Source organism: Staurois parvus, unplaced genomic scaffold, assembly GCF_062004578.1.
Source record: "Staurois parvus isolate SC_StPar_1 unplaced genomic scaffold, SC_StPar_1.0 ptg000860l, whole genome shotgun sequence".
NCBI classification, from domain to species: domain Eukaryota; kingdom Metazoa; phylum Chordata; class Amphibia; order Anura; family Ranidae; genus Staurois; species Staurois parvus.
The window spans coordinates 369,687-430,634 of record NW_028318656.1 but is presented as its reverse complement, the minus strand read 5'-3'; the positions used below and the strand labels follow the sequence as shown (position 1 = coordinate 430,634).

The window sequence follows — 60,948 nt, the reverse complement described above, 5'->3', positions numbered from 1 at the left end:
GCTGGTTGGCAACTGGGTTAATAGCCAACTGATATCTGTGGGTTAAGATACTTCACTGTCAATGGGGCTTTGATTTTGTAAAATTATGAAATTATGAAATGAAAGGAATCAGGTTTAGGAAATTACTGGAAAGATGAATTACTCAAAATCCCAGCCATGATGAAGGGGACTGTCCTAACTTAAACGCTTTGGATGTTTAACTTAACTTCAATGTTACATTACCAAATCACTTCTCTTCTCTGGATTCCCTGATCATTGGTTTCGCACTCTTATTGAAATGGTTCTAAAGTCTAAAAATGTTTTACCTTATTGCATTCCTTGAATTAAGGTAAACAATGTTCAGTTAAATGTATTGGCCCCTCACCACCTCCAATACTTACCTAGAGTCTAGACATGCGTTTCATAATGAAATAAAGGTATGGACGTTGCTCAACCAACCCCAGGGGTCAAATGTTGAGAAATTGCCTCAGCCGCTGCTCTGGCCAAGCCCTTCCCGTCAGGGGGCTTGGTCACAAGCCTCGGTGGGCGGGGTGAAATGTGATAGAGGGCGTGGCCAGACAGGCAGCTGAGGCTATTCCTCAACATTGGACTCCTGGGGTCAGTTGAGCAATGTCCATCCCTTCACTTGTATTGGCTGACAATGGAATCACTCAGACTCACGCTCCCTTCTTCTCACCTGCCAGTGGGATGACCCTTTTCCTTCCATCCATAGCTTGGAGCGGCGCTATAAGTTATACTTTTCATAATTAATTGATTTTCAGATGAAAATTTAATTTTCGGAGATTTAGATGCACATGTGGGAGACCTGAGAAAAGGAAGTTCGTGGTAACGCTGTGTAATTCTATTGCACAGAGCAGGTAAGTATAAACCTGTTTGGTATTAAAACAAAATAAGACTTTACAATCACTTGAATCTCTCTATCTCAAGAAGTAAAAGGTGATCCTGAATGATGACTAAATACTTATGTTGCCTCTTCTTCCTGTGCATACAAAACTTTATTGTGCAAACTTAGACACTCCAACCATTCTTTCCATTTATGCTTTTTTCCCCATTATTGTGTTTTAATTACTCAAAACACATCGGAGGAAGGAATATGTGCCTCAGCGCTGTTTGCACAACAAAGTTTTGTATATGGAGGAATATTTGGTATGAGACCACTTCATTTTTGAATATTACTTCCTTTTAATTGATATATACCTTGAGAAATAGGGTTTTATTTAAAATCATAAAGGCATGTTTGTATTTCACCATCTGTGTATATGTGTGTTTATTCAGCAGGTGTTTTTAAAGTGGTTTCTTGTTGTTGAGTTGCCCCAAATGAGTTGTTTGCAAGATATTATTTTATTACTTTAATGGTGATTTGCTCATGGGTTTAGTGTTAAACACTTCCTTGTGACTTCTACTTGTATCTCGCATTACTAACCTACTAAGTGACATATCATCATGGATGACACTCCACTTCCTCAAACTCAATCTTTCCAAAGCTGAGCTCTTAGTATTCCCTCCAGCCCGTGCCCCCTCCCCTGACTTCTCCATCAAGACCAATAATACAGCCATCAGTCCCTCCCCTCATGCAAGGGTCAGTAGGCTTGTGAGAGGGGCCCAGTGCTCGATGCCCACAGGAGAAGAGGACTCCCACGGAGAACAGTTGGTGCAGCAAAATATATTAACATTACCCATGCACACTGTTAACACCTGACAGCATCCAACATAAGAAGTGCCTGGAAGACAGACATCAGGGCACTTGAGTAAGGCAGGGCTGCTGCTTGAGACACAGCAACAGTCCCTATTCTGTCCCTCCTCCACAGGAACCTACACTAGACATCCTGTCCATAGCCAGTGGGGGTTCTGTCCCTGATCTAACCACTTGCCAAAAGTACAGCACCTGAAGGGGGCAGTGCTATTTATTAGCACTGCCCACACTAAAGTTGGCCGTGAAGGTCAGCCAGGGCAGCAGCATCCACTCAACAGCTTCTCCCCTGATGACACCTTAGGAGGCCTCAGATGAACATGGGTTTCCCTTTGTCCTTCACACCTTCTGCACGATGGTCACCCAACAGCACCACCCTTGCATGGAGGCCAAACTACACCTGCCTACACTCTGAGATGAAGAGATTCAGGAATGAGGAAAATTGTTTAGATATTTACCCTAATTTTCCATTTTTGGATCCTCCTAATGTCAGGCTAGGTTCCCAGCTTTAGTTGCTATTGCAAGACCTGTGATGGGAACAGTGGAAAGTGGATCTAGGTTGAATTTATGGGCTAGTAAGAAATGATCTTGGATGCGTCAGAGGGGCAGCCATGACCTGTAGTAAGCTCATGCATGAAGGATCCAGAAAATGAAAATTGTGGCAAGTATCAAAACAATAATCCTCATGATTCACAGCAGGGGTACGTTGCTCTATGTAATGTATGCTATGTGCACTGTATGCTTAGTATATATCACAGGTTACAGTATGTCCCATAAGAAGCTGTCCTGCATTTCCCAAAGATAGTTCCTCAGTTGTTCTGGGAGATGGATTTCCTGCGCTGGAAGATAAGCATTTTAAAAACAACTCTTGTACAATAATTGTCCTGACACAACAAAAACAGCAGCGCTGTCTCATCAGAAACTGCAAATGTATGTAACTGTTCCTGTAATTGTATCTATTATTAGAGGAAGATTCCCTATGGTAGAAAGCTATTCTTTCTAAGGTATGTCGTAGTAGTAATACTAATATAAAATGAGTAATAATACTATAACAACACTACTACTCTTCTACTACTACTATTACCACTACTACTACTACTACTACTACTACTACTATTACCACTACTACCACTACTATTACCACTACTACTACTACTATTACCACTACTACTATTACACAACTACTACTATTATTACCACTACTACTACTACTATCACTACTACTATTACACTACTACTATTACCACTACTACTATTACCACTACTACTATTACCACTACTACCACTACTACTATTACCACTACTACCACTACTACTACTATTACCACTACTGCTACTACTATTACCACTACTACTACTACTACTACTATTACCACTACTACTATTACCACTACTACCACTACTACTATTACCACTACTACCACTACTACTATTACCACTACTACCACTACTACTATTACACTACTACTACTATTACCACTACTACCACTACTACTACTACCACTACTACTACTATTACACAACTACTACTATTATTACCACTAATACTTCTACTACTATTATTACCACTACTCCTACTACTATTATTACCACTACTACTTCTACCACTACTACTATTATCACCACTACTAATATTACTACTAATAATAATAACAACACCACTAATAATAATAATAATTTTAATAATACCACTACTACGACTATTACCACTACTACTACTACTATTATTACACAACTACTACTATTATCACCACTACTACTCTTACCAATAATAATAATAACAATAATAATACCATTAATAATAATAATACCACTACTACTACTACTACTACTAATAATAATAATAATATGAATAACAAAACTACTTTATTTGGAATGATCAAATTAGAGCAATTGCTGCTTCAGTACTCTTTGATTCCCCTAGATATTTTCCTGTACATTCTCTCTGAGTAGGTAGTTTAGGAATCCAGGTCTTTCGCCAGAAATCTGACCATTCTGCATATGTAGAAGAGGAAAACACATGCAAGGCTCAAATCAGACAGTCTGTCTAGTATTCAAACTAACTCACTCACCACCAATTATTTATTGCATTATTTGTATGCTGTGCTGACAATAGCACCACAGATTTAAAATCGCATTTTAACCTAAGTTTTAATTAATGGTCTCAAAACTTTTTTTGTACTATTGTAAAACATGTATTTTTGTAAAAGGGAAAGACATTACATATTTGGAATGCATTTCCAAATATATGTAAAAATATATGTTAAAATGACTTTTTTATATGTTAATTAAAACCTGAAGAATATATTCTAAAAATATATATTTTAAAAAATATTTTTCATATATTTTGTCATATAAAAAATGCATTTCAACATGCAGTGTGTGTATATATATATATATATATATATATATATATATAGCATGTTGAAATGCATTTTTTATATATTACAAAATATTTTTAAAAATATATTTTTTTAATATATTCTTCAGATTTTTTTTTAAAATATAAAAAAGTCGTTTTAACATATATTTTTACATATATTTGGAAATGCATTCCAAAAATGCAGATTTGCATTTGTAAAGACATACAGTATATTTGAAGATGTATTTTTAAAAATATTTTTCATATATCTTGTAATAAAAACACATTTCAACATACAGTATATATATATTTATTAAAATATATTTTGAAATATATGGAATATGACCAAAATTGTAGTATTTCAAATATGTCAATATATTTGGGAAGAATATTTTTAAAATATATTTCAAATATATTTTTCTTCCAAATGGGTTTGATCTTTTATTTAAAATGCTAGTGACATCAATTAACATTTGATGTGCTCCATCCATTCCTTTTAGTTATGTAAAATCTCTCCAACAGGGACAAAAGTGCAGAATGCATACGTTTGGACTTCTGACAATTTTTTTTGTTGCAATATAAAGATTTTCTCATTTATTTTTTGTACGTTTTCCTTTAGGTGTATCCACAGCATCCTAAGAATGAGATTTCGACAGTCTTTTGTTGCCCTCTTGTGGACTTTCTCTGGAGTTACTGCAGAATGTAAGAATCAAGTATAATATACCGAACAGCTACCAATACAATACCTTTGTCACCACAAAGTCAAAAGCAAGCCCTATTCCTACCTCTCTGGGGGCCCTTGTCTTGATACACTTCACTGCTCCCCTTCTCGGACTGTTGTAGGTATTCAACCCTTCTATGTAAGTTGAATAATTGTTCCCCTTTCTGCAAGAAGTGACATTGTGTTAGGGCTCTGTCCACAGCACAGGTACTCTGAGACCTGGCATTCCTGCATGGCTGCAGAAATGCGCACATTAATGCGCATTGGCACATGCATGCAAGCCAGAATGCACATGACCACTGGCGCACAGTTACACATGCCACTAGCTTAGTTTGGCACCAGATGACCTTTATAAGGAAGCCAATTACTCTCTCCAATTGCTGGTTAATCTCTGGCTCCCTGGTACCTTTGTCTTGTGTTTGCTTGCTATTGTGATCTCCTATTACCGACTCGGCTTGCTCGTGGACCTTTCTTCTCTGCCGTCTCCTGACCTGACCTCAGCTTAGCTAATGGATCTTCTTGCTTGCTCTCCTGTGTATGATCTTGGTTTGGCTAATGGATCTTCTAGCTTGCTCTCCTGTGTATGACCTCGGTTTGGCTAATGCATCTTCTTGCTTGTTCCCCTGTGTATGAACTTGGCATGGCTAATGCATCTTCTTGCTTGTTCCCCTGTGTATGAACTTGGCATGGCTAATGGATCTTCTTGCTTGTTCCCCTGTGTATGACCTTGACTTGGCTAACACATCTTCTTGCTTGCTCTCCAGTGTATGACCTCGGTTTGGCTAATGGTTCTTCTTGCTTGCTCTACTGTGTATGACCTCAGCTTAGCTAATGGATCTTCTTGCTTGCTCTCCTGTGTATGACCTTGGTTTGGCTAACACATCTTCTTGCTTGCTCTCTTGTGTATGACCTCGGTTTGGCTAACACATCTTCTTGCTTGCTCTCCTGTGTATGATCTTGGTTTGGCTAATGGATCTTCTAGCTTGCTCTCCTGTGTATGACCTCGGTTTGGCTAATGCATCTTCTTGCTTGTTCCCCTGTGTATGAACTTGGCATGGCTAATGCATCTTCTTGCTTGTTCCCCTGTGTATGAACTTGGCATGGCTAATGGATCTTCTTGCTTGTTCCCCTGTGTATGACCTTGACTTGGCTAACACATCTTCTTGCTTGCTCTCCAGTGTATGACCTCGGTTTGGCTAATGGTTCTTCTTGCTTGCTCTACTGTGTATGACCTCAGCTTAGCTAATGGATCTTCTTGCTTGCTCTCCTGTGTATGACCTTGGTTTGGCTAACACATCTTCTTGCTTGCTCTCTTGTGTATGACCTCGGTTTGGCTAACACATCTTCTTGCTTGCTCTCCTGTGTATGACCTTGGTTTGGCTAATGCATCTTCTTGCTTGCTCTCCTGTGCATGAACTTGGCATGGCTAATGGATCTTCTTGCTTGCTCTCCTGTGTATGAACTTGGCATGTCTAATGGATCTTCTTGCTTGCTCCCCTGTGTATGACCTTGGCTTGGCTAACACATCTTCTTGCTTGCTCTCCTGTGTATGACCTCGGTTTGGCTAATGGATCTTCTTGCTTGTTCTCCTGTGTATGACCTCGGTTTGGCTAATGGATCTTCTTGCTTGCTCTCCTGTGTATGACCTCAGTTTGGCTAACGGATCTTCTTGCTTGCTCTCCTGTGTATTACTTTGGTTTGGTTAATGGATCTTCTTGCATGCTCTCCTGTGTATGACCTGGGTTTGGCTAATGGATCTTCTTGCTTGCTCTCCTGTGTATGACCTCGGTTTGGCTAACGGATCTTCTTGCATGCTCTCCTGTGTATGACCTCAGTTTGGCTAACGGATCTTCTTGCTTGCTCTCCTGTATATTACTTTGGTTTGGTTAATGGATCTTCTTGCTTGCTCTCCTGTGTATGACCTCGGTTTGGCTAATGGATCTTCTTGCTTGCTCTCCTGTGTATGACCTTGACTTGGCTAATGGATCTTCTTGCTTGCTCTCCTGTGTATGACCTCAGTTTGGCTAATGGATCTTCTTGCTTGCTCTCTTGTGTATGAACTCGGTTTGGCTAATGGATGTTCTCGCTTGCTCTCCTGTGTATGACCTCAGTTTGGCTAATGGATGTTCTCGCTTGCTCTCCTGTGTATGACCTAGGTTTGGCTAATGGATCTTCTTGCTTGCTCTCCTGTGTATGACCTAGGTTTGGCTAATGGATCTTCTTGCTTGCTCTCCTGTGTATGACCTTGGTTTGGCTAATGGATCTTCTTGCTTGCTCTCCTGTGTATGACCTTGGTTTGGCTAATGGATCTTCTTGCTTGCTCTCCTGTGTATGACCTTGGTTTGGCTAATGGATCTTCTTGCTTGCTCTCCTGTGTATGACCCCAGCTATTTATCTGCTTATTGAATTGAAAACGAGAAGCGCACCAACCTTGCGCATTACCTCAGTAACCAAAATTTATTAATTGTAAAAAATATACTCACAAACAGCGAATAAAATCAGGCATGTAAGTCCTCACAGGGACTTGAAAATAACATGAGTCCCATCAGGGGAGTGGGTGTTCAGTACAGCTGACGCGTTTCGAAGGGGGTCCCTTCTTCCTCAGAGCTAACTGAACTGTGAGTGCTCTCTCCTATATATACTCCTGGACTGAACCTAGGCCCTCCCCACTGGGTTGGGCAGTCTCAGGTTAGTAGGAGGGGCCAAGATCTCGTCAACAGACAATCACTATTTGTAATGCCATCAGAGAGAAATGATATAGACAAACATAAAATATAAGATATAAAATATATAAAAAAACCACATTTTGCATACACCACTTAGTGTGCATATAATATATCAACTTAGCGATGACACCATTGGAAACGATGATAATAGATAATACATGATGAAACATAATATATTGTAAATAGTTAGTCTTATTCCATGATTCATTAGTGAGCGATGTATCAAATGGACAATTCATCCAGAGGACTTGTCATGAAGCTGGATGAGTACATAGCAATTAATGTAACAATAGACATAAATTGTTAGTCAATGGATGTCTTAATGGTTAGGTGTCCATAGTGACACAAACACATGTATGTATATGTAAACATATAAACCCACACACAAACCTTCAGCCAGAAGCTGTGTGTTGTGTGCTACCAGGCAGCTGCATGTGCTTCATGATCGGATGATGGAGAGGATTGGATCAGTACTCTTGGATCCGTAATAATGTATAGTCAGCAGCAGAGGGAGATCTTATGCTTCCCTCATTAGCTGCAGGTTTACCCTGTGTGTGGAACGCACGCTAGTATGGAATGCTCGTGACTGCGCATGCGTGGACCAACATGCGCTTGCGCAGTGTGAGGAGGACAGGTCCGTCGGCGCGATCACGTGAGCGCGCATCACGCGCATCTGACGGCCACTCTGTGCGCGTACACCAACACCGCTCTATTGGGTAAAATACCAGACCTGCCACCCCGCCCCCATCCTCTGACGAGGCTCTAGTTGGGGGAAAATGTCTGGGGATTCCCCTCTGACGAACTTGCTGTTGAGTACACGTCATAGCCAATCAAATGGGGTGGTCAGACGGCCCTGGCTGCCGCACTCCAGAGATGTATTGAAGTGAAAGGCATCAGCATGAACATATGTATACATGTGTATACACTACATACACATGCGTGTAACTCCTTAAGTGGATATGACAGTAGTGTTGCCGGTGGGTATAAAATATGAAACATATAGGCATATGTTCACATGTACGCCTTCTATGCATCATGTATAGAACACATGTAATACATGATGATAAATACAGTAAGATAAAATAATAATAATATAATAATATGATATAAGATAAAATCCATATAATACAACTAAGACTCTATACACATCATTGCACATTAGATATTGAGGTAAAAACCACGATATAGGCGCTTAAGCACCCTAGTACTGATAAAAGACATTAAAATGATCCGATGATAGTACTACTGATAGTGAGAGAGTCTAATATTAGGATGCTATGATCCAGTATACAAGGCCATCACTTGCACCTTAAACCTAAAGCAATCTATTATTTTGGTTTTTGGTTTTGCTTCTTAACAGGGTGAATGGTAATAGCAGCATATGTGACGGGACCCTGTATGGAAGATGTATATATTAGGTGTAACCATATAGAATAATATACATACAACAAATATATAAAGATATGATAAACTTCATATCTATACATTTAAAAGATCCATGAACCGTGGGCTTGCAGTATGTTAACAGTCTTAGGGAGTCACTAGTTAGCACCAAACTACTGAAGGGACCATATGTGTACTTGTAGTATGGTACAGTAGGATGAGAGATTATTATTGTCAGGGCTAGTAATAGGTAACCACATTCCTTACACTCAACACATTCCTGATGGCAGCAGTATATGTATTACTAGATATGATTGATATAATAAATCGCAAAATGAAAATAGTGTGGAAAAAAATAGAGATAAACTAATTGTGTTTGCACTACCTAGTGGCTAGATGAGAGTATGAATCTCGAGGTCATCCCCAGACATTTTCCCCCAACTAGAGCCTCGTCAGAGGATGGGGGCGGGGTGGCAGGTCTGGTATTTTACCCAATAGAGCGGTGTTGGTGTACGCGCACAGAGTGGCCGTCAGATGCGCGTGATGCGCGCTCACGTGATCGCGCCGACGGACCTGTCCTCCTCACACAGCGCAAGCGCATGTTGGTCCACGCATGCGCAGTCACGAGCATTCCATACTAGCGTGCGTTCCACACACAGGGTAATCCTGCAGCTAATGAGGGAAGCATAAGATCTCCCTCTGCTGCTGACTATACATTATTACGGATCCAAGAGTACTGATCCAATCCTCTCCATCATCCGATCATGAAGCACATGCAGCTGCCTGGTAGCACACAACACACAGCTTCTGGCTGAAGGTTTGTGTGTGGGTTTATATGTTTACATATACATACATGTGTTTGTGTCACTATGGACACCTAACCATTAAGACATCCATTGACTAACAATTTATGTCTATTGTTACATTAATTGCTATGTACTCATCCAGCTTCATGACAAGTCCTCTGGATGAATTGTCCATTTGATACATCGCTCACTAATGAATCATGGAATAAGACTAACTATTTACAATATATTATGTTTCATCATGTATTATCTATTATCATCGTTTCCAATGGTGTCATCGCTAAGTTGATATATTATATGCACACTAAGTGGTGTATGCAAAATGTGGTTTTTTTATATATTTTATATCTTATATTTTATGTTTGTCTATATCATTTCTCTCTGATGGCATTACAAATAGTGATTGTCTGTTGACGAGATCTTGGCCCCTCCTACTAACCTGAGACTGCCCAACCCAGTGGGGAGGGCCTAGGTTCAGTCCAGGAGTATATATAGGAGAGAGCACTCACAGTTCAGTTAGCTCTGAGGAAGAAGGGACCCCCTTCGAAACGCGTCAGCTGTACTGAACACCCACTCCCCTGATGGGACTCATGTTATTTTCAAGTCCCTGTGAGGACTTACATGCCTGATTTTATTCGCTGTTTGTGAGTATATTTTTTACAATTAATAAATTTTGGTTACTGAGGTAATGCGCAAGGTGGGTGCGCTTCTCGTTTCCATTTCATTCTGCAGTGTTGATTGGGCTTCCCCAGCCTTGTTTTGGAGCCGCACAGCCCTTTATGCATTGGTGGACGATCCCTCCAGGCCTGGTTCCATCTGTTCGCCACCTGTCTGAGTCCCAGAGCGCAGGAGAATTCGTTTTTGATTTATCTGCTTATGTCTGCTCTAATCTCCACCTGGCATCTGACCCTGGCTCTAAACTGGCTGCTCTTCTGTTCTCTGCTACACTGAAGGCCTGCTATCTCTCACGGGTGCCACCTGTCTGCAGACACCACTCCAGTCCATCAGCTGTTCTCCTGGGTGTACCTCTGAAAAACATGCTCAGTCACACCATCATTTGGGCCTATCTACTTCTGTCCCATCTTTAGGGGAGTCTGGAACTTAGCTGTAAGAGAAGCTCTCTCTCCATTGGTCTTCAACACCAGGTACATGACACATTGATTTACTAAATGCAAGTAGTCTGTTCACTTTACAGGGGAATATTTCACAGGGATTAGTGAATGAGATAAAGCTTTTCTGGCTTCCATCACCCAATTATGTGAAATCAAAAATCCTGTTTTTTCTTTTTTAAGACTGAGACAGAGGACTGGATGGGCTGTACTGAAGGGTAAGGATGGGAGGGTGCTCTGTACAGGTAGGTGTGGTTACACAGCGGGGGGGGGGGGTGTCTAATGGGAGTTGTCTCTACTTGGAGGGGTTGGGGTCTGTATGGGATGGTCTGAGAGGTTAGGCTGGGAGAAGGGGATATGTATTGGGAGGTGTCTCTACTCAAGAGGGGTCTGTATGGGAGTATATACTTAGGGGCTAGGCTGGGAAGAAGCTATACTTAAGCAGGTCTGTACTGAGGGGTTGGGGTAGGATGGGATTTGTACTGGGGGATCTGTACTTAGGGGTTAGGAAGAACAGAGGTTGTACTGGGGTAGGTGCTGTACTGAGGGTTTAGGATAGGAGAAGAGTCAGTACTGAGGGGTTAGGATGGAGGGAAAGTCTGTACTGAGGGGTTAGGATGGAGGGAAAGTCTGTACTGAGGGGTTAGGATGAGGGGGTAGTACTGGGGAGTCTGTACTGAGGGGTTGGGGTAGGATGGGATTTGTCCTGGGGGGTCTGTACTTAGGGGTTAGGAAGAACAGAGGTTGTACTGGGGAGGCACTATACTGAGGGTTTAATATAGGAGAAGAGTCTGTACTGAGGGGTTAGGAAGGAGGGAAAGTCTGTACTGAGGGGTTAGGATAGGAGGGGAGCTATATGGGGGAAAAGTCTGTACAGAGTGGTTAGGAAAGAAGGAAGCCTTTCCTGGGAAGGGTCTATACTGAATGGTTAGGCTGTATAGGGGGATCTGTACCCGGGAGGGTCTGGACTGAGGTTAGACTGGGAGAAAGGGTCTGAACTGGGATTGTCTGTAGTGAAGAGTGAAGCTTGGAGAAGGGGTCTGTACTGAGGTGGTGGGCTGGTTGGAGGGATTCATGAATGGGGGCAGGGGCGGACTGACAACTCATGGGGCCCCCAGGCAATAGGGGATCATGGGGCCCCTGTGTCCTTGCCCAAACTCAAAAAAGCCTATGAAAAAGGAACCAGGGGCATCTCATGGGGCCCCCTACTGACCCCGGGCCCTCGGGCAGTGCCCAAGTTTCCAAATGGTCAGTACACCCCTGGGGGGGGAATCTGCACTGGGGAAGATTAGGGTTGTTGCTTGAGATCTGTACAGTGGATGATGTGGGCTTGGGGCAGGACTGGCAGGAGGGGTCATTATTGGTTGCATTCTGTGCAGTGGCCTGTGGATTACACTTTCCTGAACCCTGCACTCTGAGCATTCTGCGCTTCTGGCAGTGTGGGTACAAGTACTGTGGCATACTGTATGGGTGTATACAGTGAGTAGGCTCAGGTTTTATTTAACCATGGCCCTTTAGGCCCATCCAACTGTGCAATCTGGCCACACCTCCAGTACTTTATTCCATTACGTATTTTTGTGTCTGTGAGGGAGGAGTTGTTCAAATATCTCCCCCGGGTGACAGATATGCCAAGTATACCCCGGCATGCTTGGGTATTATTTGCAAAGTGACATTTTGCCACATTCACTAAACTCTGAAAATTCCATTGCAAAGTTCAAATACCCTTGTAAAGAGAACAGCCTATTCACCTTTGGTAAATTAACCCTGTGTTTCCTCCCACTGGCTCCTGACTCCTGTGGCCATGTATGAGCAAGCAGGAATTGCTGCTTGGGTATGGAGAAGCAGGTATTCCGCTTACCCCGAACTGTGGAATACCTACACTGGCCAAGTAGTAATGAAGAGGTGGCATCTAATGACTTTGGCTGACAAAAAGGTAAATATAAATTTTACAAGACTTTTATTAGTGACCCCATGGAGACAGGGTCACTTTAACTCTGTAATATAGTAACACTGTGTAAGCCTTATGAATTTCATTGCTCAAAAAAATGAAAGGAACACTCTGAAAACACATCAGATCTCAATGGGCAAAAATATCGTGCTGGATATCTATACTGATATGGACCGGCTAATGTGTTAGGAAGGTAAGGATGGCCCATCGTTTGATGGAAATGAAAATGATCAACCTACAGAGGACTGAATTCAAAGACACCCCGAAAATCAATGTGAAAAAATGATGCAGCAGGCTAGTCCATTTTGCTAAAATTCCATTGATGCAGCTCAAAATGGTAGTTTGTAGGGCCTCCATGTGCTTATATGCATGCCTGACAACATCGGGGCATGCTCCTAATGAGACGACGGATGGTGTCCTGGGGTATTTCCCCCAAGATCTGGACCAGGGCATCACGGAGCTCCTGGACAGTCTGAGGTGCAACATGGTTGCGTCAGATGGACCGAAACATGATATCCCAGAGGTGTTCTATTGGATTTTGATCAGGTGAGCGTAGGGACCATTAAATTATATCAATTCCTTTTTCCTCTAGGAACTGCCTGCATACTCTCGCCACATGAGTCATGCAAAAGGAGGAACCCAAGACCCACTGCACCAGCATAGGGTCTGACAATGGATCCAAGGATTTCATCCTGATACCTAATGACAGTCAGGGTGCCACTGTCTAGCTTGTAGAGGTCAATGCGTCCCTCCATGGATATGCCTCCCCAGACCATCACTGACCCACCATCAAAATGGCCATGCTGAACCATGTTACAGGCAGCATAATGTTCTCCACGGCTTCTCCAGACCCTTTCACATCTGTCACATGTGCTCAGGGTGAACCTGCTCTCATCTGTGAAAAGCACAGGGGGCCAGTGGTGGACCTGCCAATTCTGGTGTTCAATGGCAAATGCTAGTTGAGCTCTATGGCAGTGAGCACATGGCCCACTAGAGGATGACCCAGACCATCACTGACCCACCATCAAAATGGCCATGCTGAACCATGTTACAGGCAGCATAATGTTCTCCACGGCTTCTCCAGACCCTTTCACATCTGTCACATGTGCTCAGGGTGAACCTGCTCTCATCTGTGAAAAGCACAGGGGGCCAGTGGTGGACCTGCCAATTCTGGTGTTCAATGGCAAATGCTAGTTGAGCTCTATGGCAGTGAGCACATGGCCCACTAGAGGATGACCCAGACCATCACTGACCCACCATCAAAATGGCCATGCTGAACCATGTTACAGGCAGCATAATGTTCTCCACGGCTTCTCCAGACCCTTTCACATCTGTCACATGTGCTCAGGGTGAACCTGCTCTCATCTGTGAAAAGCACAGGGGGCCAGTGGTGGACCTGCCAATTCTGGTGTTCAATGGCAAATGCTAGTTGAGCTCTATGGCAGTGAGCACATGGCCCACTAGAGGATGTTGGGCTCTCAGGCCACCCTCATGAAGCCTGTTTCTGATTGTTTGAGACATTCACGCCAGTGGCCATCTGGAGGTAATTTTGTAGGGCTCTGGCAGTGCTCATCCTGTTCCTCCTTGCACAAAGGAGAAGATACCAGTCCTGCTGATGGGTTAAGGACCTTCTATGGCCCTGTCCAGCTCTCCTAGAGTAACTGCCTGTCTCCTGGAATCTCCTCCATGCTCTTGAGCCTGTGCTGGGAGACACACCAAACCATCTGGCAATGGCACATATTGATGTGCCATCCTGGAGGAGTTGGACTGCCTGTGCAACCTCTGTTGGGTCCAGGTGTGTCCTCATGCTACCAGTAGTGACATTGACCCTAGCCAAAATGCACAACAAGTAAAAACAGTCAGAAAAAAAGGAGTAGGCAAACAAATGTCAGTGGCCTCCACCTGTAAAACCATTCCTGTTTTAGGAGTTGTCTCATTGTTGCCCATCTAGTGCACCTGTTGTTAATTTAGTTAACACCAAAGCATCTGAAACTGAATAACAACCCCCTCTGCTACTTAACCGACCAGATCAATATTCCAGGAATTACATTGACTTGATGATTACTATGATTAAAAAGTGTTCCTTTAATTTTTTTGAGCAGTGTATAATAAATTAATAAATATAGCTAATACGACTAACAGAGAGGCCTATCTTCTGTCTGTCTGTCTTTCCTACTATGTTTGAATACTGAATGATATTTGTATCTGTTCTCTTACGTTCTCAGATACAAATGTCGCCCTCCAAGGTCGAGCAACTCAATCTTCAATTTTACGAAGCTCAAGCAGCGGCTATCAGTCAGCAGCAATAAACGCCATAGATGGGAACCAAGACTCTGACTTTTCCCATGGATCCTGCTCACATACACATAATGACCCGTCTCCTTGGTGGAGGGTGGACCTGCTGACACCTCACATAATCAGTCATATCAACATCACTAGCAGAGGAGACTGCTGTGCTGAAAGACTGAATGGTGCTGAAATTCTTATTGGAAACTCTCTGTCCAACAGTGGAAACAATAATCCCAGGTGGGGTTGGGTTTGGCTTACTTTCTTTCTTCCATGTTAATGTTTGTACTGATCACTACAGAAATATTGGTTTTGCACACCTTTTAGATTGATTATTATTGTAATTTTTGTGTGTCCGGAATATTTTTTTCTGTTTTTCAATCTTCCACATACTCTCACTGGCCAGTTTATTAGGTCCACCTGTTCAATTGCTTGGTAACATAAATTGCTAATCAGCCAATTACATGGCAGCAACTCAATGCATTTAGGTATCCAGACGGTGGTGAAGACCAAGCATCAGAATGGGGAAGAAAGGGAATTTAAGTGACTTTGAACATGGCATGGTTGTTGGTGCCGGACAGGCTGGTCTGAGCATTTCAAAAACTGCTGATCTACTGGGATTTTCACTTACAACCATCTCTAGAGAAATCAGACCGGGCAACGTTTTTCCAATCTTCTATTGTCCAGTTTTGGTGAGCCTTTGCTAATTGTAGCCTCCGTTTCCTGTTCTTAGCTGACAGGAGTGGCACCCGCATTTGTCTTCTGCTGCTGTAGCCCATCTGCTTCAAGGTTCGACATGTTGTGCATTCAGAGTATACCGCATACCTTGGTTGTAACGAGTGGTTATTTCAGTTATTGTTGCCTTTCTATCATCTCAAACCAGTCTGCCCATTCTCCTCTGACATCAACAAGGCATTTTTATCAAGGGGAAATGATATCTCTCTCTCTGGAGTCTATACCTCTTTTAATACAAGAGAGGATTTTGCTCACTTTAGAGACCACAGTTTGGCATTGCATGCCATTATTAAGCTTGTGATCTACCAGAACCCTCAGATCCTTCTCCACCATTGATTCCCTCCAGATCCTTCTCCACCATTGATTCCCCCCATGTCCTTCTCCACCATTGATTCCCCCCAGGTCCTTCTCCACCATTGATTCCCCCCAGATCCTTCTCCACCATTGATTCCCCCCAGGTCCTTCTCCACCATTGATTCCCCCCCAGGTCCTTCTCCACCATTGATCCCCCCAGATCCTTCTCCACCATTGATTCCCCCCAGGTCCTTCTCCACCATTGATTCCCCCCAGGTCCTTCTCCACCATTGATTCCCCCCCAGGTCCTTCTCCACTATTGATTCCCCCCCAGGTCCTTCTCCACTAGTGATTCCCCCCCAGGTCCTTCTCCACCATTGATTCCCCCCAGATCCTTCTCCACCATTGATTCCCCCAGATCCTTCTCCACCATTGATTCCCCCAGATCCTTCTCCACCATTGATTCCCCCAGATCCTTCTCCACCATTGATCCCCCCAGATCCTTCTCCACCATTGATTCCCCCAGATCCTTCTCCACCATTGATCCCCCAGATCCTTCTCCACCATTGATCCCCCAAGATCCTTCTCCACCATTGATCTCCCAGATCCTTCTCCACCATTGATCCCCCCAGATCCTTCTCCACCATTGATCCCCCCAGATCCTTCTCCACCATTGATCCCCCCAGATCCTTCTCCACCGTTGATCCCCCAAGATCCTTCTCCACCATTGATCCCCCAGATCCTTCTCCACCATTGATCCCCCAGATCCTTCTCCACCATTGATCCCCCCAGATCCTTCTCCACCATTGATCCCCCCAGATCCTTCTCCATCCTTGATTCCACTATTAGTGTTTATTCCTTGCATGATTTACCAATGGAAACATGGAGTTGGAGCTGAGCCAAGAGCAGAGCCATCTCTGCGCTACAAACCAGAGAGTTGTCTCGGGTTAACTCCAAAAGCGCTGTTGTCTTTTCTGATATAAAAGCTCTGGTAAGAGCTCTTATATGTCTGTTGTTTTCACCAGGATCCTAGAGGTGTCATCTTCCTCCTTTCTTGATTTACTCAATGTGGGGTTTTCCCGGCTCTTTTGATGATTTGGGTTCACTCATTTAAGAAGTTTTTTGAACACTGACTTTTGTATGATTGATGGACTTTACCATTAGTTAGCACTTTTGTATAATTGTATATAAAATATATGAAAAAAATATTTTAAAAATACATTTCAAATATACTGTCTGTCTTTAAAAATACAAATCTGCATTTTTGGAATACATTTACAAATATATGTAAAAATATATGTTAAAATGACTTTTTTGTATGTTAAAAAAAATCTGAAGAATATATTTAAAAAATTAATATTTTTAAAAATATTCTTCAGATTTTTTTTTAACATAAAAAAGTTATTTTAACATATATTTTTACATATATCCGTAAATGCATTCCTAAAATGTAGATTTGTATTTTTAAAGACATACAGTATATTTGAAAATGTATTTTTAGCAATAATTTTCATATATTTTGTAATACAAATGCATTTCAACATACTATATATATACACATATATATATATATATATATATATATATATATATATATATATATATATATATATATATAAATATGTATGTATATTAAAAAAAAAATATATATATATATATATATGTATATTTAAAAAAAAAATTATATATACATATATATATATATATATTAAAAAAAAATAAAATATATATATATATATATATATATATATATATATTTGTTTATTGAATTATATTGAATATGGGCAAAATTGCAGTATTTCAAATATATGTCAATATATTTGGGAAGAATATTTTTTAAATATATTTCAAATATATTTTTCATCCATGTGGGTAGAATTGCATAGAATCTGAGTGCCAGTTACTGCACCTAATGCGTCAAGATGCATTAACGCTGCATTTTTGACACGTTTGTGATGCGTATGTGTCACGTTAAAAATTGCTTCCCAGATGCCCCCTCTTCATTGGTTTTTCATTGTATGGGTTTTTGTATTATCATCTCAACTAGCAAATCTTTCTAAACCTCAAAACTCAAATGAACTGTAAACGCCATAGGGCCGTTTGTGATGCAATTGCAGCACTTTTACAATAGAAGCATTTGGGGAGCAGCAAAGCCTGGTGAATGACACATGTTGGGTCAATTTTGACGCAATGCAACGTGATGCTAGTGCAACTATGTGAACAACCATGCTGCCATGTACACAGTTTGGACAGACATTCCTGGAGAATCATGAAATGCCTGCTGTTGAAGGTAGTGTAAACTTAGCCTTAGGCTAGATTCAAACCTATGCAGATTGTGTTTGAGCCGTTTCTGCATTGCAGGTTTTTTTTCACGTTTTTGCCGCGTTTTTTATGCTTTTTAAATTTTTTTTACTTGTTGCTAGGCAGATTTAAAACGCAAAGTGCATCACAAACATGGCAAAAACGCAATACATGCTTTTCTGCAGTATTTACATTGAAGTCTATAGAAACAAAAACTCAACTTTTTGCGTTCAAAAAAGCCCCTGACCATTCCCAAAAAACTGCACCGGGTGAAAACGCACAGGTGTGAACGTGTCCCATTGGAAATCATGTTAAATAGACTGTAGTGCGTTTCTGCAAAACGCTGCAGAAAACGCTTAGGTGTGAACCTAGGGTTAGTGAGGAATTAAAGTGCAACTTTAAGTAAATTGAATTATTGAAGTAAATTAAAGGTTGTTGTTATATTTTCATATTTATTTTATGATTTTGATGTAAGTACATCATTAGATCAACTTTTAATCATCATCATCAATCATTATCATCTCCTCTCTGCAGGTGTGGAGTGGTGATCTCAATCCCAGCTGGAGGAACAGAGACCTTCGTGTGTAGCGGCATGGTTGGCCGATACGTCAATGTCATTTTACGTGGAAAATCAGAATATCTTCATCTGTGTGAAGTTCAGGTCTTTGAACATTACTTAGAAAATGAAGTCTAATACATTTCCATGGAAAATATATTTAAATAAATAAAGTTGTATTAAAAAAAAAGAGGTATTGTATTAGCTAGGAAAACATGCTAAGGGTAGGGAAGCACAAAAAATATATACACATAAAGTATTAAAAAATATATACATCTATACATCTATATATATATATATATATATATATATATATATATATATATATTTTAACATTTTTATTCTATGTATTATATATATCTAAAAATATATATATATTCATATTTGTATTCTATATTTTTTATTTTATATATATATATATATATATATATATATATATATATATATGAATATATGAGAGAGAGATGATGTAGATCTATCTATCTATCTATCTATCTATCTATCTATCTATCTATCTATCTATATCTATCTATCTATCTATCTATCTATCTATATCATCGCTCTCTCTCATATATTAATATATATATATATATATATAATCTATCTATCTATCTACATAGAGATATATATTTTAACATTTATATTCTATGTATTATATATATCTAAAAATATCTATATCTATATATATATATTAATATTTGTATTCTATATTTTTTATTATATATATATATATATATATATATATATATATATATATATATATATAAATTACATAGAATAAAATATTAAAAAATCTACAGTTTTTAAATAAAAATATTAAAAAGCTGTATGGTTTTGGAATACTAGGTTCGTCTTTGCATACAGATAATCCATCAATAGATCTGAAGAAGGATTCTAGTTTTCAGAGAGCTTTTTTTTAATATCTTTAGTGAGCCATCAATAGGTATAGCTTTGACAATAATGTTTGCCTTCCCTACCCGTGTAGTAAAAAACATCTCTGCTTTATTTAATCACGTCACTAATGCTAACAAATTATATAAATGATGAAGCGCTCAACTTATATCCTTCCATAATAAATTAAATAATTATCAATCTATAAAAATCTAGTGCAAAATCCCCACATAAATTATACACCCCCTAGTGGCCAATAGTGATATTCAACAAAATGACACTTAAACTGTGCAAAGTGATAAATATTATACAAAATATAATGCAAAATCAAATTCAAAATTATTAGTGATGCCACACTGTGCAAAATAATAAAAGTGTTCAATCCACTGTGGTTATGGTTTCACTCCATGCTGCAATTGTGCTCTTCGTGACTCTTGAAGTGACTCCCCTCATTAATAGCCAAAGTGCCCCCTCACCTTCCACATTCGACCCTTGCAGGTCACAAAGCTTTATATATATATAATATATATCTGCCAGGATATTGATACTCCACTGCCTCCACCGACTTTAATCAAGATCCTCCTCCAAGCAATGGGTTCCACTCCAGCTGCACCCGTTTTACGGGTGCACAGTGTGGCATCACTAATAATTTTGAATTTGATTTTGCATTATATTTTGTATAATATTTATCACTTTGCACAGTTTAAGTGTCATTTTGTTGAATATCACTATTGGCCACTAGGGGGTGTATAATTTATGTGGGGATTTTGCACTAGATTTTTATAGATTGATAATTATTTAATTTATTATGGAAGGATATAAATTGAGCGCTTCATCATTTATATAATTTGTTTGCACATATCTTGAGGTATAAAGAATAGGTGATAGCAGCTTACTTTTGATCACTAGGTTTTGTGGAGCGCAGGGGGATTTTTGTATATTTATTACGTCACTAATGCTGTTCATTTAATCCCTTCATGTTGGAGGTAAAAACAAATCTTAATTCCCAAACACATTTTTTGCAACATTGCCATGTGTTAATAAAACTATAAATATCATTGCAACTACTTAAAGTGTTACTAAACCCACAACAGTGCAATCAGTCTGTATATGCAGTAAAGCACGCTTGTTATACTTACTGTGGAACCTAAGGGGTTAATCCTCTACATTATGTAAAAAGGATGTTTGAGCCTGTCTTCTCTCCTTCTTCCAGTGTCCCCCTCTTATCTATTGATAAGACATATCCTGTGGAGACACTGCACATGCTCAGTTTGGTGTGTATTTCTAGAGTTTTTTTTCTTGGGAGAGTGCATGTGATCAGCACAGGGCCAATCAGCACAGTCCAGACAGAGGTCAGGGGTTCTGCATCCTCCTAGAGCAGAATGAAAACTCCTCCTACAAGCTTTAACATGTGCTCTGCTGGACACAGATAGAAGTCACAAGACTGCTCTAACTGCTGATGAGAAAAGGTATTTAGCAGTTTATATTTACTAAAATGATTGCATCTCTATGTTGTGTGTACTGTGGGAGCATGGATATAGTAAATGCAGGGTCCGGGGAGACCAGATATAGTGAATGCGGGGTCCGGGGAGATCGGATATAGTGAATGCGGGGTCCGGGGAGACCGGATATAGTGAATGCGGGGTCCGGGGAGACCGGATATAGTGAATGTGGGGTCCGGGGAGACCGGATATAGTGAATGCGGGGTCCGGGGAGACCGGATATAGTGAATGCGGGGTCCGGGGAGACCGGATATAGTGAATGCGGGGTCTGGGGAGACCGGATATAGTGAATGAGGGGTCCGGGGAGACCGGATATAGTGAATGCGGGGTCCGGGGAGACCGGATATAGTAAATGCAGGGTCCAGGGATTAGGAACACTTTAATGTATCCAAGTAGATTATACCACTTTTTTTTTTTAGGACAAATTGTGCTTTATTTTAGTGGTAAATGGTAATAGATATCTCCTTTTTTAATTTTCAAAGAAAAAATGGTCCAAAATAGTAAAAAAATAATAATTTCTAAATAAATTTAGATTTTTTTTTTCTAATTTAGCTGTATACTTCTTTCTGGTACCATAACCTACCACCAATGAACACAATAAATTCTATTGCTCCTGACAAACGCATTTGTACATGTTATTTGTTGTTTGTTCATGTACCAGGGGCGTTCTAGTCAAACTGGGACTTTTAATTTTACAGGTATAAAAAGGGAGTCTAGTATGACAGTACTACACGCAGTAGTAACCCATATGGAAGAAGATATATTTGAAATATATATTTTATATATTCCTTCCAAATATATTGCCATATATTTGAAATGCTACAATTTTGGCCATATTCAATATATTTCAAAATATATTTATATATATATATATATATATATATATATATATATATATACATACTGCATGTTGAAATGCATTTTTATTACAAAATATATGCAAAATATTTTTAAAAATACATTTCAAATATACTGTATGTCTTTAAAAATACAAATCTACATTTTTGGAATGGATTTACAAATATATGCAGAAATATATGTTAAAATGACTTTTTTTTATATGTTAAAAAAACCTGAAGAATATATTTAAAAAAAAAATATATTAAAAAAAAACGCTGGAATAAGTGTATAAATGTAGCAGGAGAGTATGTTGAAAAAAAAATGCAGTTTCCACTCCTTGAAATTTGTTCTTTTATTATATAAACTCAAAAGTCCCAGTTTGACTTGAACGCCCCTCGTAGAAGGATCCAGAAACAATAGTGTGCTTGCATTTCGCATTTTTTTTTCCTACCGAAAACACACTGAAAAACTGACACTAACTGACATTGATATAAATTTTAAAAATGCTTTTTCTTTTCATTCTACCTAAAATATGCTGACCCTGACCATGACCTTTGATCCTGATCTTGACTCTAACTCTAACCCTGATACTGACCTAGATGAAACCCTGATCTAGCTATTTTTTATTTAATATTTTTTTTGCACACAGTATCATTTGTTTACATTTTTCTCCACTAGCAAGGAAATAAAAGATACAATGTATCATATAATGCAGAGATCTCCAAACTTTCTGAACAAAAAGCCCCTTCAGACTTTAGAGGGGCTAAAATGTGTACGAAAATGAAAATGTTCCATTGTTGGTTTTCGGGGGTGGGGGGTAGTGCCCCATCATTGGTATCAGTGGGAGGAATAGTGTCCCATCATTGGTATCAGTGGGAGGAATAGTGCCCCATCATTGGTATCAGTGGGAGGAATAGTGCCCCATCATTGGTATCGGTGGGAGGAATAGTGGCCCATCATTGGTGTCAGTAGGAGGAATAGTGCCCCATCATCGGTATCATTGGGAGGAATAGTGCCCCATCATTGGTATCAGTGGGAGGAATAGTGCCCCATCATTGGTATCAGTGGGAGGAATAGTGCCCCATCATCGGTATCAGTGGGAGGAATAGTGCCCCATCATTGGTATCGGTGGGAGGAATAGTGCCCCATCATTGGTATCAGTGGCAGGAATAGTGCCCCATCATTGGTATCAGTGGGAGGAATAGTGCCCCATCATTGGTGTCAGTGGGAGGAATAATGCCCCATCATTGGTATCAGGGGGAGGAATAGTGTCCCATCATTGGTATCAGTGGGAGGAATAGTGCCCCATCATTGGTATCAGTGAGAGGAATACTGTCCCATCATTGGTATCAGTGGGAGGAATAGTGCCCCATCATTGGTATCAGTGGGAGGACTAGTGCCCCATCATTGGTATCAGTGAGAGGAATAGTGTCCCATCATTGGTATCAGTGGGGGGAATAGTGCCCCATCATTGGTATCAGTGGAAGGAATAGTGCCCCATCATTGGTATCAGTGGGAGGAATAGTGCCCCATCATTGGTGTCAGTGGAAGGAATAGTGCCCCATCATTGGTATCAGTGGGAGGAATAGTGCCCCATGCTTGGTATCAGTGGAAGGAATAGTGCCCCATCATTGGTATCAGTGGAAGAAATAGTGCCCCATCATTGGTGTCAGTGGGAGTAATAGTGCCCCATCATTGGTATCAGTGGGAGGAATAGTGCCCCATCATTGGTATCATTGGGAGGAATAGTGCCCCATCATTGGTATCAGTGGGAGGAATAGTGCCCCATCATTGGTATCAGTGGGAGGAATAGTGTCCCATCATTGGTATCAGTCTGAGGAATGGTGCCCCATCATTGGTATCAGTGGGAGGAATAGTGCCCCATCATTGGTATCAGTGGAGGAATAGTGCCCCATCATTGGTATAAGTGGGAGGAATAGTGCCCCATAATTGGTGTCAGTGGGAGGAATAGTGCCCCATTATTGGTGTGAAAGGAAGGAATTATCCCCCATTGTTGGTGTCAGTGGGAGGAATAGTGTCCCATCATTGGTGTCAGTGGGAGGAATAGTGCCCCATCATCGGTATTATTGGGAGGAATAGTGCCCCATCATTGGTGTCAGTGGGAGGAATAGTGCCCCATCATTGGTATCAGTGGGAGGAATAGTGCCCCATCATTGGTATCAGTGGGAGGAATAGTGGCCCATCATTGGTGTCAGTAGGAGGAATAGTGCCCCATCATTGGTATCAGTGGGAGGAATAGTGCCCCATCATTGGTATCAGTGGCAGGAATAGTGCCCCATCATTGGTATCAGTGGGAGGAATAGTGCCCCATCATTGGTATCAGTGGGGGGAATAGTGCCCCATCGTTGGTATCAGTGGGAGGAATAGTGCCCCATCATTGGTATCAGTTGCTAGTGGAGAAAAATGCAAACAAATGAAACTGTGTGCAAAAAAAATATTAAATAAAAAATAGTTAGATCAGGGTTTCATTTAGGTCAGTATCAGGGTTAGCGTTAGAGTCAAGATCAGGGTCAAAGGTCATGGTCAGGGTCAGCATATTTTAGGTAGAATGATTAGGTAGAATAGTGCCCCATCATTGGTATCAGTGGGAGGAATAGCGTCCCATCATTGGTATCAGTGGGAGGAATAGTGCCCCATCATTGGTATCATTGGGAGGAATAGTGCCCCATCATTGGTATCAGTGAGAGGAATAGTGTCCCATCATTGGTATCAGTGGGAAGAATAGTGCCCCATTATTGGTATCGGTGGGAGGAATAGTGCCCCATCATTGGTATCAATGAGAGGAATAGTGCCCCATCATTGGTATCAGTGGGAGGAATAGCGCCCCATCATTGGTATCAGTGGGAGGAATAATGTCCCATCATTGGTATCAGTCTGAGGAATAGTGCCCCATCATTGGTATCAGTGGGAGGAATAGTGCCCCATCATTGGTATCAGTGGGAGGAATAGTGCCCCATCGTTGGGGTCAGTGGGAGGAATAGTGCCCCATCATTGGTATCAGTGGGAGGAATAGTGCCCCATCATCGGTGTCAGTGGGAGGAATAGTGTCCCATCATTGGTATCAGTGGGAGAATTAGTGGCCCATCATTGGTATCGGTGGGAGGAATAGTACCCCATCATTGGTATCAGTGGGAGGAATAGTGTCCCATCATTGGTATCAGTGGGAGGAATAGTGGCCCATCATTGGTATCAGTGAGAGGAATAGTACCCCATCATTGGTATCAGTGGGAGGAATAGTGTCCCATCATTGGTATCAGTGGGAGGAATAGTGCCCCATCATTGGTGTCAGTGGGAGGAATAGTGTCCCATCATTGGTATCAGTCTGAGGAATAGTGCCCCATCATTGGTATCAGTGGGAGGAATAGTGTCCCATCATTGGTATCAGTGGGAGGAATGGTGCCCCATCATTGGTATCAGTGGGAGGAATAGTGCCCCATAATTGGTGTCAGTGGGAGGAATAGTGCCCCATCATTGGTATCAGTAGGAGGAATAGTGCCCCATCATTGGTATCAGAGGGAGGAATAGTGCCCCATCATCGGTGTCAGTGGGAGGAATAGTGCCCCATTATTGGTGTGAGAGGAAGGAATTATCTCCCATTGTTGGTTTCAGTGGGAGGAATAGTGCCCCATAATTGGTGTCAGTGGGAGGAATAGTGCCCCATTATTGGTGTCAGTGGGAGGAATAGCGCCCCATCATAGGTGTCAGTGGGGGGAATAGTGCCCCATTATTGGTGTGAGAGGAAGGAATTATCCCCCATTGTTGGTGTCAGTGGGAGGAATAGTGCTCCAAGGGTCAGATAAAGTCAAGCAAAGGGCTGCATCCAGCGCTCGGTCCCGCAATTTGGAGACCACTGCTATAATGTATCCTGTATGTATACAATGTGTCTTTCTCCCTATTCAAGCCTAGTTCACACTACTGCAATGTGATTTTGATCTGTTTTCATGTGCGATTATGTAGTGCAACTTGATTGTGATTTTGATGCAACTTTGATGCAACTTTGATGTCTTTGCATTGTGGGAGCAAAGATGTGCCTTGGAAGAGAGTTAAAGGTTAAAAAAAACCACTGAAATCTCTTTTAGATTTGCGTGAGTTTTCATGAAGTCTACGAGGTCAAAATCGTGCTGGAGTCACACCAAAGTAGTACAGAAACCTTTTACAAAATCGCTGCATTCTGAGTTGATGTAAATAGGCACCATTAAATTTGATGCGTTTTTCCTTGTCATGAGATTCTGAGCAACTCAAGTTGTATCTGAAATCACACTAATGAGAAAAAAAAAAAACACAGCAGCTGAACAATGACTGATCACTGTGATTGTAAATTCTAAATTTGTCCACTTATAAAGAAATGAAGGATCTATCATTTTAGGCTGTGGTTATAGAATCTACAAACTATGTTATACTTACAGTGGGGAAAATAATAATTTCATCCCCTGCAGATTTTGTAAGTTTGCCCACTTACAAGGTAATGGAGGGTCTATAATTTTTATCATAGGTGTATTTTAAATGATAAAGACAGAATATCAACCAAGAATCCAAAAAAAACATGATATAAATGTTATAAATTGAATTGCAGTTGAGTGAGTAAAATAAGTGTTTGATCCCTTACCAACCAACAATAATTCTGGCTCCCAAAGACTGGCTCATGTGGTACACAGATTAGTACTTGTAATTTAAGAAAGAGCTCCTAATAACAGCTCGTTATCTGTATAAAAGACGCCTGTCCACAGAAACTCTTTCTTGGGCACCACCATGGGCAAGACCAAAGAGAGGTCAAAGGACATCAGTGACAAGATTATAGACCTGCACAAAGCTGGAATGGGCTACAAGACCATCAGCAAAAGCTTGGTGAGAAGGAGACAACTGTTGGAGCGATTATTCACAAATGGAATAAGTACTAAATATCCATCAATAGCCCTCGGTCTGGAGCTCCATGCATGATTTTGCCTCATGGGCTAAGGATGATCATGAGAAAAGTGAGGTATCAGCCCAGAACTACACAGGAGGAGCTTGTGAATGATCTCAAGGTAGTTGGGACCACAGTCACCAAACAAACCATTGGTAACACAAGAAGCTGCCATGGATTGAAATCCTGCAGTGCCTGCAAGTTCCCCCTCCTCAAGAAGGCACATGTACAGGCCCATCTGAAGATTTCCAATGAACATCTAAATGATTCAGAGAAGGATTGGGAGAAAGTCAGATGAAATTTGAGCTCTTTAGCACTAAATTGACTCGCCGTGTTTGGAGGAAGAAAAATGCTGACTATGACCCTAAGAACACCATCCCTACAGTCAAGCACGGAGGTGGAAACATTATGCTTTGGAGCGGTTTCTCTGCTAAAGGCACTGGCTGATTTTGCCACATTGAGGGTCCAATGGATGGGGCCATGTATTGTAAAACCTTGGATGACTTCTTCTCTTAGCCAGACACTGAAGATGGGTCATAGATGGGCTTCCAGCATGACAATGGCCCAAAACATACCACCAAGGCAACAAAGGGGTGGCTCAAGAAGAAGCACATTAAGGTCATAGAGTGGCCTAGCCAGTCTCTAGACCTTAATCCTATAGAAAATGTATGGAGGGAGCTGAAACTTCTAGTCGCCAAGCGACAGCCAAGAAACCTTAAGGATTTAGAGAAGATTTGTAAAGTAGAGTGGACCAAAATTCCTCCTGAGATGTCTGCAAACCTGCCAATCAACTACAAGAAATGTCTTATCTCTGTGCTTGCCAACAAGGGTTTCTCCACCAAGTACTGAGTCATGTTTTGCATGGGGATCAAATACTTATTTTACACACTGAACTGCAACTCAATTTATAACATTTGTCTCATGTGTTTTTTCTTGATTTTTGGTTGATATTCTGTCTCTATCATTTAAAATACAGCTATGATCAAAATTATAGACCCTCCATTACCTTGTAAGTGGACAAACTTACAAAATCTGCAGGGGATCAAATCATTATTTTCCCCACTATAAGTATACCATAGTTTGTAGATTCTATAACCACAGTCTTAATAATTTACACCTATGTGTTTGTTTGTTCACCAAAGAAATGTAGCAAAATACATTTTTACCTAAATTTATGAAGAAAAAAATTTTTTCTTTTGTAACAGAAACTAAGAATTTTTGTTTTCGGCATTTTTCCTTTATGTAGAAAAAAACCCCAGTGGTGATTAAACACCACCAAAAAATGTTCTGCCTCTGACTGTGTAAGGACTCATTTACATTTGTTTCAACTTTAACACACACTAAAAGCACCTACCTCTTTTTTATGTGTTTTTGATGCTTCAGTGATGCTTCAGTGATGTTTCAACGATGCTTCAGTGATGCTTTTTGTAGCTTTAATAAAGCTTGGTAAATACCCTGTGTGTGTGCTGATTTTCAATTTGTTTTAAATGGGCCCAGTAGAACCCCAGCTCAGTAGTGCCCCCACTCAGCAGATCCCCAGCTCATTAGTACCCCTGTTCAGCAGATCCCCAGCTCATTTATACCCATGTGCAGCAGATCCCCAGCTCATTTGTACCCATCTGCAGCAGATCCCCAGCCTATTAGTACCCTTGTTCAGCAGATCCCCAGCTCAGTAGTAACCCCCAGCTCTACTAATCCTCTGGTTTGCTTATCCTCCTCTCACCTTGGTCCCCGCTCATTTCCCACTCTATTGCTCCCATGCTGCTCTCCATGTGTGATGTCTGCTGGTTTCTCCTACTCCAGTCCCCCAGCTCTGACCCTACTCACCTTCCTGCTGCTCCACGCTGCACACCAGATGTGATGTCTGCATCAGACACTCACAGAATATATACACATGAACCGGAAGTGACTGCTGATGGTGTTTGTCCAGTTTGCAAGTTGGTTTAGCAGTGCATCCTTGGATATCTCATACCTATAAAACAAAGTGAAGCTAAAGCTTAATAAAAGCCTCTCAAAAGCTGCAGGTATTGTAGGAGAGTGTTGTCATAGACTTCTATGGAGGCTTTAGAGACTCTTTGAAGCACCAAGAAAGGAACATGAGTTTAGCACTTAGAAATTGCTGAATTATTTTCCGGTTCCCTGTGGTTCTGGACCCATCTCTGAAAGACATCACAGTACACTCTTAACCAGAATAAATCACCACCAGAAAATAAACTTGCACACAGATTGGAATAAACTGGTTCGAGGTTTACAGCAAATTTCAATGTGGCTTGAATATACAGTATGAATAGAATTGGCACGTGCAAAGTCAGATGTTACTTTTGTCAACCTTAAACAAAAAGAAGCAACATTTATCACAGAGTCTCAATCAGTGCTAGAAGTCCTGCTTCTCAGAAACTAACCAGATACCTTCAACCTGAGGTGACTTTACAGTTCCCAGTGAGCAACAAGAACTATCAAATGGTAGACTAGCTCACTTCGGGCCCTCGGGACATGATGGAAGGGTTGCAGCCTGAAATAAAAAGAGCTCTTTACCACCAAAGTAACCAATGTTCCTTTAAGTGCAGTGGAGAGTTTTCTGCATGCTTGATGGGGCCCAGTTGGTGCACAATGAGAAGAAATGTAAATGATAGTTCTCTGAAGAACAATGTGATAAAGAACAGAATTTGACTTATGCGATGCCCCTTTAAAACGCTAGTCACTAGCAGATTTAAGGCAATAAAAGCTTAAAAGTGGCAGAAGTGATTGTTGGCAAAGGGCAGCTCCCCTCTAGACTGCAAGGACTATTGTCAAAGTAGAAAAATGTTTCTTTTTAAGAATAAATGGATGATTTTGGTGACACAGCTGTGGTTCGGCCTGCAAAATGGGTTCCTTGTGATCAGCTCTGATGATAAGACTGCTGTAAATGTAGCCAAACAATAGCGGCTGGAAAAACTAGGCCACAACTTGTAATAACTATGTGCGGTGTGCAGGAAGATGACAGATGTGGCGCAAATGTCAGTATTCTCTTTCCTAGGTAATGTTTGAGACTCTCTCACTCGAGGGATAGCATCCGGTGAATCCTGGAAAACTTTCTCTCTCTCCAGATGGGGCCCAAAGGAACTCTGCGGTCTCAACTGCAGCGGTCCATCTGGTCACCTGCAGGGAGTTTAGTTCTCTGGACAATGCAGCAAGGCTAGCGATCAACAGATTCTCCTTGCCTCCCTTCTCCCTGTGGCCTGGTTCGGTCTTCCGGCAGTCAGCACACTCCTGCTCTCCAGATCTCTCCCCTCTTACTTCCTGTCCAATATCCCGGGCTTTGATATATACTGTATATGGCCCTGCCCACACGCCAGCTCCTCTAGGAAATGTAGTTTTTAAATGCACTGCTCCTTAGTAAGGTCCTGCGATTCAGCATACAAGTCCCATGGGGCTGGATGCATCCTGCATCAAACACTTGCAGCAGGGTGCTACATGGGGTAATTTTTGAAGTGAAGTGAAGCAAAGCAAGCAAACACAATGTGTAAACAGGACTTTAAGCTTGCCATTTTATTTAGTGAAAGGGTCTTTATGTGGCTTTCAGAGTGCTTCAAAAAAGCATGTCAAATGTCACATTTTGAAGCAAGCGTAAACGAGTCCTAACTATATTAGTTCTTGGTTTTGATATTTCAGTGGATTCAATATTATTGTTATTATTATTATACAGGATTTATATAGCGCCAGCATTTTACGCAGCGCTTTACAATATAAGGGGAGCAGTACAATTACAATACAATTAAATACAGAAGGAATTGAAGGGCACTGCTTTTGGAGCTTACAATCTAAAGGGAGGTGGAGGTGGTAACAAAGGTAATAGCTGCAGGGGTTGATCTGATGAAGGTGACTCAAGTACAGTTCTTAGTTGGAGGTGGGGTACGCTTCCCTGAATAAATGCGTTTTCAAGAATCGTCTAAAAGTGGACAGGGTAGCAGCTAACCAGACATACTGGGGCAGTGAGTTCCAAAGGATTGGAGAGGCTTTTGAGAAGTCCTGGAAGCAAGCGTGGGAGGGGGTAACAAGGGAACTGGAGAGCAGGAGGCCTTGAGAGAAGCAGAGAGGACGGTTTTGGTGATATCTGCAGATGAGGTTGATGTAGCTGGGGGTGATGTTGTGGATGGCCTTGTATGTTGTGGTTAGTATTTTGAATTTTACATGTTGAGCTAGTAGAAGCCAATGAAGAGATTGGCAGAGAGTGACAGCAGTCACGGATTAGTTAGTAAGGTGTATAAGTCTAGCAGCAGCATTCATAATAGACTGAAGGAGGATAGCCTGTGTAGGAGTAGGCCAGTGAGGAGAACGTTTCAGTAGTCAAGGAAAATAACCAAGGAGTGAATAAGTTGTTTTGTGGTGTCTCTAGTCAGCAAGGGGCAAATTCTGGAAATGTTGCAGAGGCTGAGGTGGCAAGAGTTAGCCAGTGATTGGATGTGGGGGCTGAAGGAGAGGTCAGAGTCTAGGATTACACCATGCATCCTGGCATGTGTGGAAGGACCGATGGTTGTGCCATTGATCTCAATGGTAAAGTCACGGGGAGGTGATAGGGGAGGAGGAAATATTATAGGCTCAGTTTTAGAAAGATTGAGTTTGAGGAAGGGGTGTGACATCCATACTGATATGTCGCTCAGTAAATTTTTGATAAGTAAGGAGATTGATGGGGTGAGTTGAGGAGTTGAGGAGATAGATCTGGGTGTTGTCAGTATAGAGGTGGCATTGGAAGCCATGAGAGGTTATCAACTGGCCCAGGGAAGAGGTATAGAGAGAGAAGAGAAGGGGCCCAAGGACAGAGTCTTGGGGTACTCCAACAGAAAGAGGAAGAGGAGCGTAGGAGATGGTATTGTATGTGACACTAAAAGTGCTCTGAGATAGATAGAAATAGAACCAGGAAAGAGCAGAGTCATGGAGGCCAAGGAAGTGGAGTTTGTTGAGGAGGAGTGGGTGGTCAACTGTGTCAAAGGCAGTAGAAAGGTCTAAGAAACTATTCTAAAGGATTCAATATTTTCAGACTCAACGGAATAAATAATGAAAAATTTGGTGGCCCCAAATTTTTCAAACCTAAGAATTGCATTAGGCTGTGGAAATGAACTGACTGGCTGTGGCAATTACAAATCCAATTTCAATCACAAATTTGCTCAAATCTGAATTTTCAAACTAATTTGAAAAGTTAATCTATTTTCCCATGGGCCTAAACTACTACTGCATCATGTGACATCATCGGAATGAAACAAATGCATTTGTTAATTTTGTTATACCTTTTTTTTTTTATTTATTGACATTCGTTACTATGTCCATTTGGAGACGCCTATCCATCTGAGTCTCTGAAAATGAAATTTTTGTATGAAAAAAATAGAATTGAAACAAACCGTACATGTTTAGGATTAAATGGATTGATCAGTGTCTTGCTGTGCATAGATGTGTTACATGTAGCATTTTACTGAGAGGTAATGTAACTTTCAGAAAGTTCTCAATTTACATCCAGTAAGTGAAAGCAGCACACTTCTTTATTCCAGCCCTTCTCAACCAGGGTGCCCAGGCACTGTAGGGTGCCTTGAGGTTTCTTCAGGGGTGCCTTCAGGTTTCTTCAGGGGTGCCTTGGCAAAATGTCTACAAATTGTCCAAAACTTGTATACAAGCCAGCGGATAGAACAAACCTGCCTTTTAGTTACACAAAGCCACAGGTTTTCACTGTGCACCATTATGACCTACTAGCCTCTAGCATCCTGACAACCAATGCCATCATCAGTTGATAAGGAGGATGTCAGCTGCCTGCACAGCATCCTAGTTTGACCCTCCCTTGCTCCTCACCATCAGTGCTGGGGTCACATTAGCTCAGTGATGGAACTGAGGGAGAAGAGAAACACTGGAATACTAGTCAGTACCAGTGTGCAGAGGTGTATAAATCTCCTCTAATGTTGGGTGTCCTACATGTGTGGGTGTTGCTGCGTTATATAAAACTATTAGAGTAGTTTTTCACATTTTAGAATGGGGTGCCTCAAGACTGTCCATAGTTTTAAAGAGTGCCTCAGGACTGTCCATAATTTTAAAGGGTGCCTTGGGACTGTCCATAATTTTAAAGGGTGCCTCAAGACTGCCCATAATTTTAAAGAGTGCCTCAGGACTGGCCATAATTTTAAAGAGTGCCTCAAGACTGGCCATAATTTTAAAGAGTGCCTCAAGACTGTCCATAATTTTAAAGAGTGCCTCAAGACTGTCCATAATTTTAAAGAGTGCCTCAGGACTGGCCATAATTTTAAAGAGTGCCTCAAGACTGTTCATAATTTTAAAGAGTGCCTCAGGACTGCCCATAATTTTAAAGAGTGCCTCAGGACTGTCCATAATTTTAAAGAGTGCCTCAAGACTGTCCATAATTTTAAAGGGTGCCTCAAGACTGTCCATAATTTTAAAGAGTGCCTCAGGACTGTCCATAATTTTAAAGAGTGCCTCAGGACTGTTCATAATTTTAAAGAGTGCCTCAAGACCGTCCATAATTTTAAAGAGTGCCTCAGGACTGTCCATAATTTTAAAGAGTGCCTCAAAACTGTCCATAATTTTAAAGAGTGCCTCAAGACTGTCCATAATTTTAAAGAGTGCCTCAAGACTGTCCATAATTTTAAAGAGTGCCTCAGGACTGTCCATAATTTTAAAGAGTGCCTCAGGACTGGCCATAATTTTAAAGAGTGCCTCAGGACTGGCCATAATTTTAAAGAGTGCCTCAAGACTGTCCATAATTTTAAAGAGTGCCTCAGGACTGGCCATAATTTTAAAGAGTGCCTCAGGACTGGCCATAATTTTAAAGAGTGCCTCAAGACTGTCCATAATTTTAAAGAGTGCCTCAGGACTGTCCATAATTTTAAAGAGTGCCTCAGGACTGTCCATAATTTTAAAGAGTGCCTCAAGACTGGCCATAATTTTAAAGGGTGCCTTGACTGAAAAAAGGTTGAGAAACACTGCATTATACCCAAGAACTGCTGTATTCAAGGCTCATCTATCTATCTATCTATCTATCCATTCAGTCGTATCCGACCCTTGGCGATGGCATGAGCCGTCACTCGTAAGCAACTTTTATTCAAGGCTCATATCAAACCAAAATTATATATTTACACAATGGGGTTGATTTACTAAAACTGGAGAGTGCAAAATCTTTTACAACTCTGTATAGAAACCAAACAGCTTCCAGGTTTTACTGGCAAAGCTTAATTGAAAAAGCTGAAATTAGAAGCTGATTGGCTGCCAGGCTTAGCTGCACCTGGTTTTGTACTCTCCAGTTTTAGTAAATCAACCCCAATGTACACTAGTTGCATTAAAAAAATGCATGCTGTATCATATCTGAAAATTACTTTACAGATTTAAATTTGAAATACAAACTATCACCTTATCATAAACAATTGTAGAAATAGAACGTTCCTGTTTTTCTGCCCGTGACAGTTATTTTCTACACTTTCTGGTGACTCAAGACATAACCACAGTTGCTGTTTGATAGGAGGTAGATTACCCTCATGAGTATTGTTAACACTGACATATTGTTTATATTGCTTAAATATTTTCAATATAGATTGAAAGATGGGTTTGATTTTGCGGTGTGAGTAAAAATATGTGTGTCCCGGAGCTTATTTTCAAAACCTGATCACTTAAATCTACACACCTAGAAAATGTTCAGAAAACAGCAAGGGAAAAGGGGTGGATCTGCAGTTCTTTTTCTTCTTTTTTACGTTGCATTTACTCTTTGGTTATCTGCCAGTTTTTTTACACAGCTTAGCCCCTTTAATGGTCTTATATATATATATATGTGACTTGCGAGCCAAACCTACTAAATTATTTTAATGGATCGCCAACATTAAACACATAACTTCAACTGTGCAAATTAAATAATATACCTCTGAATGTACTGCTCCTTATTACCAAAACACCAAAATAATATATCCCTCCTTTGATATACCACACCATAAAAAATCAATAATAACTGGTGACAGTGTTATATAATCAAAATATTGTGCCATAAAATCAATTTGAAATTTTTTATATAAATAATATTAGTCCCATCAATCCAAAGTAGTCCAATATTAGTGATAAGGTTTAATGATCACCTTATCACTAATATTGGACTACTTTGGATTGATGGGACTAATATTATTTATATAAAAAATTTCAAATTGATTTTATGGCACAATATTTTGATTATATAACACTGTCACCAGTAATTATTGATTTTTTATGGTGTGGTATATCAAAGGAGGGATATATTATTTTGGTATTTTGGTAATAAGGAGCGCTACATTCAGAGGTATACCCTTTAAGGGTCTACTATGGATTTTGGGGCAGAAGAGAACAAGAAGGCACTTCCAAGTGCAGTACATCCACATATTTATTGGTGAAAACAGTTAAAACCAATTACAGAAGATGATAAGGCTCAGGCTTATGAAAACATCAATGCAGGGCTCCTGTCACCGTGTTGTGGAGCTCATCGTGCTGGCCAGCAGCAGCAGGGGGAGCTCAGGAACAATTCCAAGATGGCCACCACTCTTTCTGGGCAGCCGTGGAATGCGTGCCCTGGATTGATGTTTCATATGCCTGATTCTTTTTACCTTCTGTAAGTGGTTTTAACTGTTTTCACCAACAAATATGTGGATGTACTGCACTTAGAAGTGCCTTTTTTGTTCTCTTCTGTCCTGCCCAGAGTCTGATTCTACTCCTGGAAGTGCTGCTCTAGTGCCTATTCCCACTGTCTCCATCCATTGGTCTCCGAGGCAGATGCGCCCTAAGAACTCCTCTTCTCTTATGGATTTTGGGAGACCTTTAGAGGGGTCTGTGTGCTGTTTTTTTGTAAATGTCAAGAACAAACAAAATGAATGGATGAAGTTTCCCAGGAAATCCATACCAGTCCTTATGGATTTTAAGAAGGATCTCTGTGCCAAAAAAGAAAAAAAGTAGGAGGTCCCTCTAAAAATTCATAGCAGACCCCGAAAATCTGAGCAATTAGCCTGGCTAGCCAGGAAAGAGGGGGGCAAGTGTGCAGCTCTCTCCTCCTGAACCATACTAGGCCATATGCCCTCAACATGGGGGGTGTCTTGACAGGGGTACCCCCCTGGCAAAATACCATTTGCCCATGTTGATAAGATGGACAAGGGCCTCTTTTTCCCACAACCCTGGTGGTCTTAATTTAATCTGGAAGGCACCTTTAATAATGAGGGGGGACCCAAATACCACCCCCTACATTAATGAATATTGGGTACTTAATGATCCTATTTATTCACAGAAAAGAAAAAAGGTCAACTAGAAATAAAGACACCCAAAGTCCTGTATTAAAAATATATCATATCATATATCATAATGTCCGTTATCAGAAGACTTGAAAAAGAAACCCGATTCCACCTCAATTTGTATTGCAGTTTAAAACTCATCGCCCGTCTGTGAAACGGGAGGCTACGTGCAGTGTCTATGTTTGGACTGTGATCCGTAGTTGTATATGCATTGATTTGCCTTTCTTTTTCTAATAAAAGTATTTTTTTGGAAAAAAAAAGAAGAAACTCGATGACCTGTCGTGCACATCTGATCCTGATGCTACACCTTGCCGAATGACAGCTCCCCACAGCTGTCATCAGCTATATATAGGAAGATGCAGGGATAGTGGTGACATCATTGCCCAAACATGGCCACGTGGCAATGATGTAATCCCCTCTGGGGATTCCTAGCCATGTAAGTGATGGGCTGGTGTTATCAGGGGTTTTAAAGACATGGCAGGTGCAGCACCAGGGGTGGACTGACCATTTGGAAACTCGGGCACTGCCCGAGGGCCCGGGGTCAGTAGGGGGCCCCATGAGATGCCCCTGGTACCTTTTTCATAGGCTTTTTTGAGTTTGGGTAAGGATACAGGGGCCCCATGATCCCCTATTGCCCGGGGGCCCCATGAGTTGTCAGTCCGCCCCTGTGCAGCACCCATTGCTTAACCGCTTCCTGTCCGCCCTATAGCAGAAGTACTGCTACAGGGTGGCACAAGTGCACAAAATCATGTATATATATATATATATATATATATATATATATATATATATATATATATATGTGACTTTGCAGTTCCAGGTAGGGTAAACAACACAGTTATCTCCCCTGTTGGCTCCTGCACACTGCTTTGCATGGCTGTGCATAGCACAGCCATACAAAGCAGTGTGCTTACAGTGAAGCACTAACACAGCACACTATGTAAAATGGCACCCAGCACACAGTTAACCCTTTGATCGCCCCTCATGTTAACCTCTTTCTGCCCAGTGCCATTAGCACAGAGTCAGCGCTTATTATTAGCACTGATCACTGTATTGGTGTCACTGGGGATGTCAGTGACACCAAGTACGTTCCCCCTAGTATCAGAATGCCTGCTGCAGTACCGCCATATGATCACCACCATTACTAGTAAAAAAAAAAAAATCCCAGTATCTATACTGCCATTTGTAAACGCTAAACTTTCACGTAAACCAATTCATTTACACATAATGGGATTTTTTTTTTAGCAAAGACATGTTGCAGAATACATTTTGGCCTAAATTTAGGATGAAATTTGATTTTTGAAATTTTTTTTACTGTACATGTTTAATAGCAAAAAGTCAAAAATATTGTTTTTTTCTCAAAATTGTCAGACTTTTTTTTTTATAGTGCAAAAAATTAAAAATGCAGAGGAGATCAAATACCACCAAAAGAAAGTTCTATTCATGGGGAAAAAATTACGTAAATTTCATTTGGGTGCAGTGTTGCATGACCGCATGACCTAAAGCAGAGTTCCAACCAAACGCGTAAGCTCTGAATTGAGCCAGAATTTCTGCCCCCCCCCCCCTTCCTTCCCCCTGCAGCCCTCTGGGACACTTCACAGGTCCTAGAAGGCTGCAGCCCATTCACAAAGCACAGCGTGCTTCATGCATTAGCAGTATCAGTTGTCAGTTAAAGTAATGTGGCCCCGTAACGCAAAAAAATGGCCTGGTCAGGAAGGGGGGTAAATCCTCTGGAGGGCAAGTGGTTAAAGCAAGTTTCCACCCTTCCCCAAAAAAAATCAAGTTACACTTACGGTAACATCTTTTCCAGGAGTCTTTCAGGCCAGCACCTTGAGAGACCTCAGCTTCTCCCCATCTGAGGAAACACCTCCACCCTAAAATAAAAGAGCTCCACTCCCCTCTGACCTCAGTTCTCCAAGCATCCTCCGGTCACCTGGGGAGACACAATGCGAGACAACATAATCGTGTCATAGCTGGACCATGTTACCGCTCTGCAGATCTGCCCTGGGGAAGCCCCTGCTAGCTCTGCCTGGGTAGTTGCTACCGCTCAGGTGGAATGCGCTCTGATACCCTCCGGGGCCTCCAGGCCCTCAGCCCGGTACGCTCCTGCAATTGCCAGCCGCAACCAGCTGGCCAGCTTCCTTCTAGACACCTTCTTGCCTCTTCTAGCTCCCTTGAAAAAAACAAAAAAGGATTCGGTGCTCCTAAACTCCCTAGTCTTCTCTAGATACTGGAGTACGCACCTTCTTACATCCAAAAAATGAAGTTTTTCCTGATCTACCCCCACCGGGTCAGGAAACAACGAGGGAAGGACTATGTCCTGTTCCCTCTGGAAGCTCTGGGCCACCTTCGGAACGAAGGATGGGTCTGTCCTGAAAACTATTCTGTCCGAAAAAATACGGAGATAAGGTGTTCTGATCGATAGAGCCTCCAGTTCACATACCCTCCTTGCCGTGGTAATTGCCACCAGAAAGGCCGTCTTAATGGTGAGCTCACTAATCGGGCAGGACTCCAGGGGCTCGAACGGAGCCCTAATCATCCCTCCGAGCACCTTGGCCAAATCCCACATCGGAAACGGTCTGGTCCTTGGAGGCCTCTGCCTCACCAGAGCTTTAAAAAATCTACTCACCAATGCCTCCCTGGCCAAGGGCATCTCTAGGAACACTCTGAGGGCCAAGACCTGGCCCTTGAGCGTGCTGACAGACAACCCCTTGTCTGCCCCTGCCTGCAGGAATTCCAACACAGAAACCAAACTATGGGTTGCCACTGATGCCTGGTCACACCAGGCTGTAAAGCAACCCCAGACCCTACCATAAATGGCCTGGGTCTCCTCCTTCCTACTGGCCAGTAATGTTGCCACTACCCTGGGCGAGAAACCTTTCTCTAAGAGAAGCTGCCGCTCAGAATCCAGGCCATTAGCCTCAATCTTCCCACGCTGGGGCAAAGAACCGGCCCCTGCGTTAACAAATCTTCCCTTGGTGGCAGCCCCCAGGGTGGACGGGAGGCTAAACATTTTAGGGTCACGAACCACGCCCGCAGCCAGAAGGGAGCTATCAGGATTAACGAGGTCCCCTCTGTCCTGAACTTCCTTAGGACCAGGGGAAGCAAGGGAACCAGGGGGAAAGCGTAGCAAAGCTGGTAATCCCACCTCTGACCTAATGCGTCCACCGCTTTTGACCCGTCCCCGTGGGATAGAGAGAAGAAGTTTGGGACCTTGTTGTTCCTTCCCGAGGCAAAAAGGTCCACGTCCGGGGATCCCCACCTCCGCACAATCTCCTGAAAGACCTCGGGGTTCAAGGCCCATTCCGACTCCCTGAGCCGTGTCCTGCTCAGGAAGTCTGCCTTCTGGTTCAGCTCCCCTCTCAAGTGTGCCGCAGACAGGGATGCCAAGTTCACCTCTGCCCAAGGCCTTGCTCCTTGCTCCTCCCTGTCTGTTTATATAAGCCACTGCCGTGGCATTGTCCGTTAGGTCTCGCACGTGCTGGCCCGTGACCCACGCTTGGAAGGAGTGCAGAGCCTCCCCCACTGCCCTCAATTCCTTCCAATTTGAGGATTCGCCTTTCTGCACTAAGGACCATTCCCCCTGAGCCACTAAGTCTCCCAGGTGGGCTCCCCATCCCTTGGAGCTGGCATCCGTAGTGACCTCCCTGGATACCGGAAAGCACCACAACAGCCCCTGGGTTATGCTGGACGATCTCCTCCACCACCACAGAGACCTCTTCAAACTGGGGGGAACCAGGACCCGGTCCTCTAGGGAGTGACTCCTCCTGTCCCAAACTCTCAGGACCCACAACTGGAGGGGACGCATATGCAGACCTGCCCACTGTACTGCTGGAATGGAAGCTGTCAGTAATCCCAGTACTGACATGGCCTGCCTTATCCATATTGACCTGCTCCCCTGCATTAATCTGATCCCTGCCTCCAACTTGGTGACCTTCTCCAAAGTCAGGCTGGTCTTTTCATTTACTGAATCCAGAGTGTAACCTAAGTAAACCACTCTCTGAGAAGGCACCAGACAGGACTTCTCTAGATTCAAAATCCACCCCAAGCTTTCTAGGTGGTCTCTCACTATAACCAGATCCTGCCGCAGGTGAGCCTCTAAATCTGCGAAGAGTAGCAAGTCGTCCAGATAGGCTATTACTGAAATCCCCCTTAAGCGAATAGAAATCAGTGCCTTCGTCAGAACCTTGGTGAATATTCTTGGCGAGGAGGAAAGTCCGAATGGAAGAGCCCTGAACTGCCAATGTCGAATTCCTCCCTCTCCCCCTATTGCCAACCTGAGGAACCGCTGAGAAGGCTCTGCCACGGGCACGTGCAGATAGGCGTCCTTCAAGTCTATGGATGCCATGAAAGCACCTGGTGGGATTAGGGACCTGACTGTAAAAATGGAGTCCATGCGGAACCACCGGTAGCGCACCGACCAGGGCAGCGGCCTTCGCCGGATCCTTTGGACGGGTTGTCACAAGGAATTTCTTGGGTGGCGGCCCTAAAAAACTCCAACCGATAACCCCTTCTGATGATATCCAAAATGAAGGGGCTGGCGACCACGGCTTCCCACTGTGGGAGGAAGGCCGCCAATCTCCGAGTCACCTCGGTTTCTGGGGTTGCTCAGGAGGGCGAAAAATCGCCCCCCCTCCCCTGCAGACCTACCTCTCTGCCCTGCAGACCTACCCTGACCTGCTGGCCGCAGGCTCAGCCTCTTTGCCGGGCGGGCCTTTCGTGTCCCTCCCTCCTGCACTTTCCTTTTGAGGGGGAAGGACTTCTTCCTGTCAGCAGTCCGGTCCAATAATTCCTCCAACCCTGGGCCGAACAGACAGTCTCCTGTGAGGGGGATGCCGCACAACCTAATTTTTGAAGTGATGTCCCCCTGCCACGTTTTTAACCACAGCGCCCTTCTAGCTGAATTGGTCAGGGCAGCAGAACTGGCTCCCAACCTCACTGACTCCGCGGAAGCGTCCGCAATATATCCAACCCCTTGCAAAAGGGTCTCAAAAGAGGCCAAGATTTTTTCCTTGGGAGAGTCTGCCACAATATGGGCCTGCAATTGTGTAAGCCAGTACTCTAAGTTTCTGGCTACCACCATCGTGGCCATAGCCGGCTTCAGGTTGTACAGGGTTGAGTCCCAGGCCTTCCTAAGGAGAGACTCCGCCCTTCTGTCTAATAAGTCTGGTAAGACCCCCATGTCTTCAAATGCCAGATCTGTCCTCCTGGTCGTTTGGGAAAAGGCCGCGTCTAGCTTAGGGCTCTTGTTCCAGACCGCCTCTGGGTCCTCAGCAAACGGAAACCTCCTTCTCAACGCCTTAGAGAAGAACGGCTTCCTTTCCGGGTCCTGCCACTCCTTCCTAATAGTCTCCACCAAAATGTCATGCACAGGAAATATTCTGTGCTTGTGCTCCTCCAACCCTTGATACATTTGGTCATGGAGAGATAAGGTCTTAACCTCCTCCTTAATGTCCAGGGTTTTGTATATAGCCCCCAGGAGCTCATCTACCTCCTCTAGGGTCAATTTGTACCGGGAGGGACCCTTGCCTTCCTCCGAGGGACCCTCCCCTGCCGATTCCTCTTCAGACTGGGAATCCCCCACTGGTTCCTCCTCCCCAGTCACGAGGGGTTCCCTGCGACTTACTGAGGCTACCGTGGGGGGGAAAGTGTAGGTTGGGGGAGGGCAAACCTTTCCATGCGGGACTTGAAGGAGTCGAAGGTGGTAGCCAACTCCTTCATTGACCTGGCTAGGTCCCCCTGTTCCGGCCTCTCCTCCCTCACTAACCCCTGTATACATGGGCCACAAAGAACCTTTCTCCAAGATTCTTTCAAAATTTCCTTAGAGGAAGGGCATCTCCGCTTGGGCTCCTGGTGCTTGAGCTTAGCCCGGGCCTTGCCCTGAAAGACACAAAAAGGGGCAGGAGAGAAGCCTGATAAGTCTAACACCAATCCACCCCCCCTGCTCCATCCCGGCAGAGCCTAAGGGACTGCTCTACCGCAGACCCCCTGCCCTACCCCACTCCCTGCTAGGGGCTAACAGGTAGGGGAGGCCTCCACTGAGGCGCCTTACCTGTGTCTGGCTGGTGCTGGCATCTCCTGGTCCCGGTGCCTCCGACATCTCGCTCAGGAGGGTGGTTGCCTGGTGCTGGCCTGTCCCCCAGGCCACTGTGCACCGCACCGCCTTTTTAAAATCTCGCGCCGCCGTGGTCTGAGGACCGCGACCGGAAGCGGAAGTCGCAGCCCTGGGCGAAGCCCCACCCCTTCCACCTGGAAACCGCCGTCTCCCGACGTCCGGCCCAGCAAAGTCCTCTGACCGCCAGCATGGGAAGGAGCGGAACTCCCCACCGATCCTCCCGCATCTCACCACAGCCACCCTGACGCCCCCCCTCGCCGGAGAGGGTCGGGGGGCGAAGAGCAGGTGCGTGCTCAGTCCCGTCACCCGGGGTGCGCGCCCACTGCACTGCAGCCTGCCCAGGGAGGATATGCAGCCGGACACTCCAGCCTTCACTCCCGGCTACGTCGAGCCTCTCAGCCGGCTATCCGGCCCTCGGCTCCCCTGTCGTCTGCCGCACCTTGCACCTCCTCGTGTCTCCCCACCGGAGGAAACACCTGAACTGAGGTCAGAGGGGAGTGGAGCTCTTTTATTTTAGGGTGGAGGTGTTTCCTCAGATGGGGAGGAGCCGAGGTCTCTCAAGGTGCTGGCCTGAAAGACGAAAGGGGAAAATTAAAATACTGTAGCTGCTGATTTTAATATTATTATTATTATACAGGATTTATATAGCGCCAACAGTTTGCTCCACGCTGTACAATATAATGGGAGACAGCAACAATACAGTTCAATATAAGAAGGTTAGGAGGGCCCTGCTCCTTGGAGCTTACAATCTAAGAGGGAGGCGCTAGTGGTACAAAAGGTAATAAATGTGGGGGATGGACTGGTAGAAGGAATGGAAGATTCCATTGTTAGCTGATGGCAGGATAGGCTTCCCTGAAGAGATTGGTTTTTAAAGATCACCTAAAAGTGAGCAGAGTAGGCGATAGTCTGATAAACTGGGGTAGAGAGTTTCAGAGAATGGGGGAAGCTCTGGGGAAATCCTGGATATGAGCATGGGAGGAGGAAACAAGGGAGCAAGAGAGCAGGAAGTCATGTGGGGAGCGGAGAGTACGGTTTGGGTGATATTTGGAGACAAGATTGGTGGTGTAATTTGGGGCAGAATGATAAATGGCTTTATATATTATTGTTAATGTTTTGAATTTTATCCGTTGGGCAATGGGAAGCCAGTGGAGGGATTGGCAGAGAGGGGTGGCAGATATGGAACGGTTAGTAAGGTGGATGAGTCTGGCAGCAGCATTCATGATAGACTGAAGAGGGGACAGCCTGTGATGAGGTCGGCCAATGAGGAGGGAGTTACAATAGTCAAGGTGAGATATAACAAGGGAGTGAATAAGTTGCTTAGTAGTTTCCGAGGTTAGGAACGGGCATATCTTGGAGATGTTGCGGAGGTGAAGTCTACAAGATTTGGACAGCGATTGGATTTGGGGCTGAAAGGACAGATGGGAGTCTAGGATTACACCTAGTATCCTGGTATGTGGGGAGGGACTGATGATTGTGTTATTGATCTTGATGGAGAAGTCAGGGGAGGGGGCACGGGCTGGGGGGAATACTAAGATTGAGTTTGAGGAAGTGGAGTGACATCCATGCCGATATGTCACTTAGTAGGTTAGTAATGCAAGAGGAGACTGAAGGGGTGAGGTGAGGGGTAGAAAGATAGGTTTTAAGGCACTTACCTGTCCAGGGATTCAGTAGTGCCACCCCCAGCCGATTCTTCAATCAGCTAATGGGTGCTGGTGCCGCCATCTTGACTGAGGGAGACCGGCAGTGAAGCCTTGTGGCTTCACAGCTAGTTTCCTACTGCTCATGCATGAAGCATGCTGTGATTTGCAAATGGGCTACAGTCTTCTAGGACCTGTTCAGTGTCCCAGAGGGCTGCAAGGGGAAGCAGGGGGGTCCGAACCTCTGGCTCAGTTCGCTGCGGTGGACCTTACACTTTTGGTTGGAACTCTGCTTTAGGTAGCATTATTGCAGTCAGAAGTTGTCATGTTCAACCATGTCGTACACCTTAAATGTTCAACAGTTGGAGGAATATCCGAACAGTCAGTGCAAAGCAAGCAAACACAATGTGTAAACAGGACTTTAAGCTTGCCATTTTATTTAGTGAAAGGGTCTTTATGTGGCTTTCAGAGTGCTTCAAAAAAGCATGTCAAATGCCACATTTTGAAGCAAGTGTAAATGAGTCCTAACTATATTAGTTCTTGGTTTTGATATTTCAGTGGATTCAATATTATTGTTATTATTATTATACAGGATTTATATAGCGCCAGCATTTTACACAGCACTTTACAATATAAGGGGAGCAGTACAATTACAATACAATTAGATACAGAAGGAATTGAAGGGCACTGCTTATGGAGCTTACAATCTAAAGGGAGGTGGAGGTGGTAACAAAGGTAATAGCTGCAGGGGTTGATCTGATGAAGGTGACTCAAGTACAGTTCTTAGTTGGAGGTGGGGTACGCTTCCCTGAATAAATGCGTTTTCAAGAATCATCTAAAGGTGGATAGGGTAGCAGCTAACCAGACATACTGGGGCAGTGAGTTCCAAAGGATTGGAGAGGCTCTTGGGAAGTCCTGGAAGCAAACATGGGAGGAGGTAACAAGGGAACTGGAGAGCAGGAGGTCTTGGGAGAAATGGGGAGGACATTTTTGGTGATATCTGCAGATGGGGTTGGTGATGTAGCTGGGGGCGATGTTTGTGGATGGCCTTGTATGTTGTGATTAGTATTTTGAATTTTACATGTTGAGTAAGAATCCAGTGAAGAGATTGGCATGTGTGGAAGGACCGATGGTTGTGCCGTTGATCTCAATGGTAAAGTCACGGGGAGGTGATAGGGGAGGAGGAAATATTACAAGCTCAGTTTTAGAAAGATTGAGTTTGAGGAAGTGGTGTGACATCCATACTGATATGTCGCTCAGTAAATTTTTGATACGTAAGGAGATTGATGGGGTGAGTTGAGGAGTTGAGGAGATAGATCTGGGTGTTGTCAGTATAGAGGTGGCATTGGAAGCCACGAGAGGTTATTATCAACTGGCCCAGGGAAGAGGTATAGAGAGAGAAGAGGAGGGGCCCAAGGACAGAGTCTTGGGGTACTCCAACAGAAAGAGGAAGAGGAGCGTAGGAGATGGTATTGTATGTGACACTAAAAGTGCTCTGAGATAGATAGAAATAGAACCAGGAAAGACCAGAGTCATGGAGGCCAAGGAAGTGCAGTTTGTTGAGGAGGTGTGGGTGGTCAACTGTGTCAAAGGCAGTAGAAAGGTCTAAGAAACTATTCTGAAGGATTCAATATTTTCAGCCTCAACGGAATAAATAATGAAAAATTTGGTGGCCCCAAATTTTTCAAACCTAAGAATTGCATTAGGCTGTGGAACTGAACTGACTGTCTGTGGCAATTACAAATCCAATTTAAATCACAAATTTGCTCAAATCTGAATTTTCAAACTAATTTGAAAAGTTAATCCATTTTCCCATGTGCCTAAACTACTACTGCATCATGTGACATCATCGGAATGAAACAAATGCATTTGTTAATTTTGTTATACCTTTTTTTTTTGATTCATTGACATTCGTTACTATGTCCATTTGGAGATTTATATCCATCGGAGTCTCTGAAAATGAAAATTTTGTACGAAAAAAAAGAATTGAAATAAACAGCACATATTTAGGATTAAATGGATTGATCAGTGTCTTGCTGTACATAGATGTGTTACATGTAGCATTTTACTGAGAGGTAATGTAATTGTCAGGTGGTTCTCAATCTACATACGGTAAGTGAAAGCAGCACACTTCATTATACCAGCCCTTCTCAACCAGGGTGCCCAGGCACTCTAGGGTGCCTTGAGGTTTCTTCAGGGGTGCCTTGGCAAAATGTCTACAAATTGACCAAAACTTGAATACAAGCCAGCGGATAGAACAAACCTGCCTTTTAGTTACACAAAGCCACAGGTTTTCACTGTGCACCATTATGACCTTCTAGCCTCTAGCATCCTGACAACCAATGACATCATCAGTTGATAAGGAGGATGTCAGCTGCCTGCACAGCATCCTAGTTTGACCCTCCCTTGCTCCTCACCATCAGTGCTGGGGTCAAATTAGCTCAGTGATGGAACTGAGGGAGAAGAGAAACACTGGAATACTAGTCAGTACCAGTGTGCAGAGGTATAAATCTCCTCTAATGTTGGGTGTCCTACATGTGTGGGTGTTGCTGCGTTATATAAAACTATTAGAGTAGTCTTTCACATTTTAGAATGGGGTGCCTCAGGACTGTCCATAATTTTAAAGAGTGCCTCAGGACTGTCCATAATGTTAAAGAGTGCCTCAGGACTGGCCATAATTTTAAAGAGTGCCTCAAGACTGTCCATAATTTTAAAGAGTGCCTCAGGACTGGCCATAATTTTAAAGAGTGCCTCAAGACTGTCCATAATTTTAAAGAGTGCCTCAGGACTGTCCATAATTTTAAAGAGTGCCTCAGGACTGGCCATAATTTTAAAGAGTGCCTCAAGACTGTCCATAATTTTAAAGAGTGCCCCAGGACTGGCCATAATTTTAAAGAGTGCCTCAGGACTGGCCATAATTTTAAAGAGTGCCTCAAGACTGTCCATAATTTTAAAGAGTGCCTCAGGACTGGCCATAATTTTAAAGGGTGCCTCAAGACTGTCCATAATTTTAAAAAGTGCCTCAAGACTGTCCATAATTTTAAAGGGTGCCTTGACTGAAAAAAGGTTGAGAAACACTGCATTATACCCAAGAACCGCTGTATTCAAGGCTCATCTATCTATCTATCTATCTATCTATCTATCTATCTATCTATCTATCCATTCAGTCGTATCCGACCCTTGGCGATTGCATGGGCCGGCACTCGTAAGCAACTTTTATTCAAGGCTCATATCAAACCAAAATTTTATACTTACTCAATGGGATTGATTTACTAAAACTGGAGAGTGCAAAATCTTTTACAACTCTGTATAGAAACCAAACAGCTTCCAGATTTTACTGGCAAAGCTTAATTGAACAAGCTGAAGTTAGAAGCTGATTGGCTGCCAGGCTAGGCTGCACCTGATTTTGTACTCTACAGTTTTAGTAAATCAACCCCAATGTACACTAGTTGCATTAAAAAAATGCATGCTGTATCATATCTGAAAATTACTTTACAGATTTAAATTTGAAATACAAGCTATCACCTTATCTTAAACAATTGTAGAAATAGAACGTTCCTGTTTTTCTGCCCGTGACAGTTATTTTCTACACTTTCTGGTGACTCAAGACATAACCACAGTTGCTGTTTGATATGAGGTAGATTACCCTCATGAGTATTGTTAACACTGACATATTGTTTATACTGCTTAAATATTTTCAATATAGATTGAAAGATGGGTGTGATTTTACGGTGTGAGTAAAAGTATGTGTGTCCCGGAGCTTATTTTCAAAACCTGATCACTTAAATCTACACACCTAGAAATTTTTCAGAAAACAGCAAGGGAAAAGGGGTGGATCTGCAGTTCTTTTTCTTTTATTTTTACGTTTCATTTACTCTTTGGTTACACTGTTCAACAAATTTTTATTTTTTGCCAGTTTTGGAAACAAAAGGATTCATTTTTTAATGAATTTCACATTCTGAGTTCAAATATAACAATGAAATTTGTCAATTGGCTCTAGTTTTTCTGTTTCTACTATAGGCGTAATGACTACATAATGCACAATAATTATATAGATAGATGTCTTTCCACAAATATAAAGCAAGTGATATTGACTACATAACAAAGCCTAAATGGCATAATATATTGCATAGGATTAACAAGAAAAATTATAGCAATAAGCTAAGTTGAATCATTTTAATACTTAGGATTCTCACTAGTTTTGTCTTCAGTTTGTGTCGGTTTTGCTTCTCTTGGCTTTTCTCTTGTATTCGAGGAAAGGGCTATCTCTTACAACTGTCCAGCAATAGTCAGCAAGCATTGATGGGCTCCATTTACCTTGATATCTTCTCCATAGCTGCAATGTCTTGATGGAAGCGCTCTCCGTGTTCATCACTCACTGCTCCACAGTTTGGTGGGAAAAAATCCAGATGCGAATGTAGAAAATGAATTTTTAGAGACATGTTGCAACCCAAATTTCTGTAAGTCTGGATGAGTTTTTCTACCACTTTCTTGTAGTCTGGTGTTTTATTGTTTCCAAGAAAATTTGATGTCACTGATACAAATGCTGTCCAGGCAGCCTTTTCCTTTCCACGCAACAGAGAAAGAAACTCATCACCATGAATAAGTTTACGAATCTGTGGCCCAACAAAGACTCCTTCATTTATTTTTGCAGCACTAAGTGCTGGAAATTTGCTAATCAGGTACTTGAAACCTGCTTTATTCTTGTCCATTGCCTTAACAAAGTTTTTCATTAATCCCAACTTGATGTGTAATGGAGGTAATAAGATCTTATTGCTGTCTGCAAGTGCTGGATAGTTAACATTTTTTTCTCCAGGCTGCAATGACTGGCGTAATGGCCAGTCTCTTTTGGCATAGTGCATTTCTCTTGCACGACTGTCCCACTCACAGAGGAAGCAGCAGTACTTAGTATATCCACCTTGAAGTCCAAGTAGGATAGCAATCACCTTCAGGTCACCACAAATCGACCATTGATGTTCATCATAGTTGATGCACCTTAAAAGCTCTTTCAAGTTTTCATACGTTTCTTTCATTGAAACTGCGTAAGCAACTGGAACTGACGGCAGCTGATTGCCATTATGGAGCAAAACAGCTTTAAGACTCGCCTTTGAAGCATCAATGAACAGCCTCCACTCATCATAGCATACGCCGATTGCTGAGATTAAACCATGAACATTGTTACATACAGCAATATCACCTTCCTGGACGAAGAATGGGATCAGATCTTTCTGACGATGATGGTAGAAAGACGTACAATTCCACTCAATTCCACTTGTGTAATGAGGTATGGTTCAGTGGGTGTGGATGGAAGAAAGTCTGGGTCATGTGAGGTTGACGGTTGATGACTACACGCTTCAGGTTCTTCCTCACTTGACTCAACCACGAAGGATTCTGGTGCTTTAGGAATTGGTAGCCCCTCTCCATGAGGAACTGGACGTATTGCCGATGGAATATTTGGATAGTGCACAGATAACTTTTTCTTCTTATTTAGCCCTTTTGTTGGAGGCACCATACAAAAGTAACAATTACTAACATGATCTGTTGGCTCTCTCCAAATCATAGGCACAGCAAAAGGCATAGATGCCTTTTTTCCATTCAACCATTGCTCCAGTGCCGTCCCACAAGAATTGCAGCATATATGTGGTGCCCAGCTCTTGTCCTGGTCTCCTATCTTGCAGCCAAAATACAAGTTGTAGGCTTTCTTAATCATTCCTGTTATCCTCCTTTTTTGTGAGATAAAAGTTATTTCACTGCAGATATATCAGAAATTATCTGCTTTATTCACACAAGTTCGAGGCATTACTGAGTAGCCTATATAAGCATAAAACGAAATGTAAAGACGCTGTCGAACTACAATCAGCTACAGATACTGCAGCTTTTATGCAGTGAAGTGATGCAATTAAAGGCTAATATTGCATCATCTCAGTATACATGCAATTTTCTATTGGTCACCAGTATCAATTGCGCAATATGCAGCTGAAGTTGCATCATAATTTTGAATGGCTTACGTCATTAGATGGGTGAATATATCATGGAAACTAGAGCCAATCAACATTTTTTAGGGTCATTTTCGTTTTCAGCACCCCAAAATTATGTAAGATTAGCTAATTTTATGCCCAAAACTTTTTACCTGTTGAACAGTGTTATCTGCCAGGTTTTTTACACAGCTTAGCCCCTTTAAGGGTCTTATATATACAGTGGGGATCGGAAGTTTAGGCACCCCAGCTAAAAATTTGTATTAATGTGCATAAAGAAGCCAAGGAAAGATGGAAAAATCTCCAAAAGGCATCAAATTACAGATTAGACATTCTTATAATATGTCAACAAAAGTTAGATTTTATTTCCATCATTTACACTTTCAAAATAACAGAAAACAAAAAAATGGCGTCTGCAAAAGTTTGGGCACCCTGCAGAGTTAATATCTTGTACTGCCCCCTTTGGCAAGTATGACAGCTTGTAAACGCTTTTTGTAGCCAGCCAAGAGTCTTTCAATTCTTGTTTGAGGTATCTTTGCCCATTCTTCCTTACAAAAGTCTTCCAGTTCTTTGAGATTTCTGGGCTGTCTGTCACGCACTGCTCTTTTAAGGTCTATCCATAGATTTTCAATTATGTTGAGGTCAGGAGATTGTGAAGGCCATGGCAAAACCTTCAGTTTACGCCTCTTGATGTGATCCCCCGTGGATTTTGAGCTGTGTTTAGGATCATTATCCATTTGTGGAAGCCATCCTCTCTTTAACTTCAGCTTTTTCACAGATGGCATCAAGTTACCATCCGAAATTTTATTGAATCCGTTTTTCCTTCTACTCGTGAGATGTTCCCTGTGCCACTAGCTGCAACACAACCCCAAAGCATGATTGATCCAACCCCATGCTTAACAGTTGGACAGAGGTTCTTTTCATTAAATTCTGTGCCCCTTCTTCTCCAAACGTACCTTTGCTCATTCCAGCCAAAAAGTTTAATTGTAACCTCATCGGTCCACAGAACTTGTTTCCAAAATGCATCAGGCTTGTCTATATGTTCATTTGCAAAGTTCAAACGATGATTTTTGTGTTGAGGACGTAGAAGAGGTTTTCTTCTGATGACTCTTCCATGAAGACCATATTTGCACAAGTATCTCTTTATAGTGGAATAGTGTACCACAACTCCAGTGTCTGCCAGATCTTTCTGGATGGATCGTGCAGTCAAACGTGGGTTTTGAATTTTTTTTCTCACAATCCTGCGAGCTGTTCTGTCTGATATTTTTCTTGGTCTTCCAGATCTTGCTTTAACTTTCACTGTTCCTGATGACTGCCATTTCTTAATTACATTCCGAACAGAGGATATTGACATCTGAAAATGCTTTGCTATCTTCTTATAGCCTTCTCCAGCTTTGTGAGCGTCAACTATTTTCAGTTTCAGTTTTCTAGACAACTGCTTAGAAGAACCCATGGTGCTGATTGTTGGGGCAAGGTCAGATGAGTCTGGGTATTTAAAACCTTTGAGATTGACATCACCTGGTCTTCCCAGACGATGATTGAGAACAATCCATGACACTGGCAGGTCTCAGCTTGGCAAAGGGGGCAGTGCATGCTATAAATTCTGCAGGGTGCCCAAACTTTTGCAGACGCCATTTTTTTGTTTTCTGTTATATTTAAAGTGTAAATGATGGAAATAAAATCTAACTTTTGTTGACATATTATAAGAATGTCTAATCTATAATTTGATGCCTTTTGGATATTTTTCCATCTTTCCTTGGCTTCTTTATGCACATTAATACAAATTTTTAGCTGGGGTGCCCAAACTTTCGATCCCCACTGTATATGTGACTTGCGAGCCAAACCTACTAAATTATTTTAATGGATCGCCAACATTAAACACATAACTTCAACTGTGCAAATAAAATAATATACCTCTGAATGTAGCGCTCCTTTTTACCAAAATACCAAAATAATATATCCCTCCTTTGATATACCACACCATAAAAAATCAATAATAACTGGTGACAGTGTTATATAATCAATATATTGTGCCATAAAATCAATTTGAAATTTTTTATATAAATAATATTAGTCCCATCAATCCAAAGTAGTCCAATATTAGTGATAAGGTGATCATTAAACCTTATCACTAATATTGGATTAGTTTGGATTGATGGGACTGATATTATTTATATAAAAAATTTCAAATTGATTTTATGGCACAATATTTTGATTATATAACACTGTCACCAGTTATTGATTTTTTATGGTGTGGTATATCAAAGGAGGGATATATTATTTTGGTATTTTGGTAATAAGGAGCGCTACATTCAGAGGTATACCCTGTAAGGGTCTACTATGGATTTTGGGGCAGAAGAGAACAAGAAGGCGCTTCTAAGTGCAGTACATCCACATATTTATTGGTGAAAACAGTTAAAACCAATTACAGAAGGTGATAAGGCTCAGGCATATGAAAACATCAATGCAGGGCTCCTGTCACCGTGTTGTGGAGCTCATCGTGCTGGCCAGCAGCAGCAGGGGGAGCTCAGGAACAATTCCAAGATGGCCACCACTCTTTCTGGGCAGCCGTGGAATGCGTGCCCTGGATTGATGTTTCATATGCCTGATTCTTTTTACCTTCTGTAAGTGGTTTTAACTGTTTTCACCAACAAATATGTGGATGTACTGCACTTAGAAGTGCCTTTTTGTTCTCTTCTGTCCTGCCCAGAGTCTGATTCTACTCCTGGAAGTGCTGCTCTAGTGCCTATTCCCACTGTCTCCCTCCATTGGTCTCCGAGGCAGATGCGCCCTAAGAACTCCTCTTCTCTTATGGATTTTGGGAGACCTTTAGAGGGGTCTGTGTGCTTTTTTTTTGTAAATGTCGACAACAAACAAAATGATGGGATGAGGTTTCCCGGGAAATCCATACCAGTCCCTATGGATTTTAACCTCCTTAGCGGTATTCCCAAGTGTAGCTCGGGGTAAAATTTGAGTACCAAGAGCGGTAACCCCGAGCTACACTCGGGCTTACCATGCGGCGTTGCTCAGGGAGTCCCTGCAGCACTTAGCTTGTCCTCCACTCCCGCGATGTGTCCCCTGCAGCGTCCCCGGCCATCTCCTCCGGCCGATGCCGGCATCCGGCTTCCGTGTTCCTGTGACGTCGGTACGTACGGACGCCGGAACCGGCGGCAAATTTGAAATTTTTAAAAAATGTCATTTTTTAAAAAATTATTATTACATAGTAAAACATTGCTGTTTCAATGCATTTCACATACATTTTGCCCCTACTGCTTTGTCCTGTGCCCTGCCTGCATTTTTACTGTTCTTTCTACCTGGAAACTTAGAAAAGTCCATGGCGTCCAAAAAGCGTCCCTTTACGTCAAAATCGGTTTTAGACCAGCTAGAGAACAGCGATAGTAAATCAGAACCACTTGCAGAATTGAATGATAATGATTCGTGGGGAAATTCGTCATCAGACACTGAAAACGATTTTGCGACTTTGCTCAGCGATGTGCGAATTTGCCTCTGTATTTCAAATTTCAGTGTTTTTGGTTTGATTATATTATTGAATTAAATTTATTATTATTATATTATTATTTTTTATGATTATTTATTAAATTATAATTTATGATTTCGTGTTTCAAATTTTATCCTACCCGGGATGTTTACTAGACTCTTGTCCGGACAGATTTCAGTGAGTTACTCCTAAATATTACAGCCTACAATAAAAAACTACATATTTCCATGCAAAAAAATGGAAAGAATCATACCACCGAGGAGGTTAAGAAGGATGTCTGTGCCAAAAAAGAAAAAAAGTAGGAAGGTCCCTCTAAAAATTCATAGCAGACCCCTAAAATCTGAGCAATTAGCCTGGCTAGCCAGGAAAGAAGGGGGCAAGTGTGCAGCTCTCTCCTCCTGAACCATACTAGGCCATATGCCCTCAACATGGGGGGTGTCTTGACAGGGGTACCCCCCTGGCAAAATACCATTTGCCCATGTTGATAAGATGGACAAGGGCCTCTTTTTCCCACAACCCTTGTGGTCTTAATTTAATCTGGAAGGCACCTTTAATAATGAGAGGGGACCCAAATACCACCCCCTACATTAATGGATATTGGGTACTTAATGATGCTATTCATTCACAGAAAAGGAAAGAGGTCAACTAGAAATAAAGACACCCAAAGTCCTGTATTAAAAAAACTGAAAATCCCCCAAAATTCCCTGGTTGTAAATCAACAATCATAATGTCCGTTATCAGATGACTTGAAAAAGAAACCCGATTCCACCTCAATTTGTATTGCAGTTTAAAACTCATCGACCGTCTGCGAAATGGGAGGCTACGTGCTGTGTCTATGTTTGGACTGTGATCCATAGTTGTATAAGCCTTGATTTGCCTTTCTTTTTCTAATAAAATTATTTTTTTGGAAAAAAAAAAAAAGAAGAAACTCGATGACCTGTCGTGCACATCTGATCCTGATGCTACACCTTGCAGAATGACAGCTCCCCACAGCTGTCATCAGCTATATATAGGAAGATACAGGGATAGTGGTGACATCATTGCCCAAACATGGCCACGTGGCAATGATGTAATCCCCTCTGGGGTTTCCTAGCCATGTAAGTGATGGGCTGGTGTTATCAGGGGAAGGTGCAGCACCCATTGCTTAACCGCTTCCCGTCCGCAATATAGCAGAAATACTGCTACAGGGTGGCACAAGTGCGCAAAATCATGTATATAGGGGCGCATGCGTGGCCGGCTCTGATGGTGGACGTGCTTTGAGAGCAGCGCCGTCCACCCGCCAGACTTTGAGCGGCTCACACCGGCCCTGGGACTCCACATAGGCTCCGCTGCCTCTATATACAGTGCCCGCACCTCCTCAGCCATGCCACGGAGGAAAAAAACCTCCGATATACCCGGGAAATTGACCCAATTCTTCCCGGCCGTCGGGCCGAGAATCCAAGATGGCGCCCACGACTGTGAGCAGGGAGACAGCAGCAGCGCCCAGCAGGAGGACTACAGGTCCCAGCAACAGGACTCCAGGCTGCAGCACTCGCTCTACCCAGGGGACCCTGGTGAGTAGTCACCCACACTGTCCCCTACATCACTCAGCCCGGCTAAATCCAGGCCACGATTAGATCAGGTCCCCAGTACAGTATTTCAGGTCTCAAACCCCCCGTCACAATCATCTTATTCGGCCATGCCTGACATAGACGCATTCCCTGCGTCTGACATGCCTCTGACGGAGTTATGCATGAAGAGCATGCTCACATCTTTGCGTCAATCTTTACACAACGATATTTTTACGTCACTCACCCAGCTATCGACTATAGTACAACAACAGGAACACAGAATAAGCCACATTGAAAATAGCATGGGAGATTTAACCACGGCGCACAACAACCTGATTGACGCACATGCTGACCACTCAACTGATATTGAGCAAATCAACCAAAAACTAGCCGACTTGGAAGACAGATCACGCCGCAATAACATTAAGTTCAGAGGGGTTCCTGAATCTGTCGCCAACGACGACTTACTACCATACATACAGCAATACATCAAAATTCTCCTTCCATCACTTTCTGACATAGAGATCGCAATTGACCGGGCGCACCGCTTACCAAAACCCTCCTTTCTGCCAGCATCCATCCCTAGAGATGTATTAGCTCGTATTCATTTTTACCATGTAAAAGACAAAATTATGACGGCAGCCCGAAATCCACCGCCACTCCCGCCATCACATACAAATCTTCGCTTATATGCTGACCTATCTAAAGCTACCCTCCTCAACAGAAAAAGAATGGTATCCATCACCAAGGCCCTCAGAAACCATGGCATAGCCTACCAATGGGGGTTCCCCACCAAATTAACGGTGCGGCAACATGGTAGGATCTTTACTATTAAATCACTGGAGGCAGGCCTGGATTTACTAAAAACCTGGAATATCCTCCCTGCGGAATCGCAGGACTCCGCGCATAATTCTATGAAGGCAACATAGACTTTACAAGACATATTTTCTACTGAACCATGCTCACAGTCTCTCCCAGGAGCCATTTCTTAATTTGATATCTCTGGCGTTCGGCCTAGACCCATTGAAGTTCGTACTACGTGTTTATAATTGGCTTGACTTCCCCTAGTGGTCAAGAACATTTAGATCCCCCAGTTTTGAAGTAGCTATGTTGGCTACTCATCATTGTTGCATTTTCCGCAAAAGTTTTTTTATTGTTCTCTATACCCTTATCCTTCCCTTACCTTGGCACCACTGGACACCCACTCAAGACCCAAGTGTTCATTACCTCGACACATCATGGAATATTCCCATTAATATACAGGTTGAGCTTCAATCCTATCATTCCTACATGAATACCTATTTTCTTGAAAGATACAGCACCATACGCTTCTCTCAAATACCACGCCAGTGTCAGGGACCACGGCTCCAGGGTCCGCGATCGCGGCTCCGTCCCTCGTGCATGCGCAGTGGCGGCGGATCTCGCCGGGACACGGGCACTAGGTCCCGGCGAGCCGCGGCTGACAGGACGCCGCGCATGCGCAGTAGGAGCCGCGGGCGCGCCTCAGGCGTCCAATGACAGCCGGGGGCGCGTCCTAGCCGGCCAATGACAGTGCAGGGCGCACTATTTAAAGATGCCCTGCACTGTCACAGATTGCCGCAAGGTCTTCTGTGATCCTGAGTTCCTGCACCTATCCTGTGACCCTGATTGACCCTGACTATTCTGCCTGCTCCTGCGTTTGACCCGGATTGTCCTGACTACTCTGCCTGCTCCTGCGTTTTGACCCGGATTGTCCTGACTATTCTGCCTGCTCCTGCGTTTGACCCGGATTGCCCTGACCATTCTACGGATTGACTTCCCTGCTGACCCTGCGTGTGACCCGACTACTCTCGCCTACCGATTCTGTACCCCGCTTACCCTCACGGGCCCACAATCCGTTACTACCCTGCTGGGGCCGCCATCCTCTTCATATCTGGCTCTCCCGGTACCTGTCCCCAAGGGTCTCCTCAGCCACTGGCGGGCCTGCTCGGAGGTCGTGACCTGGCCCGGGACTGTTTCAAGTCCATCCCCACCATCAGGGGCTCTGGTGAAAGCACAGCCCGGGCTTAGACTCCACGCTCTGAGTAGGTCTGTCAGTTGGCAGCCTGAGGCACCACCTGGCGGATCATAACAGTACCTTGCGGCCATGACAGAGCCAGGAAGTGGACCGGCGTCCCTAGAGGATATTTGTCAGCACCTGGCCACCTTGACCCAGGCTTTTCAGAACTTCCACAGTCGCTGCGCCCGACTGGAGGACCGCATGGAGTCAATAGCCCCCCTGACTCCCCCTGCTCAGAGTCCTCCACCTGCAGTACCTCCCGCTAACCCGGTATCCGGAGCGGTTGCCACATCCCCAGCTCCTGAACCCCGCGTTCCTCTGCCGGAACGGTTCCGTGGTGATCGGAGCCGCTTCCGGGCCTTCCGGAACGCCTGCACCCTATACTTTGACTTACAACCCCGCACGTTCACCACTGAGACCGTCAAGGTGGGGTTTATTGTCTCCCTCCTTCAGGATGAGCCCCAGGATTGGGCTCACCGTCTGATGGAGAAGCACGACCCCCATCTTGAATCCGTGACCGAATTCTTTCGGGCCATGGCCGTCTTGTATGACGACCCTCAGCGAGCTGCTTCCGCTGAAGCGACTCTATACTCCCTGCGGCAGGGCCGCCGGACAGCCGAAGAATACGCGTCCGATTTTAGGCGCTGCATGGGCGACACCAGATGGAACGATGCGGCCTTATGCCACCAGTTCCGCATCGGGCTATCTGAGCCTCTCAAGGATGAACTAGCGCGAGTAGGCCTACCTGACTCCCTGGAAAAACTGATTGAGTTGGCCATTCAAATTGACCGTAGACTAAGGGAACGTCGGCTGGAAAGGAGCGGTCAGGGTCAAAGGGTGGCATGGATTCCTTCCAGGGATACAGCTCCAACCCCAGGGAACCATCCGCGAAGCACGGAAACAGGGGACAACCCGGAACCCATGCAGCTGGGATTGGCCCGTTCTCACTTATCGGTCGAGGAACGTCAAAGGAGGCTATCACAGAACCTATGTCTGTACTGCGGGGAAGCTGGTCATCAGGTGCGCTCCTGTCCTGCTAAAATGAGTAAGTCCACGCCCGTTTCTTTTTCTCTACCCGCAGGAAGGGATGATCTGTCGAGTTACCTGGCCATTCCTGTGTCTTTACAGCTCCCCGGAGGAACATTGTCGGTGACCGCAATCGTTGACTCAGGAGCCTGTAGTTGCTTCATCGATCTGACTTTTGCCCACCGGCAAAAAATCCCTCTCCAGACCAAAGAAAGGGGGTTCAACATCTTCTTGGCAGATGGGTCTCGTATAAAATCAGGGGTGGTGGACCAGGAGACACCACCCATTTTCACCACAATGGCAGACCATCACCAGGAGTTCCTCCGTTTGGATGCCATCGCGTCCCCCCTTTTTCCAGTCATTCTGGGCCTCCCTTGGCTGAGGGCCCATAACCCCCAGATTGACTGGGAAAAGGGAACAGTTCAATTTTGCTCACCCTACTGTTTAAGTCACTGCCACGTCACAGGATCCGTGGTCCCCCGGGTCCTCCTGTGCTTGGATGGTGACACCGATCTTTCCCAGGTTATTCCCCCGGCCTACCATGACTTCTTAGACGTCTTTAGTAAGCGAGGAGCTGACGTTCTCCCTCCGCACCGTTCCTACGACTGCCCCATAGACCTCCTACCCGGATCTGAAATCTCTTTCGGCCGTATCTTTCCCTTGTCCGAAGCAGAATCAGGAGTACTGAGGGAATACATTGATGAGAACCTTCGGAAGGGATTTATTCGTCCATCCACATCCCCAGCCGGGGCCGGGTTATTCTTCGTAGAGAAGAAGGACAAATCGTTACGGCCCTGCATAGACTACCGTGACCTGAACAAAATAACGGTAAAGAATCGTTATCCTTTACCCCTAGTCCCCGAGCTCCTCCAGAGATTGAGATCGGCAACGATATTCACTAAATTAGACCTGCGGGGGGCCTATAACCTTGTCCGTATCAGGGAGGGGGATGAGTGGAAGACGGCGTTCCGTACGAGATTCGGTCACTACGAGTACTTGGTGATGCCGTTCGGGCTCTGTAATGCACCGGCGACCTTTCAGCACTTTATCAATGATGTTTTCCGTGACCTTCTTGATATTTTTGTGGTGGTTTATTTGGATGACATCTTAATTTTTTCCCCTTCACTGGAGGTTCATCGGGGTCATGTGATACGGGTATTAGAACGGTTGCGTCAACACGGGCTATACGCAAAGGCAGAAAAGTGCTGTTTCGAACAGCACGAAACCACATTCTTGGGACTGGTTCTCTCTTCCGCGGGGGTCGCGATGGATCCCCAGAAAGTCACGGCGATCTTAGATTGGCCAATACCCGCCGACAAAAAGGGGGTACAGCGTTTCATCGGTTTTTCCAATTTTTACAGGACGTTTATTAGGAACTTCTCCGGTCTGGTCTCCCCGATCACGCAACTGACGAAACAAGGGGTCCGCTTTAAGTGGACTCCCGAAGCGCAGACAGCCTTCGAAAAGCTCAAAGAATTGTTCACCTCTGCTCCCATTCTCTGCCATCCAGATGCTTCTCTCCCATATGTGTTGGAAGTGGACGCCTCCGAAAATGCTGTAGGGGCGGTTTTGTCCCAAAGAAATGGTACCAAGGAACTTCTGCACCCTGTGGCGTTCTTCTCCAGGAAATTGACTCCAGCGGAACGCAACTACGACATTGGAGATCGGGAGCTCCTGGCCATTAAAACTGCTCTTGAAGAATGGAGGTATTTACTGGAAGGAGCCACACACCCAATCCTAATATTCACAGATCACAAAAACCTTGAATATTTGAGAACGGCAAAACGACTGAGACCTCGCCAAGCGAGATGGGCGCTTTTCTTCTCTCGATTCTCATTCCATATAACGTACCGACCCGGTACTAAGAACACTAAGCCAGACGCTCTGTCCCGCATGTTTGAGGACCCCGACGACGCTGTGCTACCTGACACCATCTTACCTTCTGGGAGTTTCCTCGCTCTACAAACGGAACTTCGCTCTCGACTTCTTGATGCTTCTGTAGGACTACCAGTTCCGTCAGAATCACCCCTCCAGAGCCACGGTGGGCTAATTTGGAAGGAAGACCGGATCATGGTCCCAGAAGAAGTGCGAACCCTGGTCCTAGGGCACTGCCACGACCATCCTATGGCGGGCCACTTCGGGGTAACGAAGACGCTGGATCTGCTACGGCGCTCGTTCTAATGGCCAGACATGATCAAGGATTGTGAGCAGTACGTCCGAACGTGTTCCACCTGTCAAAGGAACAAGCCCTCCAGGAGCAGGGCATGGGGATTGTTACGCCCATTACCCATACCCAAGCGGGCTTGGCAAATGATAGCCATGGATTTCGTGGTCGAACTTCCACCATCCCAGGGCTACACTGCAATAATGGTGATCGTTGACCGCTTCTCAAAAATGGCACATTTCGTGCCCCTGGAGAAGACCCCATCAGCACCGGAAACGGCACGGATCTTCATCAAGGAAGTGGTTAGGCTTCATGGTGTTCCCAAAGATATAGTATCAGATCGGGGGGTCCAATTCACCTCCAGGTTCTGGAACGCCTTATGTAAATCGCTGGGAATCAAGCTGTCGCTTTCATCCGCCTACCATCCACAGACCAACGGCCAAACTGAAAGAACAAACCAGACGCTGGAACAGTACTTACGGTGCTACACATCCTACCTTCAGGACGACTGGCTGTCGTTGCTGCCTTCCGCAGAATTCGCGTACAACAACTCGAGTCACTCAGCCACGGGTCAATCCCCGTTCTTTTCCAATTATGGGTA

General features: G+C 43.4%; 1 protein-coding gene across 1 annotated transcript; it reads left to right on the top strand.

Moving 5' to 3' along the window:
- Nucleotides 1-2,323: 2,323 nt before the first annotated feature.
- Nucleotides 2,324-19,055, top strand: LOC149443277 (fucolectin-like). The gene is made up of 4 exons (XM_089655678.1): nucleotides 2,324-2,391; nucleotides 4,672-4,754; nucleotides 14,971-15,271; nucleotides 18,896-19,055. Exons 1-4 carry the CDS (start codon nucleotides 2,324-2,326, stop codon nucleotides 19,053-19,055), a joined length of 612 nt encoding a protein of 203 aa, XP_089511804.1.
- The last annotated feature ends 41,893 nt before the right edge of the window (nucleotides 19,056-60,948 follow it).

What these genes read in the sequence shown, in the direction of transcription:
- LOC149443277 (XM_089655678.1), top strand. Translation starts at nt 2,324, where the DNA reads ATGAAGGATCCAGAAAATGAAAATTGTGGCAAGTATCAAAACAATAAT. An exon ending in CCTCATGATTCACAGCAGGG is followed by an intron (nt 2,392 to 4,671) that starts GTACGTTGCTCT and finishes GTTTTCCTTTAG; the next exon opens with GTGTATCCACAGCATCCTAA. An exon ending in CTCTGGAGTTACTGCAGAAT is followed by an intron (nt 4,755 to 14,970) that starts GTAAGAATCAAG and finishes TTACGTTCTCAG; the next exon opens with ATACAAATGTCGCCCTCCAA.